At 35.4% G+C, this 72,089-nt stretch overlaps 2 protein-coding genes across 2 annotated transcripts in view; both read left to right on the plus strand.

Annotated features, from left to right (window-relative positions):
• The first annotated feature begins 18,675 nt into the window (after nucleotides 1-18,675).
• LOC131041268 (uncharacterized) lies at nucleotides 18,676-22,065 on the plus strand. Its single transcript, XM_057974293.1, has 2 exons — nucleotides 18,676-19,884; nucleotides 20,865-22,065. Exons 1-2 carry the CDS (start codon nucleotides 18,905-18,907, stop codon nucleotides 21,928-21,930), a joined length of 2,046 nt encoding a protein of 681 aa, XP_057830276.1. The 5' UTR covers nucleotides 18,676-18,904; the 3' UTR covers nucleotides 21,931-22,065.
• A 45,489-nt stretch (nucleotides 22,066-67,554) lies between these two features.
• LOC131041265 (uncharacterized) overlaps nucleotides 67,555-72,089 on the plus strand; it is a 15,877-nt gene continuing 11,342 nt past the window's right edge. The window contains exons 1-2 of the mRNA XM_057974290.2: nucleotides 67,555-68,016; nucleotides 69,267-69,859. Of these exons, the coding sequence (XP_057830273.1) occupies nucleotides 67,933-68,016; nucleotides 69,267-69,859 (677 nt within the window). The 5' untranslated portion in view covers nucleotides 67,555-67,932. The remainder of the gene's footprint in view (nucleotides 68,017-69,266; nucleotides 69,860-72,089) is intronic.

A 72,089-nucleotide genomic window follows, 5' to 3' on the forward strand; every position in this document is an offset into this window, starting at 1 on the left:
TAGGTAATCTTCATATGTTATGGTGGATCTTTGTTGTTGTTAGGCTAGGGTTTTTTGGTTGAATTCATTTAGCCTTTCAATATTGTTGTTATTCATTTTCACCGTATACATATATACTAATTTTTCAATTATTTATTTGACAGAGTTTAAGGTATTTGATTTGATGTTACTTTCTGTAATTTTGTATCCATATATTATTCAGAGTATATTTTACTATCGGCTTAACCATTGCACCTCTTTTTGGTGCAAGCGCTAGTTATATCAACTATCCTTATATAAGAATAGGAAAACAATTGATGTAGCCACCCTTTTATGTTACGTCCCCATTACTTGTCGGTTTCCTTTTGCTTGGCTATTTTTGTAATTCTTTGTTGTGATTGTTGTTAGTGGTAGTTGTAATGGTTTTTTTATTTGGGCTTTTCTTATTGAATTCACAATTTTAGTTTTGAAGGGTAGTTTTGGTGTGGTAAAGTGGTATGGGAAATAATCCTAGTCAAATGTATAGGAGATAAAAATAATATTATGTTGTGTGATGATTTTGTGTTGTTCCAAAGTTTTTTATAATGTGTGTGATGATACTAAGATGGTTTTTTGTAGTTGATCATTAATACAAAACAAATTGACATATCTATTTTTTGGTTTCAGTTGAACATGATTATTCCTCATTAGTTCATGTTATTTTAGTATTGTTCTAGTTGTGAGTATGAACTACAAGAACGTGACATTCTATTGGATTTTACTTGCAAGGATCTAGAGTATAACTAGAGACTAACTTAAAGGATAGATGCTTATTTTAATCAATTACAAAGTATGTGAATTGCAACCATAGAGGTGGTCTACATTAGTTTTGGTATTAAAGTAGTATATGATGGCCTAAAGAGGAGTCTGCATGAATTGGGGAAGAATGGGTTGGGGGAATACAAATTCTCCAAGAAATATCGATGAATTGATTAGGAGATTAGAATCCATAACGTCATTACATTTAAATGAGTTTGAAAAGCAAAAAGGAACTTGATAAATGTTGCTATGGTGGTAGACACCATGGAGAGTTTCATTGAAGTTGTGATGATATAAGACTCCAAGATAAAAAGATGATATTTTAGGCTTTAAATCCGAATTTTCTAGGAGTTGGAAAAGTAATTTGAGATGGAAGACATTGAAGAGGGGGATCCTAAAAGAGAAAAAATTATAGAATCCAAATTGAGGTTGCATGCAACTCTATGGTGGTAGAGTATATAGATTTTGAGAAATAGATAAAGAAATGAAAAAAAGAACGTATATTAACCTAAGATGTTGAAACCTCTAAGAGCTCAATTCTTGCCTTCTAATTACCAACAAAAAATATTTAAAGAATTTCAAAACTTAAAACAAAGAGATTAGTTAGTGCGAGCTTATATTGAACAATTTATGAGGATTCAAACTTAAATAGATATATAGGAGATTGAAGGAAAAGTAGTATCCCTATATATGAATGATTAATGTTTCAACTTCAAGATGAACTTGCCATGGCAAAGGCATATCCTTTGGACAAGGCATATAAATATGACTCAAAGGTAGAGGAGTAACTAGAACAAAAAGTAATATGGTGAGTAAAAAGAGTGATAATAGTTAAAAAAAGGGAGAAAGATCTCCTTAAACATTGTAACAAATGAAGAACCATGAGAAGGAAATAATGTGAAGGTCAACTTTAAAGGAAGGGTGGAATTTGGAGATACTAGTCAAGGATGATCATTTTATGGAGATTGGAAGCCCTTGATATGTTTTACTCATGTAAAGGCATATAGAATGCCACAAAACCCCCAAAAGGTGATGGTAGCCCAAGAAGAAGAATAATCTTTAATAGAAATTCAAGAAAATATTAGAGAGAACTTGATGTTGTAAATGACCTTGATATCTAGGAACAAAGAAACCTCAAAAGTTGTTTGGAAAAGGTAGAGCATATTCTGAAAGAATGCAAGGCCATTGTGTGGAGATTGATCATCGATGCCATATGTATTGATAATATACTGCTATAGAAATGGTTTACAATTAGTAGCTTTCTTGCACTCCTAAATAAAATCCTTACTTGAGATTTATTAGTTGAAGAAGGACCATGATTTACTTGTAGATATAGATCTTGTCTTGTTGCTTTCAAAATTGGTCCTTATGTGGATGAAGTGTTATGCAACATAGTGCTAATGGATGTGCACCATTAATTATTAGGAATGAAATTTCAATATGATAAAAAAATTAATCCATCACATGGATAGGAGAACACTTATAAGGTATAATATGAATGAAGGAGACATCTTGTAAAACCATAAAAAAGAAAGGGGCATTCAAAATGGTAGTTTTGTTTGTTTAGAAGAAGCTAGATTAGGGCCTAAAGAGAAAAAAAAAAAAACATTCTAGATAAGCCAATAAGTAAGGCATAAGCATGTTGGAGAACCAAATTGAAGAGTGTGGTACAATAGAGAATTAAGGAAAATGAGGATGAGCTATATTGAGACTCAATTGAAAAGGTCAATGGTGCACCTTGAGAGATAGATGTGAAAATTTTAGTTGGATGTGATCTTTATTTGAAGGATATATTGGAAGGACTTACTAGTAGTTTTCATTTGATGGAGAGGGAAAGCAAATTATGAGAGAATGGGCATGATCATATAAAATACTCCAAGAATGTTATCAAGAGTGTTTAAAGGTGACAAATATATTCTAAGAGTAGTAATTGTTGAACCCAAGGCAGGATTGAGAAGTGGGGGTGAATCCGTCCAAACAAACAATTACACCAACACAAAAAAATTAATGAACAACATATATCCAACACATGAACACCAAGATTTATACATGGAAAACCCAAACAAGTAAAAACCATGGTGGGAGTCAACCCACAAGATAATCCACTATTTATGAAATGATTACAAAGATAGAGCTCATTGCTCTGGACTTGTACACCAAGGCTAACTGTTCATGGGACAAGATACAAAAAGGACTTGCAAAACTTGAAGCTAACTACACTAAGGGAAATATACAGAAAAACTGATCTGAAAAGAAGGATCTCCTGATCATGAAATTGTCCTTGAACTCTGCATCAAGCGACCAACATTAGTACACAACTCTACTCTCAACTGCCAACACTCTATTTCAACTCTCTATCATAGTCACAACACAACTTGCATATCATTTGAACACAACTCTTCTTCTCTCCTCACACTTCCTCTGATCTTTGCACTTCACCACATCATCTACACTCTTCCTCATTCCCTTGGCTACTCTAACTCAAACATTCAAATGCCTTATATACTTGAGATAGATCATAGAAGATTAAAACAAGTAAGGTAAATCAAAATATACTTTCCGAACCAAAAACACACATGCTGATCCACTCTAGGAGAAAGAGAGGACCAAAACACATCTTCTAAAGTTTAATTCATTGATCCACAATCACTAGAACCTAACCAACAACATATCCACATGCTACATAATCATATAAGCAATTACCGATCAAAACATGCTCTCCAAAGAAAATAACTCAAATCTGGATCTCCACACGCTACAATGAGACCCATAAAACATCAAACATGCTTCCACAAATCATATTCGAACCTAAGAATGGGTCAAACATAGAATCTCACAACTAGCAATGAATAATACTACAACACCCGGAGAACACAAAGATGTTTCTAGACCCCAAATTCAACATATCCACGATACAAAACTATACCCAATGAAGATATCAATAATATTCAATACCAACAATAGATTCCGGACCCAAGCACTTCAAGAACAACAAACAACACAACAAGATAACTCTGCACCACATACATTCCAGACCAAACCAGAATAACAAGTTTGACATCAATGACAACCACAACAACACGTCAACTCATATTTTCAACAGTAATACAATGCATTATTAAGACTACGAAAAATATTTTTAAATTTGTGGGTGGTAGTAGCAACAATTATTTGATCAACTCTACATCAAAGAGTTTACATAACATTTTCTAACCAACTAGATGGTGGAACCTGTTGGTATTTTGGTATGGTTTTTTCATTGATGTCAACACCTACTAAAACACTAGCACTTTGGAGATCCAACAACATTCACCAGCAAGCAAGTAACTATTGCACAATTACTGGTATCTGGTACACCGACAAGATACAATGATCCCCGACACTTGGAATGGCATGGAAAACACTTGGTAATGTCAAAGACATCGTTCGAACATCTTATCCTGGAGTTTTGTTCATTGGTATATTCATAGTTGCATATTTGTTGTTACCGGAAAATAGGTCTAGGGTTACACCGACAGGTTTATCTTTTCCAGATCAACATGGCATGCTATGGAGATGATTAATTATTGTTGTAAATGCATTAAGCCGACATGTTCAATCAGTTATTGCATCAGATATTATATTGTTTGTAAAATGTTTTTATTGTAATATCTTGTAGAGCCGACCTACTAAAATTGGTCTTAGGTTATGGTATAAATGTAAGATCTTATTTGTAAGATCAAATGTGGAATGCGAAAAAGGATTGTGTGAATAAGCAGAGCTATACACGCAGACATCATTTGAAGGTGAAGCTATGTTTTTGTGGAAGCATATCAGCATTACACCGGTACTGAATCCAACATATGAAGATGTTATTTTGTGCAGTACATTCTTATTGGATTTAACCATCCAACTGTAGTCAATGTGACTCTAATTTTGTGATTGAGTAGTGAGCTCTAGGCTATTGGCCTTTCTGCATGTGCAAACCCCATTTATGTACACTTCCTATCTACAATAGTATCATCTAATTGTGGGTAAGGTTTCCCACCGTGGTTTTTCCCCTTACTGGGTTTCATGTACAAATATTGGTGTTATGTGTTATGGATGACTTTGTGTTTATGTTTCATGCACTAATCCTTACCGGTATAGCAATTAACTGTTATAACTGTCTACCAACATACTTAACTGGTTTACCGGTATCAAGCATTGAGTTGGTTAAATTGTTTTTGGTTTAAATTTATTTGATAACTAATTCACCCCCCCCCCCCTCTCTCAGTTGTCTCCGGGACCTAACAATTGGTATCAGAGCTTAGTCTTCTTTTGCAGAAGTTTAACAGCTTGAGGAGATCCAATGTCTACTAATTATTTCAGAAGGACGGTCCTAAACTTGATGGAACCAACTATGGCATACAGAAGATCAGAATGGAGACACATCTAAATTGCATTGGAAAAGACATCTGGGAAGTTACAAAGAATGGTTATACTGTTGTTGTACAAGGTCAGCCAAGTCCAGCTAACTTGACAAAAGATAAGAAAAATGATTGCAAAGCAAGAGAAGCACTTTTGAGCGCATTATCAGATCAACAAATCATGGGACTATCAGATAGGTCTACTACTAAAGCTATTTGGGATCATTTGGAAACATTGAATGAAGGAGATTCCACAGTCAAAATTGCAAAACTTGAAAGCTTCCGAGTCAGGTATGAACATCTGAAAAATGGAAGAAGATGAAATGATTTCAGCTTTTATGGAAAGAGTAAATGAAATTGTTTTGGGTATTAAATGTTATGGAGGAACCTTAAGTGAGGATGAAATTGTTTCAAAAGTTTTAAGAGGATTGCCATCAGCATATAAAATGAAAGTCACTGCTATAAATGAGTTAAGAACAATGCCTAATACATCAATTACTAGGGATACATTGATTGGGAAACTTTCAGCTTTTGAAATTGAAGAATTTGGTCTTGTTGCTACTATAAAGGTAGATTTGGCCTTTAAAGCATCAACATCATCTGCTCCATCATTTGACAAATCTGATTGGAAAGCCTTTATGCAAGAGAACTTGAAGAAAGTAGGAAAAAAAAAGAACTAGAAGAACTTGAAGCACTATTTGCAAGGAAAATGCCTAAAGGTCCAGTTGGAAGTAAGTATGAAGGTAAAGCACCCTTTAAATGTTTTAACTGCAATAAGATTGGTCATATGGCTTCAAGATGCCCTGATAGACATGCTAGACTAAGAGAAGAAGCTAGAAGAACATACAAGCCTAACCCTGAATATCAGAGATATAGATTTAAGAAGAATAAAGACAAATCTTGTTACATTGCTAATGAAGGTGTGACTAATGATTCTGATGAGGATCTAATAGACAATGGATGGGTTTTTGTTGCTATAACAGATGATCAAACGACACCTACTGCTCAACCAGTAGTACAGGCCCTGGCAGCTAAAGTTGAAGTAAAGGATGAATGGATCATTGATTTAGGATGCTCACATCATATGACAAGAGACAAAGGTAAATTCTTGAACTTTCAAGAATACAATGGAGGCTTAGTGAGATTTGGAGATGACAAAGCTTGTTCAATCAAAGGTAAGGGTACAATATCTCTTGATGGTAAGCATAACACTAACAATGTCTACTATGTTGAAGGATTAAAGCATAATATTTTGAGTGTTGGTCAATTAGTTGAGAAAGGATTTCAGTTACAATTTAAAAATGGAAAATGCAAAATCATGTATAGAACTGGTTTGGAAATTGCAACCGGTAATCAGACTAGAGGTAATATCTTTCATTTGAATAACAATGAAAAGACACGCTTAATTGCACATATAGATGAAAGTTGGTTATGGCATAAGAGACTCTGTCATGTAAACTTTGATTGCATGGTAAAGATCAGTACTACTAAGGCAGTTAGAGATTTACCCAAAATTGTCAAACCTTAGAATACAGTATGTAAGGAATGTCAATTTGGAAAACAAGTTAGAGATAGTTTCAAAAATATTCCAGAAAAATCAAATAATGCTCTTGATTTGATTGACATTGATTTATGTGGTCCAGCTAGAACTAAAAGCTTACAAAGTGATAGATATTTCATGCTAATCATTGATGACTATTCTAGAATGTGTTGCGTTACTTTTCTTAGAGAAAAATCAGAAGCACTTGGAAAGTTAAAACTGTTCAAAGCAATGGTAGAAAATCAAACCGGTAAGAAAATCAAATGTTTAAGATCAGATCAAGGAGGTGAATTCACATCTAAGGAATTTAATACATTCTGTGAAGTGAATGGAATTAGAAGACAACTATCAGCACTTCGGACACCACAACAGAATGAAGTTGTTGAAAGGAAAAACAAAACTAGCTTGGATGCAGCAAGAAGTATGTTATCAGAAGCAAACCTACCACACGTATATTGGAGAGAAGCATTCAGTACAACGATCTATACATTTAACAAAGTTCACATCAAAGGTGAAACCGGTAAGACCCCTCATGAACTATGGTTTTGTAATACACCTACTCTTAAGTATTTCAGAATTTTTGGAAGTAAATGTTATATCAGAACAGATGAGTATATTGCCAAATTTGATCCTAGAAGTGATGAAGGAATATTTCTTGGTTATTCATCTAAGAGCAAAGCATATAGATGTTTTAACAAGAGATTGCTGAAAATTGTTGAGAGTACAAATGTAAAGATTGATGAAAAATTCAGAGGAACTTCAAGGTATATAGAGTCTAAACCGGCAACAAAAATTTTGAAAAATGAACCTACATTGAATCCACTGATACAGAATGAAGATCCAATTACCCAGGTATCATCTGAGGATTCCACAGTAATTGAGGAACAACAACAAACTAAGACACCTCGGTATGTAAGACTGAATCATTCTGAAGATCAGATAATTGGAAACAAGTTTAAAGGAGTTATGACAAGAGGAAGATTGGCAAATGAAGAGGTATGTCTTATTTCTCAAATTGAACAATCATCTATTAATGAGGCATGTGAAGATAAATTTTGGATTAAAGCTATGGAAGAAGAATTAGAACAAATTGAGAAAAACAACACTTGGACATTAGTTCCTTGGCCTAAAGATAAAAATGTAATTGGAACCAAATGGGTATTTAGAAACAAACTTAATGAAGATGGTAAGGTTATCAGAAATAAAGCAAGACTAGTTTGTAAGGGATATTCTCAGAAGGAAGGAGTTGATTACAATGAAACCTTTACACCGGTAGCTAGAATTGAGGCAGTCAGATTATTTTTGGCTTTTGCAGCACACAAGAACTACAAAGTTTATCAAATGGATATTAAATGTGCATTTTTGAATGGAGATCTTGAAGAGGAAGTATATATTGAACAACCTAGTGGATTTTCTTTTGACAGATGACAATGATATGGTTTGCAGGTTAAGGAAAGCTCTGTATGGACTAAAACAAGCTCCAAGGACTTGGTATGCAAGATTGGATAAGTATCTTTTAAAGATTGGTTTTACTAAAGGAAATGTAGACAACAATTTATATTATAAAGTAACTAATGATGACATCTTGATTATAGAAGTATTTGTTGATGATATAATCTTTGGAGGAGAAGATGGATTATGTAAGGAATTTTCTATTAAAATGCAGCAAGAATTTGCAATGTCTATGATTGAAGAAATAAATTTCTTTTTAGGATTGCAGATTTCACAGACTGATAAAGGTATATTCTTGAGTCAATCCAAATACTTAAAAGAGTTGCTAAAGAAATTTGGGATGGAAAACTCTAAACCGGTAAGCACACCTATGACAACAAATGACAAATTATCACAAAGGGATGAATCTACACCTGATAATCCAACTAGATACAAATCTATGATAGGAGGTTTACTGTATTTGACACAAACCAGACATGATATTATGAATGCAGTATGTATTGTTTCAAGATTTCAAAGTAATCCTAGAGAAAATCATAAATCAACAGTAAAAAGGATTTTCCAGTACTTACAAGGCACTATAAATCTTGGATTATGGTATCCTAGAGATGAAAACTTTGAATTATGTGCATACACAGATGCAAATTGGGCAGGAGATGTGGATGATAGAAAAAGCACCACCGACGGAGCATTCTTTCTTGGAAACCAATTAGTTTCTTGGTTGAATAAGAAACAAAGTTGTACATCTTTATCAACAACAGAATTAGAATATGTTGCAACAACAACTAACTGTACACAGGTACTATGGCTTAAGCAAATGTTGAAAGACATAAAGGTAAAATGCAAGGAACCTATTACTATCTATTGTGATAACACTGCAGCAATTGATATATCTAAGAATCCGGTATTACATTCGAAAACAAAACATGTTTCTATCAAACTGAATTTTCTAAGAGAAAAAGTTGAAGCAAAGGAGATAAAACTGGTTTATGTGAATACTAAAGAGCATATTGCAGATATTTTCACTAAACCTTTGCCTAAGGAGACTTTTGAATATCTTAGAGATCAGCTTGGAGTCATACCACCACCGGTAGAGACTTAGACAGTTGATGATTGTCATCAACCGACATAATTAACAGAGAAATGTTTATTCTGACCTTTGATGGGAAGCTACTTCTCAGGGGGAGTAGTTGGTATACTAAATTGATTGGTATTTTGTATATGAACTTGGTTTTATTGTAACTTTGGCATTTGATGTCAAAGGGGGGGAGATATCTATGGAAAAGCATATTATCTTTATTATCTTTTGGGGAGAGATTGGTATGGAAAAACTTTGGAAAACACATGTTGCTCCCAGGGGGAGAGATTGTTGTTTAGGAGAGATTATTACATACTGTTTATGATTTTTTTGGAGATTGTTGGTTTTTGGTATTTGGCATTTCTGTTTTGGCACTTTGATGGTTTTTCCATCTTGTGTTGCCATCAATGCCAAAGGGGGAGATTGTTGGTATTTTGGTATGGTTTTGTCATTGATGTCAACACCTACTAAAACACTAGCACTTTAGAGATCCAACAGCATTCACCGACAAGCAAGTAACTATTGCACAGTTACTGGTATCTGGTACACTAGCAAGATATAATGATCATCAACACTTGGAATGACATGGAAAACACTTGGTAATGTCAAAGACATCGTTTGGATATCTTATCCTGGAGTTTTGTTCATTGGTATATTCATAGTTGCATATTTGTTGTTGCCGACAAATAGGTCTAGTGTTACACCAACAGGTTTATCTTTTCTAGATCAACATGGCACGCTATGGAGATGATTAATTATTGTTGTAAATGCATTAAGCCGACATGTTCAATCAGTTATTGCATCGGATATTATATTGTTTGTAAAATATTTTTGTATTGTAATATCTTGTAGAGCCGACCTACTAAAATTGGTCCTAGGTTATGATATAAATGTAAGATCAAATGTGGAATGCGAAAAAGGATTGTGTGAAGGTATATGCGAGATTAAGCAGAGCTATACACACAGACATCATTTGAAGGTGAAGCTCGGTTTTTGTGGAAGCATATCAGCATTACACCGGTATTGAATCCAACATATGAAGATTCTATTTTGTGCAGTACATTCTTATTGGATTTAACCATCCAACTGTAGTTAGTGTGACTCCCATTTTGTGATTGAGTAGTGAGCTCTAGGCTATTGGCCTTTCTACATGTGCAGACCCAATTTATGTACACTTACTATCTGCAGTAGTATCATCTGATTGTGGGTAAGGTTTCCCACCGTGGTTTTTCCCCTTACTGGGTTTCCACGTACAAATATTGGTGTTATGTGTTATGGATGACTTTGTGTTTATGTTTCATGCACTAATCCTTACCGGTATATCAATTAACTATTATAACTGTCTACCAACATACTTAATTGGTTTACCGGTATTAAGCATTAAGTTGGTTAAATTGTTTTTGGTTTAAATTTATTAGACAACTGATTCACCACCCCCCCCCCCCCCCCCCCCTCTCAGTTGTCTCTGGGACCTAACAATTGGTATTAGAGCTTAGTCTTCTTTTGCAGAAGTTTAACAGCTTGAGGAGATCCAATGTCTACTAATTATTTCAGGAAGGACAGTCCTAAACTTGATGGAACCAACTATGGCATATGGAAGATCAGAATGGACACACATCTAAATTGCATTGGAAAAGACATCTCGGAAGTTACAAATAATGGTTATACTGCTATTGTACAAGGTCAGCCCAGTCCAGCTAACTTGACAAAAGATGAGGAAAATGATTGCAAAGCAAGAGAAGCACTTTTGAGCGCATTATCAGACCAACAAATCATGGGACTATCAGATAGGCCTACTGCTAAAGCTATTTGAGATCATTTGGAAACACTGAATGAAAGAGATTCCACAGTCAAAATTGGAAAACTTGAAAGCTTTCGAGTCAGGTATGAACATCTGAAAATGGAAGAAGATGAAAGGATTTCTTCTTTTATGGAAAGAGTAAATTAAATTGTTTTGGGTATTAAATGTTATGGAGGAAACTTAAGTGAGGATGAAATTGTTTCAAAAGTTTTAAGAGGATTGCCACCGGCATATAAAATGAAAGTCACTGCTATAAATGAGTTAAGAACAATGCCTAATACATCAATTACTAGGGATACATTGATTGGGAAACTTTCAGCTTTTGAAATTGAAGAATTTGGTCCTGTTGCTACTATAAAGACAGATTTGGCCTTTAAAGCATCAACATCATCTACTCCATCATTTGACAAATCTGATTGGAAAACCTTTTATGCAAGAGAACTTGAAGAAAGTAGGAAAGAAAATGAAGAACTTGAAGAACTTGAAGCACTATTTGCAAGGAAAAAGCCTAAAGGTCCAGTTGGAAGTAAGTATGAAGGTAAAGCACCCTTTAAATGTTTTAACTACAATAAGATTGGTCATATGGCTTCAAGATGCCCTGATAGACATGCTAGACTAATAGAAGAAGCTAGAAGAACATACAAGCCTAACCCTGAATATCAGAGATACAGATTTAAGAAGAATAAAGACAAATCTTGTTACATTGTTGATGAAGGTGTGACTGATGATTCTGATGAGGATCCGATAGACAATGGATGGGATTTTGTTGCTATAACAGAAGATCAACCGACACCTACTGCTCAACCGGTAGTACAGGCCCTGGCAGCTAAAATTGAAGTAAAGGATGAATGAATCATTGATTTAGGATGCTCATATCATATGACAAGAGACAAAGGTAAATTCTTGAACTTTCAAGAATAGAATGGAGGCTTAGTGAGATTTGGAGATGACAAAGCTTGTTCAATCAAAGGTAAGGGTACAATATCTCTTGATGGTAAGCATAACACTGACAATGTCTACTATGTTGAAGGATTAAAGCATAATATTTTGAGTGTTGGTCAATTAGTTGAGAAAGGATTTCAGTTACAATTTAAAAATGCAAAATGCAAAATCATGAATAGAACTGGTTTGGAAATTGCAACCGGTAATCAGACTAGAGGTAATATCTTTCATTTGAATAACAATGAAAAGACACGCTTAATTGCACATATAGATGAAAGTTGGTTATGGCATAAGAGACTATGTCATATAAACTTTGATTGCATGGTAAAGATCAGTACTACTAAGGCAGTTAGAGATTTACCCAAAATTGTCAAACCTTAGAATACAGTATGTAAGGAATGTCAATTTGGAAAACAAGTTAGAGATAGTTTCAAAAGTATTCCAGAAAAATCAAATAATGCTCTTGATTTGATTCACATTGATTGATGTGGTCCAGCTAAAACTAAAAGCTTACAAGGTGATAGATATTTCATGCTAATCATTGATGACTATTTTAGAATGTGTTGGGTTACTTTTCTTAGAGAAAAATCAGAAGCACTTGGAAAGTTAAAACTGTTCAAAACAATGGTAGAAAATGAAACTGGTAAGAAAATCAAATGTTTAAGATCAGATCAAGGAGGTGAATTTACATCTAAGGAATTTAATACATTCTGTGAAGTGAATGGAATCAAAAGACAGCTATCAGCACCTCGGACACCATAGCAGAATGGAGTTGTTGAAGGAAAAACAAAACTATCTTGGATGCAGCAAGAAGTATGTTATCAGAAGCAAACCTACCACATGTATATTGGAGAGAAGCAGTTAGTACAACGGTCTATACATTTAACAAAGTTCACATCAAAGGTGAAACCAGTAAGACCCCTCATGAACTATGGTTTGGTAATACTCCTACTCTTAAGTATTTCATAATTTTTGGAAGTAAATGTTATATCAAAAGAGATGAGTATATTGGCAAATTTGATCCTAGAAGTGATGAAGGAATATTTCTTGGTTATTCATCTAAGAGCAAAGCATATAGATGTTTTAACAAGAGATTGCAGAAAATTGTTGAGAGTAGAAATGTAAATATTGATGAACAATTTAGAGGAACTTCAAGGTATATAGACTCTAAACCGACAACAAAAATTTTGACAAATGAACCTACATTGAATCCACTGGTACAGAATGAAGATCCAATTACCCCGGTATCATTTGAGGATTCCACAGTAATTGAGGAACAACAACAAACTAAAACACCCTGTTATGTAAGACTGAATCATTCTGAAGATTAGATAATTGGAAACAAGTTTAAAGGAGTTATGACAAGAGGAAGATTGGCAAATGAAGAGGTATGTCTTATTTCTCAAATTGAACCATCATCTGTTAATGAGGCATGTGAAGATAAATTTTGGATTAAAGCTATGGAAGAATAATTAGAACAAATTGAGAAAAACAACACTTGGACATTAGTTCCCCGGCCTAAAGATAAAAATGTAATTGGAACCAAATGGGTATTTAGAAACAAACTTAATGAAGATGGTAAGGTTATCAGAAATAAAGCAAGACTAGTGTGTAAGGGATATTCTCAGAAGGAAGGAGTTGATTACAATGAAACCTTTACACCAGTAGCTAGAATTGAGGCAGTCGGATTATTTTTGGCTTTTGCAGCACACAAGAACTACAAAGTTTATCAAATGGATATTAAATGTGCATTTTTGAATGGAGATCTTGAAGAGGAAGTATATATTGAACAACCTAGTGGATTTTCTTTGACAGATGACAATGATATGGTTTGCAGGTTAAGGAAAGCTCTGTATGGACTAAAACAAGCTCCAAGAGCTTAGTATGTAAGATTGGATAAGTATCTTTTAAAGATTGGTTTTACTAAAGGAAATGTAGACAACAATTTATATTATAAAGTAACTAATGATGACATCTTGATTATAGAAGTATTTGTTGATGATATAATCTTTGGAGGAGAAGATGGATTATGTAAGGAATTTTCTATTAAAATGCAGCAAGAATTTGAAATGTCTATGATTGGAGAAATACATTTCTTTTTAGGATTGCAGATTTCACAGACTGATAAAGGTATATTCTTGAGTCAATCCAAATACTTAAAAGAGTTGCTAAAGAAATTTGGGATGGAAAACTCTAAACCGGTAAGCACACCTATGACAACAAATGACAAATTATCACAAAGGGATGAATCTACACCTGTTAATCCAACTAGATACAAATCTATGATAGGAGGTTTATTGTATTTGACACAAACCAGACATGATATTATGAATGCAGTATGTATTGTTTCAAGATTTCAAAGTAATCCTAGAGAAAATCATGAATCATCAGTAAAAAGGATTTTCCAGTACTTACAAGGCACTATAAATCTTGGATTATGGTATCCTAGAGATGAAAACTTTGAATTATGTGCATACACAGATGCAAATTGGGCAGGAGATGTGGATGATAGAAAAAGCACCACCGGTGGAGCATCCTTTCTTGGAAACAAATTAGTTTCTTGTTTGAGTAAGAAACAAAGTTGTACATCTTTATCAACAACAAAATCAGAATATGTTGCAACAACAACTAACTGTACATAGGTACTATGGCTTAAGCAAATGTTGAAAGACATAAAGGTAAAATGCAAGGAACCTATTACTATCTATTGTGATAACACTGCAGCAATTGATATATCTAAGAATTCGATATTACATTCTAAAACAAAACATGTTTCTATCAAACTGAATTTTCTAAGGGAAAAAGTTGAAGCAAAGAAGATAAAACTGGTTTATGTGAATACTACAGAGCATATTGCAGATATTTTCACTAAACCTTTGCCTAAGGAGACTTTTGAATATCTTAGAGATCAGCTTGGAGTCATACCACCACCGGTAGAGACTTAGACAGTTGATGATTGTCATCAACCGATAGAATTAACAGAGAAATCTTTATTCCGGCCTTTGATGGGAAGCTACTTCTCAGGGGGAGTAGTTGGTATACTAAATTGATTGGTATTTTGTATATGAACTTGGTTTTATTGTAACTTTGGCATTTGATGTCAAAGGGGGAGAGATATCTATGGAAAAACATATTATCTTTATTATCTTTTGGGGAGAGATTGGTATGGAAAAACTTTGGAAAACACATGTTGCTCCCAAGGGGAGAGATTGTTGTTTAGGAGAGATTATTACTTTCTGTTTATGATCTTTTTGGAGATTGTTGGTTTTTGGTATTTGGCATTTCTGTTTTGGCACTTTGATGGTTTTTCCATTTTGTGTTGCCATCAATGCCAAAGGGGGAGATTGTTGGTATTTTGGTATGGTTTTGTCATTGATGTCAACACCTACTAAAACACTAGCACTTTGGAGATCCAGTAGCATTCACCGACAAGCAAGTAACTATTGCACAATTACTGGTATCTGGTACACCGGCAAGATATAATGATCACCGGCACTTGGAATGACATGGAAAACACTTGGTAATGTCAAAGACATCATTTGGACATCTTATCCTGGAGTTTTGTTCATTGGTATATTCATAGTTGCATATTTGTTGTTGCCGACAAATAGGTCTTGGGTTACATCGACAGGTTTATCTTTTCTAGATCAACATGGCACGCTATGGAGATGATTAATTATTGTTGTAAATGCATTAAGCCGACATGTTCAATCAGTTATTGCATCGGATATTATATTGTTTGTAAAATATTTTTATGTAATATCTTGTAGAGCCGACCTACTAAAATTGGTCTTAGGTTATGGTATAAATGTAAGATCTTATTTGTAAGATCAAATGTGGAATGCGAAAAAGGATTGTGTGAAGGTATATGCGAGATTAAGCAGAGCTATACACACAGACATCATTTGAAGGTGAAGCTAGGTTTTTGTGGAAGCATATCAACATTACACCGATACTGAATCCAACATATGAAGATGTTATTTTGTGTAATACATTCTTATTGGATTTAACCATCCAACTGTAGTTAGTGTGACTCCCATTTTGTGATTGAGTAGTGAGCTTTAGGCTATTGGCCTTTCTGCATGTGCAAACCCCATTTATGTACACTTAGTATCTGCAGTAGTATCATCTGATTTTGGGTAAGGTTTCCCACCGTGGTTTTTCCCCTTACTGGGTTCCCACGTACAAATATTGGTGTTATGTGTTGTGGATGACTTTGTGTTTATGTTTCATGCACTAATCCTTACAGGTATAGCAATTAACTGTTATAACTGTCTACCGACATACTTAACTGGTTTACCGATATTAAGCATTAAGTTGGTTAAATGTTTTTTGGTTTAAATTTATTTAACAACTGATTCACCCCCCCTCCCCCCCCCCCTCTCAGTTGTCTCCGGGACCTAACAGAACCAACATTGGGATCATGACCCTAGAAGAGAATGGGCTGGAAGTGTTAATGGTGGCTTGGATTATGGAAAGGAATCTCAATAAATTTAAAGAATGTACTATTGGAAGGTCTACACCCTCATACTAGTGGCAACAACATTTGATGAACTTTACCAAATTATAATATTTTGAATTAGGAGGTTCAAAAAATTTAAAAGGTGGGGAGGATGATGTAGTTGCCCTTTTATGAAAAGCCTCTCACTACCTTCCCATTTCATCTTGTTGAGATCTTATGTAATTATTGGTTGTAATTGTTGTTATTGGTAGTTGTAGTGGATTTTTGTTTAGGTTTTTCTATTTGGATTCATAATATTAGTTTTGGGGTGAGTTGTGGAGTGACAATAATTTGGGAAATAATCTTAGTTGAATGTGTAGGAGGTAGTAAACATGTTTTTCTATGTGATTGTATTTGATTGTTCAAAAGCTATTTATATTTTGTTCAAAGTCTTCTTATATTTTGTATTAATTTTGTTATAGCTATTTGATCATGCATAGAAAACACATTGTTTTTTTATTTTTTTTAATGTAACCTAAGCACGATTCTTCCTCACTAGTTTGTACCATTTTAGTACTATTATAGTCATGTGTGTGAATTGCAAGAACATGGTATTCTATTGGAGTTTACTTGCAAAGGCATGGTTTTGTTTTAACTTGCATGATTAGATGCTTATCTATGTTAGTTTTATAGCATGTGATTGTAGCCATGAAGCTAGTTTGCATCAATAATTGAATGAAATCTTAGAAGAATGAAAGATAGATGTGTTAGGTATCAAATATTAGTAAGTATTGCAAGTGTTAGAATGTATTTTTTTGATACAATCATATCAATTGCACATGGATTTATTGTAACTTCTATCACAAATAATATCTATATAAAATCTATTATTTTGCACAATCTCCTTCTATAAGAACTAATCTTTTGTTCAATACTCTTGCATTGTGTTTTAAATTTTTTGTATCTATTTTTCAAGTAAATTGTATTTTTTTTAGACCCTCTATCTAAGAGTATGTCACATGCCCAATTGGGCAATACGCACCCTTTGAATTGCATAATCTAACTCACTATGATATTATTTGATATAGTCAAAAGATAATGGACCCAATGAAGGATAGTCTTATCCTTGCAACACCACTACTAAACTCAACACATGAGAGAAAAACCTACCCTAATTGTATATCAAAACACACTTTCACAGCTAAAACAAAACCCAACTCAAACCTACCAAAAACACCAAGAATTGATCTCAACATCAAGCCCAACAAGCTAACTTTTAGAGATGCATTTTATGGGCATTCAAATACACATATTGCTGACTTATATTAAACCCAATACTCTCTAAAAGACACTAGTTTATTGATCTAAAATCATAACAAATTCATGAACTTATAACTTTAGTCTTGTTGAGTTTTGAACCAAAATAGTGACACTTGCATAGAGAAAAAATATGATTTTATTGTTCATATCATAACATGTTCTACATCATATTTCAAGACTAATCTTACACACATTTCAACACCTCATTTCCTCATCTTCCATATATAAAAGACATCTTGATGCTCATCCCAATCTTACAATATGAAATATAACATTCCATGCAATCCTAAGGGAATTTCAACATATTCTTCCCTTTAGAATCAACAATCCAACCCTTCCACACACAACAGACATCCCAACACTCATACCCACCTTACAATATGAAATCCAACATTCCATGTAATCTCGGGGAAATTTCAACATAGTCTCACCTTTAGAATCAACAATCCAACCCTTCAATACAAAAGACATCCCAACAATTATCCCAATCTAACAATATGAAATGTAATATTCAATCTAATATTGGGGAAATTTTGGTAGTCTCCCCTTTAAAATCAACAATCCAACCCTCCAAAATAATATGTCAGAATACAAATCTTTGATCTTGCATCTCTAAACACATCACTCTGATTACTTCTCAATCTCCTCAACTTTAAGCTCCCAAACCTTTAAAAACAATGAAGATCTCTATCTTCAACATGCAAACAAATCAAATGAAAAAATATTTCTTTCATGAAACACACAAACTAAAAGATAGATGAACCATAATTAACCTCAAATATGCTTCCCAAACCAACACTAAAGCAATGTATAATGGTGTACACTAATTAAGACAATGAACACATAACATACAAAATTCAAAATAAGCATCACTTTTAATTTATTTAAATTCCACATATATATAAGAAGGTATATTTATTAAAAGACAAATGGGTAAAGTCTGGTCGTGATAAAAAATGAAAATAAAAAACAAAAACCGACCTCTTCTAAATTTTCCTCGGGTATGGAGGCAAAGCACTTCCCTTTGCTAACTTAAAAAATGTGGGCAAAAAATTGGAGCTGGAAGCATCGAAGAAATCCATTCTGGTGCGATGATCACGAGTTCAAATCTCTGTAATGTTCTCTGCTTTTCTGTTCAGATCTAATCTGTGAGACGCCCTCGGCAATGTCGGCTTCGGCCAGGGTTTGGGTGGCCCTGCTACTAACCCTCCTTATCTCAACAAAGGCAGCAATAACAGCAGCAGCGGCGCCGTCTATATATGGCCTGGACGCAGCTATTTCCCAACGACGCAAGGTCGATCCCGAGGTCTTGAACGACACATTCCTGAGCCTCCCGGCCTCTATCAGAAAATCCCTCGCTCACGCAGCCCACTTCAACACTCGAGATCGCATCGGCTTCCTGAGCTCCTTATCCGTCCTTCTCCCCATCCATGTCAAACTGGTGGGCTTTGAAAATGACGAGCCATGGCAGCTGCAGAAGCACATCAACACCTACATCTCAGCCATTCACTCAGACTCGCAAGTCCACGTTATCGGGGGTTCCGATGCGGAACCTCATGACCTGATGGTCCGCAGCAAGCTTTCCCTTGAAGTGACAAAGCTGCCCGCGAGGGGGCTCACCGACCGCCTGAGCGATGCCATTCGCGCTAACATGGAACCCTCCTCAGCGGTCATGCGATCGAATCTCCACTCCGTACCCTACGCAGCCGTGGACGACATAATTCGCAGCGACATGGAGTCTTCTTCAGAGGCCGCATACGTTATCTACCTTTTGAATCTCAAGGGGCAGGAGAAACAGTATGCGTATTCCTATTCGGCCAAAGATTCGTCGCCTGGTTTCTCAAAGTGCCTGGGGACGCTGTGGATGGGCAGAGCGCGTTACCTTTGGGTGGATCTCAAGGCAGGTCCTGTAGACTACGGCCCTGCCCTTTCTGGAGAGGGCCTGCTGCCACGCGGCGAGTTTCATCCCTTAGCAGCTATGCATTCGACTACCAAAACGCAAAAGGACTTTTTGGCAGATCTTTCGTCTCTCATCTGGTCCGCCGTTGGCTTTCTCTTCATGCCCGCGCTGCGGATTCCCGTCTACTATGAACCTGAGTTGCTCGTGCAGTTTATTCATATCCATGATGAGCGAGAAATTGACAAGTATGAATGATTTTAGGGGCTTTTTCGTAACTTCAGTTTTGGTACTTCAATATCTACACAACAGTGTTTATGTTTTTTCTGTTTGTTGCTGGGATACACTTTTTTATTGCTGTGATTCTGCGATGAGTTTCTTGGTCAAGATTCATAACAAGAGATTTCAGACATGAAAAATTATATTCAAGAGGTTTAGTGTTGGTGTTTTTTCTGGTTTCATAACTGTTCAGTCTCTTTGACATCAATAAAATCATTCATTCATTCACTCGTTGATGCCACAAGCTTGCAATGGAAACATATTTATTTTCTTTAAGATTTCTCTCAATTTTTAGTATCAAGCATAAAATAGTTGAAGGAAAATCAAGAATTACTACCATGATTGAGAAAATTAGGGTTCTCTCTTTAAAATTTGATAAGTTTTTTTGTGGAACACATTAAGAAATTCAGGATTCAATTTCATTCAACTAACAAAGTGTCAAATTTCTGAATGAAATACATTAAGAAATTTAGGATTCAATTTTCTTCTTTAATATTTGAAATTATGTTCTAGATTTCTGAATGAAATGCAATAAGAATTTTAGGATTCAATTCTTATTTCTTTTAGAATTTGTTAAATGTCTGTCGAGAAATTTACAATTTAATTTCCTTCTTTAATGCTTTTTCAAATATCTGAATGAAATACACTGAAAATTTATTATTCAATTTTAGTTTTCTTCTTTAAGAATTTACGAAGTTTCTGTATATTACATTGAGGAATTTTGAATTGAAACTACTCTATATAAAAACTTCTCAGAATTCTGTTTAAGGCATTAAGAAATCTAGAGTTCCAACTTCATTCCAGAAAAAAATGCCAATTTTTTTAATAAAATACATTAGTTTTTTGAGAAAAGTTTAATATTAGTTTTAGACAATATGAAAAATTCAGAGTTATATGCTGTTAAAGATTTTCCAAGATTTGTAAAATGCTTAAAAACCGTGTTTAACAGGCGGGGGCTGGATTGGGGAGCCATTGAGGACACCTTCCTAGCAGAGGCTTCCAGAGGCGTTCTACTTGATGAGCAGAAACTGAAATTCAAGAAGTACAGTGTTCAATTCTCAGCTTGTCCTGCCTGTGTTGCTGCCGTGTTTCGGTCCACGAGGTCTTTTACTTCAAGGTTTTTGTTTGATAACTATACTCTGCTTGTTAGCGAGTATTTGGATTCCAAAGCTCTGCATCAATCCCTGAAACAGGCCCATGATGACCTGGCCACAATAGCTGGCATTGGCTCTGATGATAATTATGGAAAAACCCTGCCAGTCTATGTACTTGATCTTGGCCATGATAGACCTCTTATGCTGGACCGTTTCCACCAGGCAATCGCATTCAGAGATATGGTGGTTGCAGTGAGATCCAGATCTTCTCAGTCTGTGAGTGATTACAATTGCAATGGCCGTCATGTTATAACCCAGGCCCGGAATTTGGAGAGGCCAATTGTTGGTGCCCTTTTGCAAAGTCTGTGGGGTGTGGCACCAACACATTTGACCTGGAGTCCAAGGCATAACCATACTCTGGTAGATTATACTTGGAGTGTAGGCCAGACACCATTTGGGCCCTTCTCAGAGAGCATGTCACTGTCATTTGTTCAGAAAGATGCGGCACCGAGGAATATCCTCTTGACTACTTTGAATTCAACAATTTCAAGTGCAATTGATGTGCTTAGATATGTTATTGACCATGGAGGGGAGAAGAAGCTTCTTGGGCACAAGAGACACATTGAATTTACACAGAGATGGAATATGTTAGAATACAAGCTGGATAAGGCAGTATCTGCAATATCTCACTTTGATTTCAATTCAGCTCTATATTTCATCAGGTCATCAGATCATGATCTGTATGCCATTCACACTCTTTTTTACCAAGCAGCATCAGAATTAGAGGCTTCACTTGTTTGTTTCAAGGATCCACCTCTCCCATGGGGTGTTGCCCTTACTCCTCTAGGGATCTGTCTTGTTCTCTTATATGCATTTAGAAGAAGAGATCAGATTTTCAGAAGTAAAAGGAAGCAATTTTGAATCCTTTCAAAGAGACAGTTATAATGCCGTCGGTTTTTCAAATGAGAAGTTACTGTGTAGTCGGCCTGCTGATTTTTACTCTGTGTATGCTTTGCAGTTTAATAAGAATGTTCTTTATAAAATTTAAGAACTGAACTAATTCCCTAGATCCATTCTGACTGTAAATTTAATTTTGTTTCTTCAGGAAAGCATTTTTTGTTTTTGACGGAAAATTTAAAACAACAAACATGTCATCCGGGTAAGTCACTCTTGACATGCTTCAATTCTCCTCATTTCTAACTCTGTTGTTTTGGTTCTCGTCTGTTTTATTCTATCGTTTACCACTAAACTTTCTTTTTTCAACAAATTGAAAACAAGTTGTTCATAGTTGATCTGTCTTGGCTTCCTTCTCTATATTTTTTCATTTTTTGCAAAACGTTGTCCTTATCACCTGTTTCATTTTTTCACATATCATTAACTTTAAGGTCTGCCCATTTGACACTTCAAGGACCATAGAAATTACCAATTTGTTAAAGAATATTACTTTCATGTATAATTTAACAATATTCTATTGAATATTTCGTTTGTAATGGTCTTCACTATTGACTAATAATATTTAAGATCCAACTAAGATAAGTCATATAACGGTCTCAGATATTTTCCTTTGGTGCCTATCCTTTTGATAGTTCAAGGACTATGGGAGTTGCATTTTGGTAAAGAGTATGTTACTGTTGTATTTTAATGTAACAAGTGAAGCTTGTACTTTGAAGTAACATGTGCCATTTTCATCATTGGAGTTTTGTTTAGAATTATCACTTACTAATGGAATTTATCTTATAAAACACCTTTGGAGGAGAACCATATAACAACTATGGTATAGTACTTTCTTTGAAGCATATTCAGTTTTTATGTCTGTATTATCTATTATCTCATTTGTTCTCTAATGTAAAAACTTCTAGTATTTGCTACTACAAAATTGCCCTTTTTAACATTCTTTCTCCAGCTAGTATAGTATGGCAGCACATATTCAATAAAATATTCTCTCAGCTGCATCTTTCAAACCTGGATGTGGTGATCGCATGTTCCGTATTTTCTTCTTGGTGTTTTGTTGATAGCTTCATTCTATAATTCTAAGTGTGATTCTTTAGCTTAAGAAATCTTAGAGGCAGGTCTTTGGCATGACATAGGGATCTTGCTTGAAATGCATCTCATTCAAAATGGGCGGCCAAGGGTTAGTGATTTTGTAGCAGAAGACCAATAAGTGGAGGTAGGAAGGAAAGTCTTCATGGAGCTTTCTTGGAATCTTCCCAATCTTGGCGTGGGTGGTGGTGAGCCAAGTGCAGTCGAAATTGACATTATTTGTAATTTTCTAAGTTAAAAACTACAATTTCTCATTTTGGGCATGGGATTTTAGGAGGTATTATACCCTTGGTTTAGAAAATCAAAATTGTTTTCCATCTCATTTTTCTTTTCAAATGGAGATCTTGAATTGGTAGAAGTCTTTTGCAAGTTGCAGGTTTGGAAAGCCTGTTTTGTAGCAGAAGACCAATAAGAAGGAAATTGTTATTTTTTTCTTATTAGTTCTTTTCTGTCTAATGACTGATTTTAAATCAGATTTCTATGTATGCCTATGAGGCTACAATTCAATCTTATATCAAAGTTTCTTTGTATAGCTCGATTTCAGGATCATTTAGATAGTAAATAAGAGATTTGTTTTTGCAGACTTGTCCTGCATTTCTTTGCATTTCTGAATTGCATTTGAATGTTGTGGTTAGATAGGGGAGCTGTTGGCAAAATGGTCAGTGCTCCCCTCGGGATTCGTGACAAGGGACTAACTGCCTCATGCGATTCATATCTCTACAGTTTGTATTGGGTGTTGATAGATCGGTTTTTTGACGCAACGACAAATTGGGCCAAAAAATGGTATGAGAGCGTTGGGCCATGGATTCGAATCTCTTCGGGTAACGTTGAGGGGGAGATTGTTGGCAAAATGGTCAATGCTCCCCTCGGGATTTGTGACAAGGGAGTAACTGCCTCCTGTGCGATCCATATCTCTACAGTTTGTATTGGGTGTTGATAGATCGGTCTTTTGACGCAATAACAAACTGGGCCAATAGGAGCACCCTACATCAAGGGTATCAACAAATTACATCAACAAATTACATAGTAAATCTGCAAATACATTGCATGGCAGCCTTATAAGCTTCAAATGACACTCCAAAATTAGATACAAAACTGATAAAATTAGTCACAATAACTAGAAGAAATTACAATCCAAAACACTTCTACCCCTCATGCATCCTTCTACAAAAACCACTTTTTAACCTTCAACTTGCAATTTCTTCAATATGGTTTAGCCTAGGATCATATTTGTCCATCTTCAATCTGCCATCCATTCAAAGACAAATTTCTTCTTCCCCTCAAACTTTTTTAAAAATTTGAAAAATAAGAATTTTAAAATGAATGTTGAAATTTGCCTTTAACCACCATAGTTACCAAAACCTGTTTTTGGTAACCCTCAAAAAGCTATGCCCAAACAAGGGATAGAAATTGTTTTCAAAGCTTCTAGATGCTTTGTCACTTCCACCCACCTCCATCCTAAGAATAATAATCCACTATGCCATTAACTCCACTCAATAGTCCCCCAAAATAGAAACTACTCAATCTCTCATTCTTGGGTGCCCATTTGAACAATTATCTTTTAGGAGTGAATTTGTGAGTTGTAACTCCAAGAATCTACGTCCCAAGAATGAATATTTCAAATTTGCAGTTGAATATGCCAAATTCAATTTTGAATCTCTTGGATGCTCTTGCATTAGACACCTAAGGTAATTTGAAATGTTTCAGGAGTTAAACTCAAACATTTGTAGATAATGTGCTTATCTCTTTCTTTTTTTCATACTCAAGGTCTGACAAAGCCTCAACAACATGATTTTTTTTTTTTTTGAAAATCCTTAGGTTTTACACATTTAAACTAACTCTCATTCAAAGATCTGTTTATAAAACCCTCCTACAACATTCACAAATGTTATTGCAATCTACCTCCTTCAGTGATTTGTTCACAACTACATCCAACCTTTAGGTCTTAGTGCACACTGCCTCTAGTTCAACGAAATACTGATACATTGCCTTGTGGATGTTTCCTTTTTACCACACAAATCAGTTTCTTATGTGTTGTTCTATTATTTCATTTTATTCTTTTTGTTATTTCTTTGTAATTAATTTGTGCTGCAATATTTAATTTTTGGGGTTTATGCTTCCGCTTTTCCAACAAGTGGTATCAAAGCGATTAATTGTTGCAGCAACTGTGTTAGGATTTGGTGTTGATTTTATTGTGTTAGAATTTGGTGTTATGTTTTCTCTTTCCCAACAAATGGTATCGAAGCAATTATTTTTGCAACAACTGTGTTAGGATTTGGTGTTGATTTTGCAATATCAAATGATGAAGGTTTTGAATGCAAGGTTTGAGGTGGAGAAATTTAATAAAAAGAATAGTAATGTAAGAGTTATCGAATAATTTTTTTTTTTCAAAAGTTAATGTAAGAGTTGTGAATTGTAGATTGTAATAGCAATTCTAATGTTATTGTAAATAGCACTGTGAATTGTAAAATGGCAAGAGCAATTATGATAGCAATAGCTATGGATTGTAATTGTTTTCTCTTAACAAAAAGAATACCAATACCTTGGATGTTTCCTTGATGTTTTATCAAGGTTTTATCACATAAATCAATGTCTTATGTGTTATTCCATTTCTTTTATTTTTTGAGTTTACACTTACACTTTCCCAACACATGTGATTGAGATTTATTATATTAGACAATAAAATAAAATTTATTACTTATGCACTTTGCTATAATGTGTGTCTTTAGAATGGAAAAATTATCTTTAGAAAGTAAAATTCATCTATAAAAAAAACATAGTATGAATTCATTAATGAAGATATAATTTTATCTTCAATAAATGATTCCTCTCTTACCCTATTATTCATTTACATTACTATTTTAGAATAAAACAAAGAAATATGTCTTGTTTTCTTCTTTTCTTGTATTTTTTGTATTTTTTTTTGTATTTGGTGATGTCTTATTTCTTAACTGGTATAAGAATGTCTCTACTTTTTTGTATTTGTCAAAAACTATAAGAATTGCTTTAACTGGCTAAATGAGCAGTGTCGTAGTGAGTGATTCTTCTCTAGCTTTGCTATGTTGTTTTCAATAACTGAACCCCAAAAAAACTGTGGTTAATCAATACTAATCAATTTTAGTCTTTGCATATTTACCTATTATGTTACATAGTGAAGTACAAAGCCATATAACTTATTAATTTCATACAATTCATTCAATTATATTTTGTCTTGGTATGCACTTAGATTTCTTTACAAACAATTTTTTCACTTGTCAATGATTGCAATGGATCTAACCTAATTGGATCATCCCATGGTAAATTGGTGAAGAGAATTATATCACTATCTCTTAGAGGTTCATGATTGCAATCTATGTATATTGAAGGATTTATGATTAGATGTTTTTGTTGGGTTGCAATAGTTCAAATGTTCCATTAGTAAAAGGCATTAGGGTTAGGCTCTATATTGGATCCTTAGAAAAGAAAAGTGAGGAGTTTGCTTTGGGAACCATGGTAGTTTTTTACATCTAAATGCTCAATTAAAGTGCAAGAACAACATATGAAGTGTAAAGAGAAGTAGAAATTGGAAAAGTTAAAAGAATGATGTTTATATTAGAAGATTACATTTTTATGAAAAAATTTCAAGGAAAAAAAGTAGTACATATGAAAATCAATGGTAGAGAAAGTAAAGATGGATGCTCGAAATATGATCAAAGTACAATGGATTATGGAGAATCTTCTATCTTGACATTGTAGGAGATTTGTAGAATTTAGGCTCAAGAGACTTCTTTTTAGTATTGAACTTATTTTAAGAATGTTTGTAGAGCTTCTAGTTTTATGTTCTTTGAGATAGCAATTTTTCAATGTAAATTTGTGGTAAATGTTTAGCAAATATTTGTATGGTCAAATGGTATTATATGATTATGTTCTATAATTTATTTATTTCAGTATTTAGTAACAACTCCAATAAAACCTTTGAAGCTCTTAAATAATACATCATTTTTTGTTAAAATTTCAACATACTTTAATATGTGAATTAAGAGATTAAAGCTATTGCTTTTTTATTTTTGGATAGTAACTGTTTATGGTAAAAATGGAAACAACAATATTGAAAGACTAAATGAATTCAACCACAAAACCTTAGCTTAACAACAATAAAGATCCACCATAACATATGAAGATTACTTAAAACAATGCAAATCAAATAAAATCACAAAGATTATACCATCACATGTCCAATAGGGTTTGGATCTCCATTCTTCCTATCTCCATTGATCTTGCTTGATATATTTGCTCTCAGATTTTATGTGTGCACAAGAGCTCAACAAAGAACGAAAATGTGGTTGCAAGTAGGCTTGATCGCATGTGAAAATTTGAAAGTGTCGTTGGGGGTTGATAATGAAGGAATCATCACCTTATAGAGAAGACACTATAAGAAATGGAGGGATAAGATTGAGAGGTGTAAAAGATAAATGGTCGACTAGGATTAGAGGGTAAGTAGAGAAAATAAGAAAATAATAATAGGGTAGGTAGTGTAGAAATTAAGAGATGAATGACGTGTCATGAGTAGAAAAGGCTAATGAATTAATTAAATAAATAAAGATTTATTTAATTAATAGAGGACTGATCAATTAAATAAATAAAATATTTATTTAATTTAAGAAAAAGGCTATTTCAATAAATAAATGTATTTATTTAAATGTGAAATAAGGCTAGAAGAGGATAAATGAATTAATTAAATAAATAAAGATTTGTTAATTAATAGAAGAATTAGGCTAAAATAATTAAATAAATAAAGATAGGACAATTTTAGGTGTCTACATTTTGCTCCTCTTTGAGACAATGCAGCTTGTCGCATTGTTTCAAAGAAGATTAGATGAATTGATACAAAGTTGCCCCAAAGTGGGAATGATATGCCTTCTCGAGAGATTGGATGAAAATGTCTGAAAAAATCGCAGACAATCTCTCAATAAGAAAGAAAGGCGAGAATGGTCTGACCAGATAGAATAGAGTGACAGAGCCACGGGATAAAGAAGACCGACTCGAGAAACTAGGGCTAGGGTAGTCTATAAGATAGATTACGAGGGAAAACATCATCATTGTCATCCACACACCTTAAAGATCAGAGTGCAGAGAGAGCAGGCAACAACGATGACATTGGTGCACAGATTCGATCGCGTTCGTCGATATCAGAGGCCAGCAGATGCAGGAGAGCCGCTGAGTACCACAAAACCTCCTTGTACATTGTTGCATTAATTATTGTCCTAAATGCATGCCAAGTAGTGTAATAAATGCGCTCTAGGTAGGTCTAGAAAAATGTCAAGCGGGGTAAAAACGGTAAGGCGCGTCCGTGTTGGTGCTAGGTGCGTCTGGGTAGGCTAGGCATGCCTGTGTTTGTGCCAAGTGCGTGTACGATTTCAGTAGCGTTCGTGTTCAATGCGAGCGCGTCTGTGTATTTCAAGTGCGTTTATGCAGGATAGACACGTTTGTGAAGTATGCAAGAGCGTTTGCGTCATGAATGCACATTTATGTCTTCAAGGTCGAATCAACAGTTCTGTGATAAACATACATTGTCGATTGGATAAGCTGCTGAGAGGATACACTCAAACAGGTCCTCTAGGGAAGACTAGGGTAGCGGATAGGGCTAGGATTGACAATTCTGTGATTGAACATACGTTGTCAATCAGGAAATTACTCAAGAGGATACACTCAAGCAGAAGCTCTAGGATGGGATAAAACGAGGCACTTTGTGATGAACAATGAGTACCAAAGAAATTGACAATTATGTGATAGAACATACATTGTCAATTGAATTAGGTTGGAATTGACAATTCTGTGATAGAACATATGTTGTCAATTGGATAAGCTACTCAAGAAGATACACTCAAGTAGGTGCCCTAAAGAATAGGATCAAAGCAACACTTTGTGATGAACAACGAATGCTACTAGAATAGGAAGCAACACTTTGTGATGAATAGGGAGTACCACTAAGATAGGAAGCAACACTTTGTGATGAACAGGGAGTACCACTAGGATAGAGTGCCATATGATAGATATAAGCACTAAGATAAAAAACAACACTTTGTGATGAACAGGGAGTACCACAAGGATTGACACAGTTGATTTGCTTGACTGCAGGAGGACCTACCTATGTTAAAGTCACGAGAGAAATTCTTATTGATTTAGAGTTTACGAGCAGAGTTGACATTTGAGAATAGAGTAGCAGTTCAGGCTATGGGCTTGCGATATATCATGCATGTGCCTAAGTTTCAGGCGAACATGGGGTTGCTGACTGCATTAGCCGAGAGATGACACTCAAAGACATGCACTTTTCATTTGTCAATGGGTGAGATGACAGTCACCTTGGAGGATGTATACAAGATACTGAGGATACCGATCGTTGGGGAGTTGGTTCCTTATGATCGAGATGGAGACATGGATGCATTGAGACAAGTGTTCCAGAATCCAGGACTAGAGATGAGGGCAAGACATGTGGCTTGGGATACCATGCCATAGACAGGATTGACACTACCGACAGTACTGGCATGAGTGATTAGTGGGTTCCTCTGTCCGGATAGGGCAACACGAGGGTTGGCTGTGGGATGGGGGAGGACTCTAGAGACATTGGTGACAAAGCACACCAGGTTTGCATGGGGACTGTGTCTGCTGACACACTTGTACTATGTGCTGCATCAGTTTGTGTATCACGAATCTAACAGGATTGAGATGCGGAGTGACACTGTTGCAGGTATGGGCATATGAGCATCTGTCGGTACACGTCTGATACACTTTAGAGGCAGGGGACATGGGCGTAGCTATGTACACTTGTATGATATGATTACATCTCAGCGACGGATTGGGAGACTGGAGTACTGGCGCAGGGTTATCGATGAGATAGATAGTGTGATATGGAGGTCTTACTTAGACTATGAGGAGTGGGAGGATGACACAGTGGAGCTGCTATATGTATTCAGGAGTAGGTATTTGATCGGTTAGACACCATATATTATTGAGAGGCAGTTGATTGACAGGGTATGCAGACAATTCAACATGATACAACGGATGCCACGGGTTTTAGGGATGTATGCATGAACAGTGAGGGATCAGGTGCATTTAGGGCCATTATTGTTTTATGATCTGGTTGTGACACAGCTACAGGAGATGGTTCTCATGCCTTGGGACATATGGGAAGATGTAGAGGATGCAAGGATGGATGCAGAGTACACTACATATTGGGCAAAGCATCCATTTCCACGGCTAACGGATCCAGGGGAGCCGATAGATGGAGATGATGGAGGTGATGGAGATGATAGTGGAGATGGTGGAGGTAGAGGCCGATGACGGAGGCGGGGTGCAGTGGTAGAGAGAAGAGTGGCTCCGAGGAGAGAGGGTGGAGAGGAGAGGCAGACTCATGTAGTGAGGGACAGAGGTGGATTGCTATTACAGGTGCCAGCAACACAGGTTCCTAGACAGGTACAGGTTCCTAGACGGGGACAAGGACAATAGCAGCCACAGGGATAGGGTGAGGGGAGAGAGGAGGAGGATGAGCTACTATCTTTGAGGGAGATCTGCCAAGGATAGGCAGATGAGATCCAGGATCTGGAGAGGGATACAGCTAGGCTCAAGAGACAGTTGAGGGACACTGAGCGGGAGAGAGATCAGGCTATTCAGCGCTATACGGAGGCTGAGACAACACTGAGGGCAGGTAGGCAGGAAACAAAGGACACAGGGGCCAGATACGCCTATGTTCTGCGGCAAGGGAGGAGATAGCCTACTGGAGAGACCTATACTATGGAGTGGTGCCACCAGATCAGAGGACTAGGAGCTTCTGGAAACCATCGTGGACTGCGACGACCACTGGAGGGAGAGACAGGAGACAGGCGTCTAGCGGTGGGGTCATGGGTCCTCCACCACCACCAGATAGAGGGGGCAGAAGAGATGATCCTAGGGCAGGTCCTTTTAGGGCTCAGACTTCGTCGAGGTCAGCCGGCTCCGAGGGAGGGAGTTCATCATAGCCTTAGAGGGCTCCCTATGTATCAGTTTTGTACCATTTTGTATGATGACACCTTCGGATGATTGTAGCCATATGTATTTTGACATCATGGTATCATGACACTTATGATTTTGATATATATATGAGACTATTCATCCTTGCGACAACTATATGCATGTGTACCTATGTGATGTTGCTTCTATGTGATGCATGTTGCTATATGATGCTTATGATATGGATGCGAATATGTACATGATGCAATACAATATTTTTGTTCTTTTATGTTTTATATGTTTATGCAAATGCAAATGTGAATGTATGAAATGTAAATGAATATGATAATGCAATAACTATTTACATGATGAAAATGTAAAATGTGTTAATATGTGTTGTGTGCAGGATGTGATGCAATTGTGATATCTACATGTATGTATGAAATTCTAGCATGTGTTAATGCAGGTGCAAACTACATGAAATGCAAATGTTTTTGGTGTGTCATTATACTCAGTCATGTGATAACGAACTACACAGACTCGAGAAGGATGATGGAGGTCAATCAAGAAAGGGGGATGGAAGAGAGAAGATATGGAAGTGAAAGAGCTTATTGTGCTATTATCATCATTGAGCTTTATTATGGCAAATAGGTTATGACAATCAAGGTATATGTTCGATCGAGAAAGTCATTGTACCTATTTGCATGGAGATCAGACAATCGCAAACAAGGAATTCCCTAGTTCACACTAGACTCACAGTGTCCTCATATCCTTGGACAAGTCATAGCATTACTAAGAGACAATCCACAAATAACAAAGAAAACAGGTGACAATACCCCATCCTAGTCTTTCTAGTCAAAGACATATTGGAGATAGAATCTCTAGTCAGAGACATCTTGGAAAAGCTAAAAGACATGTCACCAAAAGATTAAAAAAAAAAACTCGACACCAACATCCACTGTAGTCCTCAAGTTTAGTGTCTCTTGTCACTTGTATAAGTCTTATTTGATTGTGGTCACAATGTTTACTTTCACAAAAGGATAGATAACACTAAACATAATGTTGTCTGAGTCTGTTGAAAGATTTGATTTGTTGAAGCCCATTGTTGCTGTGGTGTCTCATCTGAAACTGACTGAATCCATGCAACTGATACTTTATTGCGGAGAAGACGAAACTTTATTGCGGATTGACGATGCAAATGTTGCTTTATTGTGGATTGTGCGCGAATAGACTGAAGAAAGTTGGAAGAAACTATACTCCTCGAAACATGTGATGTGCTCAGCTCCACACCCATCACTAGACATAGGATTTGCCTTAGCCACAAATAGGAGCTGATTTATTATGGATGGAAAGGGGTGAAAAGGAGGGATTATTATGAATGGCTAACCAATCTTAGGTAGATCAATAACAAGCCATGATGGGAATGTGTAAAGTTTATTATGGATGAAGAGGTTGTGAGTGTGTGCAAAGTGAGAGGATGAAATAGAATCCTGAAGGAGGGAGGAGCAATGTCTCTACACATGGCATCGGTGACCCAGTTTTCACCATGGTACTTGCCCGGGGCACCACCGAAGTGGTTTTCATCGTTGGACGAATTTATTTCTCTTTACTTTTGTCAATTTTTTCAATTTTTTTTGTGTCACAAGGTGCATGTTTGCTAGGTTTTCATGAAATAATGATTTTTTTTTTGTATTTTTTGTATTTTTGATTTTTTTTTTAATTTTTGAATTAGGATACTCTGAAGAGCTATGTGTAAAACCTACGAAGGTGCATGCTGTTGATAGGATTCTCCAAAGGTTCGCCCTCTGGTGCTGAAAGCTGGTATGCACCGAACCCATAGACTGCTGTGATGATGTAAGGACCAAGCCAATTCGGTTTGAACTTTCCCTTCTTCTCTCTGTCTCATTGATTCTTAGGATTTTTTCTGAGAACTAAGTCACCTACCTCAAATGTGAGAGGCTTTACCTTATGATTGTAGATGTGTTGTTTCTTGACTGAAGGATGTGTAGCTTGAGTGTCTGTCTTCCTTGATAAAGGAACTGAGATAGAATTACTAGCATGTGGACTACACAGGCATGCATGCGTATCACCTAGAGAAGTTTCGACATCCCTAATAACAAAGTCCTTTGAGGAAGCTCCATTAAAGGCCCATGATGTACCGCCAGGATAAATGTGTGGAACAAGTGGATGAGTGATGAAGGCTTATGATTGCGAAAAGAAGTGAAAGTAGGATAGCATGATAGAGACTTAGGATCAACAAGTATTCTTTTTTATTAAAAATTGTAGAACTTTTGCCCCCAATTATTTTGATATTATGGGAGATCAACTCTTGTTCTTTTTATTTCGTAGGATTTTTATCCTTGACCTTGATTTTTGCAGAGTCCAATAACTTTTGATTTTGATTTGGACTTAAGGACTCTTCTTTATTTTTTACTTTTAGATTTTTTTTTTCAAAGCTTGATTTTTGATCTCCAATGAGTAAGGGCTTTTGTGATTCTTGTTGATCCAAGTTTGGGAGAGGAGTGGAAATGGAATGAGCAGATGAAATGGTAAGGCTATGTGAGTTCTCAAGAGGGTTGGCGATACGCTCAATATATTCTTCATTGGAACCTCTCTTAGGACTATTGATATCAAGAGTTGCTTGCACCACTAGTGGAGATTTGCATTCAGACTTAGTAGCCACAACACTAGGTGGTTCACACCCAATTCCTTGATATTGCAAATTTTTTGTAGGTTTTTCTTGTCGACTAAATGTGTTAGGATATAGTGGGAGTTGATCAACATGAAAGATATACTTACCACATCCCATGTCTTTAATCTTGAATTTTTCTTTGAGCTCTGCTTGCTTTGATGTCGAAGGTTTCAAGGATTTTGGATCCACATATGCTGAGGATGGAGTTGCTTCTCTATTAACTGGAATTGTTATTTCTGATCTAGGTCATAGATTGTTGCAATATATAAATGGATTAGGATCACCATAAACTGTTACTTCAACTCCATTGCGAGGAAACTTAATACATTGGTGGTATGTAGATGGGACTACCCTCATCTCATGAATCCATGGGCGTCCTAGCAATATGTTGTATGTGAGATCCAGGTCTAGGACTTGACAAACCACATCCTTCGTAACTGGCCCAACTCTGAGAGGCAAGGTGACTGTGCCTTTGGATGAACGCTCTTCATCATCATATGCCTTGATGGTAATTTTGTTTGTAGCATTCACAACTTTGTCTGAATATCCCAATTGTATTATTGTATTCAAAGTACATATATTGAGGCCAACTCCTCCATCTATCAGGACTTGTTTTATTTGATGTTTGTGTAGGAAGGCTTCAATGTGTAAAGCTGCATTATGTGGTTGGCTCACAGAGGATTCGTCAGCTTTTGTGAATGTAAGAGAGTGTGGAATGGAAAGGTATCCCACCATGGCTTGAAACTTGTCCACATTCAGATCAGTGGGGACAATAGTGTCTCTCAAAGTTTTGTCAAGAATGACCTTATGTGCGGGGGATATGCATAAGAGCTCAAGGATGGAGATAAGCGCGAGTGTCTTCCCTAACTATTCTACAAGGTCATACTCAGGTTTGGTTGATGAGGAAGCGGTGTTTTTAGCTGGAGAACCTTGCAAAGTGAATTTACCTCAACAAGTTGTAACATTACATTCAGAGGTAGGTTCGGAAGAAGATCCAATGCCTTTTAGGACAACCTTGGGTCTTTGGGTAGAATTTTTAGGTGTTTTCTCTTTGATGATAATGGTAGAGACATAATTGTCCATCGAAATGTGATTGACAGTTGAATCATAGTTATAGGATGCTCTAGTATAGTTGGTCTACTCATCTGTGGCTTTAGCTTTTCCCTTGTCATGTTTAGGGAATGGTTCTTTAAACATCTCATGTTCTTGATTGGATGAATGTCCTTCAATCTCAATGACACATCTATCAATAAGATCTTGTATAATATTCTTCAACCGATGACAATTTCTTGTTTTATGTCCCTTGCTCTTGTGATACTCACAGTACTCATCATCATCCACCAATTTGGTTTGACCTTCGGCTCATATGGAGGCATATCTGGAATTGTTATTATTTTGTTTGCCACTAGCTTCTTGAAAGCTGACTCAAGTGGTTCTCCCAATGGGGTGTATTTCCTTCGTGGTTTTGAAGTTGTTTGAGTATTCACTTGATTGTTTGTAAAGCTTGATCCAGAAAAAATGATTTTGGGTCGTACTGTATTGGCATCAACAACACCATCATTCACTGTGTTCTTGTTTTTATTCCAAAATCTTGGCTTGTCTTTTCCTTTAAAGTTCTCTTTGTTTTCTTTGAATATTTTGATGATGTCTTGCTCAATTAGGACCTTCTCTGTTGCTAAGCCTTTTTCAATGACGTCCTTGAAAGTGGACAAGCAAGATTTCCTTTGATCATAACCAATTTCTCCGTGGACATTGCGAGTGAACATCTCTACCATTTATTTTTGTGGAATTTCACAAGAGCATTTGCTGGCTAGATTTCTCCATCTTTGTAAAAATGATGAAAAAGATTCTCCATCCTTTTGCTTGGTGATGCACAAAGTAGTGGCTGATATGTCTGTCTCTATGTTGTATGAAAAATGTTGGATAAATGCCTCTGCTAAGTCACCCCATGACTTAATTCCAGGTGGGAGTTGGGAGAACCATTCCATAGCTTGATCACCTAAGTTTTGTGGGAATAATCTCATCAAATATGTCTCTTCTGCTGCTACCTCAATGCAAACTATGAAAAAATGTCTTATATGTGCCTTAGGATCCCCTTTTCCTTTGTACTTATCAAACTTAGGTGTCACAAAGTGTGTAGGAAATGGAGGCATTGGAATGCTTTTGTCAAATGGATAGGGACATATGTCTCTCATTGTGTAAGCTAGTTTCGGTGTATTTATATCCTCCATTTTCTTTTGCAAGTCCTTAATTTGTTGTTCCAAATTGTTCTTAGGTGGAGACCGACTTCTTGGACCATACTCTATGCCTAAGGCACCGGGTGGAGGAGGAGCATGTTGCATATATGGATGATACTGATCATACACATGTTCATATGGAGGAGGTCTATAGTGATGTTGTGTATAAGGACCACTTGGTATAAAGTCATGACGAGGAATGAAATATCTGTTTTGTCCATGTATACCATACTCTACAGGCATGTCATGAGTTTGTTCTAATGTGTTGCCCCCAAATTTGACGTGAGGTTTCCTTGTGTCCAAATTTTGAACATGCCTTTGGATATCCAATTGCTTTGGTGGTTGGTCCTTAGCATTGGCATGTGATTGAGTATATTTTTCTGCATAGGATTTTCATAATGGTCTGCAAAGGTGAGTATCATATGTTTGACCATGTGTATGTGGGACCTCAGGTTTTTGAAACAAAGATGATGGAGACTCAGGCACGAAACGTGGTCCTCTATTACCTCCACTATTAGGTCTCCTTTGATCCATGTTGAGTTGAGGTTCTTGCAAAGGTCGATGTTCTATTATTTGAGACATGTCAAAATCATGAGGAATCTTGGCTCCACTTTGTGCCATCACTTGTAAGAAATATTGTCTATCTCTCCTCATTATTTCCTCAACCAATTAATTAAAACAGGGATCCATAATGGAGTCTTCCACTTCTGTTGAATGTACGAAAAAGTTGTCCATATTGTCATTGTGCGTATCATTGTTGTTTGTAGTGTCCATGTTCTCAACATTTGGAATGTTTCTATAAGCATCCATGTCAGATAATGTAGTATGATCAGAATTGAAAAAGACATCATTATCATACTCATAGGCACTCATGTTTGCGGACTCTTGAGCCTCTTTAGCTTCTCTCCTAGATTTTTGGGAACGAATTTCAACCATGAACTAGGTATTGACCAAGATGCGTGAGACTAGATGAAAATGGAAAAGTATGGAAGACCAATAGTTGGATGAAATGTAAATGAATCTGAGGTGTACTTGCAATGTCCAAAGTGTAAGACCAAGTATGTATGTAGTAGAGTAGGCGTGGCTTCCAAAGAGATGATAGTTTCTCTTGATGAAGTAAGTTGACCTTGACTCTAAGTAAGATCAAATGAGACCCAAAGTTGATAGACCTTGATGAGGAACCACTTAGGAAAATGTTGTTATATGTAGTGTGTTGACAATGCAAGGTGTAAAGCAATGATGAACTTTGTGAGACCCAAAGGTAGGTTGAATGCTAGATGAAAATCTAGAGAAATAACTTAGGAAGCTCAAGAATTCTGAAACTGATTGTTCTTGTTTGTTGGACTGTAAATTTTTTCAATTTGTGAAGTTGTTTGTTGTGACCAAATCAGAATTTTTTTGACTATTTTTCGTGACAAGATGACACAATGTTGATGAGGACTCAATGTTTGCAAATGTTTAGACTCAAAATGACTCAATAAAAAATGTGTTGTTTGATGTAAAAATGTTTTGCATACACTTGAAGACACAAAAGACACAATGTTATGATGTTTCGTCTTGAATGTTTGAATGTTCAAAAGAAGACAAACACAATTCTTATGGCTGGCCAGGACAATAGTTGTTTATCCCACATGGGGTTTCCCCCGAGGCTATGCTATTCAGAGCGAATACTTAGATGCTTGACCCCACTGGCTCCACCTTCAACACTCACTTCTTCAGGGTAGCCAAGCATCAATACCCACGAAAACTCCCTATCGCGAACTTTGTATCTTTACTAAGAACTGTATGTGTGTGGGCCGCTCTAGAGGTCCGACCTCTTGCCCCAACAACTAGAAGGATTTTGGTTTTCTAAAACAAAAAGGTGATAGTATGGGCATCCGCTCATGTGACCATACATGTGACACTTTCAGCTTTCTAAATACAGAAGGATCTCATTCAGTAGGGGTTACAACCTACAACTGATCAAATAAATTTGATCAAACAGGGTTATGGGGAGACATAGTGTCGGAATGAACTAATCAGCACACGTTACCCATGGCTTTCACCATGGATACAATTATTTATAGTGGTTCGGAAGATGTGGGTTCTCGTTACCACTTGGGTCGTTCTCTCCTCACTAGTAGTCCTAATGACCACATGGGGAGACATGCCCTCTAGAGATTAAACAAAAAGAGTCTATTGTTCAAGACACAGAAGACACTGGTTCAATTTTAGTGCACCAATTGAAGTGTTTGGTAATCTATGAAAACAAGGCACACAATAAAGATAAAAAAATCTTGCCAAAATTATGCAACAAAGATTTGTTAGTAGTTTTGCAATAATACCCCTCTTGCAAGTACACAAGTTAGGTAAATTTTAGATCCAAAAGACTTTGTGAAAAGGGGCCTTCGACAATGCATTTTTTTGATAGATTCAAAGATCTGATTTTCCATGAGACATTTTGCATCATAAAAAACATACCACCTGTAAAATTTCAAGACATTTCCAGAAATGTAAGAAAATCCAAAAAAATTGCTAATTTGCTCCAAAAATTAAATTTTTATGAAAAATCATAAAATATTCATAGAAAATGCAAAATTGATCCCAAAAATCTAAAAAATTTTACTAGAAACTTTTGATGGCATTCCCAACCCGCATAAAAACATTCTTGCAGAAATTCCAAGTAGTTTGTGAGATATGATCAAAATAATGGAAAACCCTAACTTTTAAAGATCCATTTTTTAGGAATTATTTTGCATTAAAATTAAAATCACAAATAACAGATCATGTGTATAATTATAAGAAATTTCCAAATCTGTAAACAAATCCGAAAAATTCGCTCATTTTCTCTCAATTTTTTTTTTTTAATGGAAATGCATACAAAAATCATAGAAAATTCAAATATGCTTAAAAAAATCTGATTTTTTTACTGAGAACCTCTAATAATTTTCTTGACTTGCAACACAAATTTGATGCCAAAATTCAAATCCGTTTGTGAGATCTGATCAAAATAATGAAAAACCCTAATTTTTAAAGATCCAATTTTTTAGGAAATATTTTGCATCAAAATTAAAATCACAAAGAACAGATCATGTGTATAAATCAGAGATATTTCCAAAAATGTAAGAAAATTCAAAAAATTCGCTCATTTCTCTCAAAATTAATTTTTTATAAAAATTCATAATAAATTCATAGAAAATTCGAATATGATCCAAAAAATCCGAATTTTGGATTGCAATCTCTTGATACTATCCCAAACCTGCAAACAAAATTTGATGCAAAAATTCCAAGCCATTTGTGAAATCGGATGAGATCTCTCCAAGATCTTAATTTTGTGTCCAAAACCCTAGCTGCACAAGGTTATTCTCCAAATTGTTTTACAAAACAACAATATATGGTTACAAAAACCTGCAAAAAATACATAGATCTAACAAAAATCCATGTCCCACAGGGCGTGCCAAAATGTTTATGGTAAAAATGGAAACAACAATATTGAAAGACTAAATGAATTCAACCACAAAACCCTAGCCTAACAACAACCAAGATCCACCATAACATATGAAGATTACCTAAGATAATGCAAATCAAATAAAATCACATAGATTATACCATCACATGTCCAATAGGGTTTGGATCTCCATTCTTCCTATCTCCATTGATCTTACTTGATATATTTGCTCTCAGATTTTATGTGTGCACAAGAGCTCAACACAGAATGGAAATGCGGTTGCAAGTAGGCTTGATCGCATGTAAAAATTCAAACGCGTCGTTGGGGGTTGATAATAAAAGAAACATCTCTTTATATGGAAGACACTATAAGAAATGGAGGGATAAGATTGAGAGGTGTAAAAGATAAATGGTCGGCTAGGATTAGAGGGTAGGTAGAGAAAATAATAATAGAGTAGGTAGTGTAGGAATTAAGAGATGAATGCCATGTGTCATGGGTAGAAAAGGCTAATGAATTAATTAAATAAATAAATATTTATTTAATTAATAGAAGAAGTGGGATCAATTAAATAAATAAAATATTTATTCAATTTAGGAAAAGGGCTATTTAAATAAATAAATGTATTTATTTAAATGAGAAATAAGGCTAGAAGAGGATAAATGAATTAATTAAATAAATAAAGATTTATTTAATTAATAGAAGAATTAGGCTAAAATAATTAAATAAATAAAGATATTTATTTAATTAGACAGGACAATTTAAGGTGTCTACAGTAAAAATGAATGTGAAAAGATGTATTATGTAAATATTGATCATTAAGTGAACATTTTGAAATTCTAATGAGTACCCACAAAGCTTAAATCAATTAAAAAATGTATTAAACTTTTTATTCATGCACAAGATCTTGATCGTAATTCAATCTTGCTTTGAACGTAATTTCACTCGTATTCAACGACCCCTTAAACAAGTCACGCGTTTCATTTTTAAACCATTCAATAAAATACAAGGTGAAAATTTATCTCTCATTATAATCTTAACCATGATCATATCCACCAATGTTCCCACATCATTATCCCTTTCTATATCTATCTATAACTCATCACTCCCTCACTAACTATAGCCCTTCATTCTCATCATTGATTGTATTGTGAACCAAATGATATTTAATGTTCATTCAAAGGTGAAGAAATCATTTATGTTGATTCTTGTATGCATGTTACAAAGCTAAGGTTTGATGGGGTGGTGGTGTTTGTAGTAATCAACCATTGGTTGTATGATAGCATAGGAAGCTCATAGTTTTTTCATGCACAAGCACAAATTGTTAGAAGGGAGGTAGATTAAGAACCATTTTCTCGAACCTATTAATGTGAGAGCTATTGAAGCCCAAGAAGGAAACAAACAAATTCCTAAAACTTTAGGGAGCAGAGAAGAATAGAAAGACAAAAAAACAAAAGGAAACTTGAAAACCCAAAAATAGGAAAATATGGGGTCATAGGAAATCAATGCAAATATGAATGTAAGGGGAAACCCAAAAACTTTACCAAAGACAAAAAAATGATTTAAAGACCCCCACACATGGATTTTAGATAGGAAAAAATATGAGGAAAGGCAGAGTAAAAAATTTAAGTACAATTTGACTAAGAGGATCCATTGAAGATTTATTTGGTTAAGTAGAAATGTGAGATTTTGCCAAGATCAAGGGCACAATGAAAAGTATTAAAATAGAGACAAAAGAATGACAAGAACAAACTGTATTCTCATCAATATGAAAATGATCAATTGGATTCACCAATACAATGAATATAGGCCTTCTTATATAGACAAGGCCATATGGATGTATGAACACACAATCATGACATGTGGCTCAATGAGAAACAAGGGTAGGTAAAAAATACTAGGGGTAGGTAGGAGAAATAATATAATATTCCACAAGAGGTGGATGACCCACCGAATGTGGAGTGTAACAACAAAACAAGACCACAAAAGGTGGAATTTCTCCTACAAGCTCTATCCCTATTTGCACACTTCCCTAAGTGTCTCAAATCCAAACTACGAAGAGATGCATTATCCTAAGTTAACTTAAGTGTAATAATATCCATAATGAATATTTATTTACACCAACACCCCCTCTTAAGTGCAACTTAGGGGAATGAAGACTTAAGTCAACAATGCAAGATGGGTCCCGGCTACTAGGCCATGATAGGTACCCATGTACAATATGCAAATGCAAGAAAAACTATGCAATGCAATCTCTCACAAACGAAAAAAGGGAGAAAACCTAGTGGGAAAAAACTCCCCCCCAAAAGAGAGATGAATGTACAAAAGACTCTCAAAGAAGATGGACAAAACCTCAAAGAGGAAAAAGTCCCCCCCATAAGAGAGGAAGGAGAAGTCAGCTGACCCCCCCTAATGACACATCCTGCACCCCCAAAAGAGCTCGCAACTACTGGAACTTACTCTCAGTGAAAGGTTTGGTGAATATGTCACCAACCTGCTCCGTTGTAGGACAATACTGCAAATCAATGACTTGCTCCTGAATGAGCTCTCAGATATAGTGCATATGAATCTCGATGTGTTTGGTCCGCTGGTGCTGGACTAGGTTCTTCGAGATTGCAATAGCACTCTGATTGTTGCAATGTAGAACTGTCGGTCGTGGAGTGGTGAATCCAAACTCTGTGAGAATCTGCTGGACCCAAATGGTCTTAGTTGCTGTGTTAACAACGCCTCGATACTCAACCTCAATCGAAGAGAGAGCAATAGCATGTTGCTTCTTGCTTTGCCAACAAATGGGGCCGGAACCAAGGTGAAAAATGTAACCGGAAGTAGACTTTCAATCATCAAGATCGCCAGCCTAATCGGAGTCTGTGTAACCAACCAAGCGAAGTCCTGTGCCTGCTGCATAGTGAATCCCATAGTGATGTGTACCTTGGATGTAATGAAGGATGCGTTTGGTGGCTTTCCAATGAAGCTCATGTGGTTTCTGCATGAAGCGGGAAACCATGCCAACTGCAAATGAAATATCAGGGCGTGTATAAGTCAAGTAGATGAGACTACCCACAAGCTGACGATACAAAGTGGCATCAACTGGTGGAGAAGAACACTGAGCCTCAAGCTTGACTCCGGAAAGAAAGGGAGTCAGTGCAGGCTTACAATCAACCATATGAAAGCGTGCAAGTAGATCAACAACATACTTGGGCTCTGATAGTGTAATCCTGGAAGGTGACTGTGAAATCTCTATCCCGAGAAAGTAGTGCAAAAGACCCAAGTCAGTCATAGCAAATCTGTCATGCAAAGCAGATTTGACCCTGCTAATGATGGATGTGGTACTCCCTGTAATGATCAAATCATCAACATAGAGCACAAGTATCAAGTGAGAGTCATCCTGTCGCAAAATGTAGACATTCGGATCAGAATGACACCTGGTGAACCCTGCAGAGAGAAGAAAGGAATCCATCTTGGCATACCAAGCCCTAGGGGCCTGCTTAAGGCCATAGAGAGATTTCCTTAGTCTGCAAACCAAGGAAGTATCCTGGATGAAACCCTGTGGCTGCTCCATATAAATCTCCTCATCAAGATCACCATGAAGAAAAGCACTCTTCACATCCATCTGATGTATAACCCAACCATGAGCTGCAACAATAGCAAGTGTCAAGCGAATGGAGTTCATCTTGGCTATGGGCGCAAAGGTCTCAGTATAGTCAACACCTACTACCTGGGAGAAACCTTTCACAACAAGTCGAGCCTTGTACTTATCCACACTACCATCCGCTGCAAACTTGGTCCGATAGATCCACTTACATCGAACCATCTTTCTCCCCTTAGAGAGATGGACTAAATCCCATGTGTTGTTCCTCATCAAGGAACTATACTCTTCCTCCATAGCTTGGTCCCACTCAGGAACCCCTGATGCTTCCCGAAATGTTTGTGGATCGGAAGCGGTAGCAATGAATGCATGTGGTAGATCCTGATATTGTGATTGAGTTCTCCGTGTATCTGAAGGATCCCCAACAAGAGAACCTGTTGACTCAAGTGTCTGTCGAGCCCAACGAGGTCTAGGTGGAGGTGGAGAGCGAGGCTCCTCAACTACAAGTGGACCCTGCGGAGGTGTAACCCTGCGAGTCAGAGTTGAAGGAGTCTCATCATCTGAATCACTAGCATCACTATCCACAATGGAGGAAGGTGGAGGAGGTAGAGAGGCTAAGCTAGGAGAGCTTTCCTCAAAGTGAACACTCGTCTTAATGAACACCTCATGTGTCTCAGGATCCATCAATCTATATGCCTTAACACCCTTAGGATATCCAACAAATATACAAGGCCGACTCTGAGGTTCCAATGTCTTGCGTTTCTGTGGAGGTATGCGAGCCCATGCTGGACATCCAAAGACTCTGAAATGTCTCACAATCGGTTTCCTACTAGCCCAAGCTTCAAAAGGAGTAATACCTTGTAAAGCTTTGTGAGGAACCCGATTCTGGATGCGTGTGGCACAACTGATAGCCTCGGCCCAAAAGGCAAGATCAAGAGAACGTGCATGAATCATACAGCTAGCCATTTCTTTGAGAGTTCTATTCTTGCGTTCTGCAACTCCGTTCTACTGTGGAGTGTATGCAACAGAATCCTGAAGATCAATCCCCTCAAATGTACAAAAATCTTCAAGTCTTTTGTTCACATATTCCCTTCCATTATCTATACGAAGAATCTTCACCACTTTCCCAGATTGCTTCTCCACATGAATCTTGAAGTCCTGAAATCTGTCAAATACTTCACTCTTATGAATAAGAAAGTAAACCCAAGTGAAGCGGGAGTAGTCATCAATAAAGGCGAGGACATAGCGGGCCTTACTAAATGAAGGTGCTGGAAATGGGCCTGCTACATCGTTGTGAACAAGTTGAAGAACTTCCAAAGCTCTCCAAGCTTTCCCTTTATCAAACTTCTCCTCCGGATACTTGCCCATGGAACAACCTGAACATACACCCTCTGAAAAACTGATTCGAGGTAGACCTGTGACCATGTCTTTAGTGCTGAGCTGTTGAAGATAGCAGTAGTTGAGGTGACCAAACAGCTCATGCCATAGCTTACTTTCAGAATTTGAATGAGTAAGCAAGGCCCTAGAAGGTGAACTTGGCACAGAGTGGGAGAATGAATAAAGCCTTGAGTTGTCATTGACTTGTCCCACTGCTACCAAGGCATCATCATCAAGTTCCTTTACCACAACTGAATCTGGTGTAAACTCAACCTTTTTCCCATTCCCATAGTGAGTGATTTGGTAGATAGAGAGAAGGTTGGTAGACAAGTTAGGAACATAGAGAACATTCTCAAATGTTCCATCATCCATGTCAATTGAACCTTTCCCTTCAACCTTTACTTGCGTATCATCACCTATGTAAATGTGAGGTACCTTAGATGGCTCCAATGAAGAAAACTGCTTCTTTGTAGAACCCATGTGATATGAGGCACCTGAGTCAAGTATCCACTGTTGTGAAGAACTTGTTGTAGCCACAAATGCTTGCCCTTTTCCCTTAGACTGTGAGGAAGAGGAAGGAGATGAATCCGTCTTTGTGTAGGCGGATGGCAAGTTGATGTTGTTTTTCTTAAGAAGATTAGTTAACTCATCAACTTGCTTTGTGTGGCATCGATGCTCATCATGACCATACTTCTTGCAATATACACAAGTTGTCTTATCCTTCTTAGGTGGTGTCCCCTTCTTGGAAGAGGATGAAAAATCGCCTTGTGATGGAGAGGATGATTGTCTTTTTTCCTATTGTGGCTATGACTTAGATTGCTTCTTCTTCTTGTTGGAATCTTTGCCTTGACTTCCTTGATTCCCTTGATTAGCCACCAAAGCCTTGGACTTTGAAGACTTGAGAAACCCCATGTTCAACAACTTAGATTGTTCCAATATCAACATTTCTGTGAAAACATCAAATGAAGGCAAACATAGGAACTCCCCACTGTCAAACGATGAGTTTGGAAGCTAGACACAAATGCTACATATTCTGGTGCAAGCTTGTCCAACAAGTTGAATATCAACTGAGCATCCTTTTTGTCATTTCCACAATCCTTAAGCTTTGCTCTTAGCTCATTTGCTTTGGTGACATAATCTTGGATTGTATCAAAACTCTTGGGATCCAAGTTGGTGAGCTCATTGTCAATCTTATAACCTCTGATTTCATCAACTTGACCATACAATTTCTAAAACATATCCCAAGCATCTTTGATTGTAGTACACTTTTCAATATGAAAGATGAGGTCATCTGATACATACTTGCACAAAGTTCCAAGAGCCATGCAATTCTTAGTGAGCCATTCTAACTGAGCATTAGGATCAGCCTTAGGATCAGGTGGTGCTGCTATTGTTCCATCTATGTAATGCATGAGACCTTTTTCCATTAATTTGCTCCATACTTTAATTTTCCATGATGCATAATTATGTGGAGTTAAAGGTGGAAATTTATGAAGACTCATTGCAACAAAAATGAAAGAGCACAAGGAAAGAGAGGTACAATCACACAAGACACCCCCCAAAATTCACTCAATCAAAGAACCCCCCCAAAAGTGATGATTTGTCACTTTATACTTACTGCATGTACAATGGGCCACTTGCAAAAAATGGTAAAGTGGACTTCTGATTTCAATTTTACAACTGCCTCAATAAGGCCAAAAGAGACTCAAACTAATAATGCAAGAGATCTAAACTAAGATCCAAGCAATTTACAAGTGCCAAATAGGCCAAATAAGACCAATATTTGAAAGTACAATTTGTACTTAAAATCTTTGAAATCTGATCATAGATTATGAAAGTAGATTAAAAAACATGCACTTTAAAAAAAAGGACACCTGAAAAGGACGTCGTATGAGCTCAAACGAGGCCTTTGAAGTTGCAGAATTGAGGATTTGACAGGTACAGTTGAGAGAATCTGAAAATTCCGAAAACCCTGTGCACCAAAACTAGAAAATAACCACACCACTACAAAGAGCACGAAAACTTAGCCCAAATTAAAAAAAATTGCACCCAAAAAGGAGCAAAATTGAGCAAGTTATGGGCCTCCAAAGTTGACCCAAAAATCCAAACTGCTCAACGGAGAGGGGTCTAAAAATTTCCAAAGAAAACGCTGACTAGGCGCTGACTGGGCGCTGCTGACTAGGCAGAAGGTACGGATCCCAAAAATAATTTTTAATTTTTAATTTTATTTTTTTTCAAATTTTTTTTTCAAACTAGAAAATAATTTTCAGAAAAAAAACAATTTTTTTTTTTTTTTTGAAAAAAATCCGAAAATTGGGCAAAAAATTTTCTCCACACCCAAAAATCGATTTTTGTCAAAATAGGTCGAATTTATACTCGATTTTTATGGAAACGGCCTCCCGGACGCAATGGTGAGGTCGAAAACGCTCCAAGATGCCTCCAAAAAGCGTAGTTCCTCAGATCCAAAAATAGAAGCCTTCCACGATGTCTCCAAAAACCAATCAATGAAGCCCCAATGGCTCTGATACCATGTGAGATTTTGCCAAGATCAAGGGCACAATGAAAAGTATTAAAATAGAGACAAAAGAATGACAAGAGAAAACTGTATTCTCATCAATATGAAAATGATCAACTGGATTCACCAATACAAAGAATATAGGCCTTCTTATATAGGCAAGGCCATATGGATGTATGAGCACACAATCATGACATGTGGCTCAATGAGAAACAAGGGTAGGTAAGAAATACTAGGGGTAGGTAGGAGAAATAATATAATATTCCACAAGAGGTGGATGACCCACCGAATGTGGAGTGTAACAACAAAACAAGACCACAAAAGGTGGAATTTCTCCTACAAGCTCTATCCCTATGTGCACACTTCCTTAAGTGTCTCAAATCCAAACTACGAAGAGATGCATTATCCTAAGTTAACTTAAGTAAAGTGTAATAATATCCATAATGAATATTTATTTACACCAACAAGAAAAGATGATGGAAAAAAGGGCCAAGACAATAAAGGAGGACACAACAACAAGAATTTTTTTTTATAATTTGGGATATACAAGGAAAGATACCAACATAATAATCTCAAGGAAATAGTTTATATGAACCAACTAGAAGGATATTCATTCAAAGGTCAAGAACAATAAGTGTGAAACCTTATCAAACCATTGTATTGGTTCAAGCAAGCCCCAAGCTTTTTGTAAGAAAAAAACATTACACAACTCTTGAAGTTAAAGTGCAAGCATTTGAATTTGATGAGGTGACTCTTTTTGTCAAAAAGGTTGATAACACAAATGCATATCTAGTTGTTTATGTGGATGATTTCTTTCTAATTGAGAATAATGAAAAACATATTACAACTTTGAAATGAAAGAATCAACGAAAGGGTTTAAAATGACTAACTTTTGACAACTTCATTACTATTTGAATATTGATGTGATGAAACCCAAGTATATTTTCATCACCCCAAAAAAGGTTGAGAAAATTTAGAATGTGCAACAATAAACCACTTAGAACCACTATGGAGCAAATATTGAAATTAAAATTGGATTATTTTGTAGTATTTTTTTTATGCAACCAAATACCAATAGCTTTCTGAAAGCCTAATTTATGCAACAAAAATGACCAAGCATTTCTTTTGTTGTTGGATTCCTATCTAAATTCATGCATTAACCTAGAGAAAATGATTGGTTAGCAACAACATGAGTTCTTTGGTATCTAAAGGGAACTTATAACTATTGGATCAAATATTTTGTTGGGACTCAAATCTATTGTGCCAAATTTTTCTTGAGTCCCGTGTCTTTTTGTTGCCCTTTCCTTATTTTGGCCCATTGCTTATCTGGTGTTTGCAATAGGTTTTATATTTAAAAATGTCTCTTAGTGTTGTGTTTCTCCCCCTCATACTTAGATTATTCGCACAAGTTTCAAAATCCAAATTTCTCTAAGTTTTTTCCCTTAGTGTTTAAGTTTAAAAGTTTAGTAAGTTTGTGAGTTTTGAATCCCCTGAAACGCCATCAAGGAAAACATGTTAAGACATTAGATTTAAAATGTCACAAAGCTTGATATTTTGTGAAATTTTTGAAAAACTAACAAAATTTCATGTAAACAGTCTATGAGGTCCTTGCCTTCTTTTGACATGACCCTTCGATCCCACATGAAGGGTCCTAAAGGGAAATCCTAAGTGAGGAGGTTGTATTTACCCTTGTGGGTAGTTGTGCTCTGTTTGTTGTGGGTTGCTTGTAGTTTCCCAGACAACTTGTCTCTTTGGGGTTTCTACCCTTTCTTTTTCTGGTAGGCTTGCTGGTTTTCTATGTCTATTCTTTTTAGCAGCATCATTTTGCTTTAGTTGGAAGTTGTAGAGTCAATTGTGCTGGTTTTTTGGCTGTGGTTTTTCATTGTTAATATTTTTGTGCAGCCTGCTTTGTTGGGTTCTAGATCCCAATAAAATCTATTAGGTTTCTGGTCCCTTCAAAACCTGTTTGTATGGGGTTTCTAGTCCCCTTAAAACCTGTTTTCCCTTATTCAAAATTTTTTTTTCATGTCATAAAGTTTGTGAGTTTGTGAACTTTGTGAAATTCCAATATGGTTTCATTATAAAAATTGTGGTAAAGGGATCAAAGAGAAAGTGCAAGGTGAACAATAGTAATTAACAATAGTTAAAAAATATAATAAATTCATTTACTCTTGTAACAAGAGAAATAGCTAAAATTATATAAAATATTATTTACCAAGTAACAAGAGAAATGTAATAAAATATTAAAAGTATTAATTACCAATGCACAAACAATGATATCCATGCCCTATTAAATAATATGGGCTAATAATAGAAACCAAATAAATAATTAAATGCAAATTGCCAAGGCTAATAAAATAAAAGCCAACTAAATAAATAAATAAAAACTAACCAAGGCTCAATAAATAAATTAAAAGCCACCAATAAATATTAATCAACATTAAAAATGTAAAAGAACTATTAAACAATAAATAATAAATAAATAAATACCAACTAAAGAATAAATCAATAATAAATAAATAAACATTAAATACCAAATAAATAATTAAACCATAAACATTAAATGAATAAATAAATAAATAATTAAATATCAAATAAATGATCAAATCTCAATAAAGATTAAATAATAAATATTAAATAAATAATTAAACATCATAAACTAAATAAACATTAATTATCAAATAATTAAATTCTCTTAACCAATAAGTTAAAATATTAAATTAAACATTATTATCTCTAGTACCACACATCAAAGATCAAATAATTAGCCTAAATATAATTGAATAAATCAACAATTACCAACATACTCACAACACCAAGAAGATCAAGCTTACTAACTGACATGGCAAATTATGCCAAGACGTCGACGACTCATAGTGAACAACTTAGACCTAGAGTATGTGAAGGGAAATCATGTCATCTCCAAACCACATATACCATTCGGATTAAAGACACGCTCATACCTGTGGAGCCAGGTGGAGTAGATGTCTGGTACCTGCAAGATCTTGCAACCATGAAACAACAATACAACATTTATACATATATAGCAAGCAAGTCATAGAGTCGTGATGACATATCTCGCTCTTAATGAGTGATGTGACATCGTCTCTATCACAAAGACAAATATACAATGGTCAAACACATCTCATAAGCTTCTCATCAAATGTAATCATGAAATAGGATTAGTGTAATCATAGCAACATCAAATCCATAATCCATATAATTCATTTAACATAGTAAGTGCATATAGAGACCATTAGTGTAAATCCATCATACCATGATCATCAATAAAAAATATTATTTTAAGTATATGAAATATAACTAGAGTTAGCACATAGTGTATTACCATCAAATATTACCATAAAGTAAACTAAACTACGTCAATAGGGTCTATAAATGTACAAGGAGTATGAGTCACGATGAGACACTACATATCTAAAATTAATTAAATCAACATTTAATTAGTTTAAGTCTTTTACATAATTAATTTAATTGTGTTGATCCCCTTCCTCTTAAGATTGATTAAATCAAATTTAATTAATCTTATCACTATAGTCCAATAATTGATTTATCAGAATCAATTATTTCCCCATTCTTCGAAATTCATCTCAATCATTATTTCTTCTAAACCTTTATTAGTTAATTAATTTCAATTAACTAAGTTGATCACGTGATTCCTTTATTAGTTAATTAATTTCAATTAACCAAGTTGATCATTATTTTTTCTAATCCTATCATCTAGCCTAATTAATCACCTTCTAATGATACTTATCTTTTTCCTCAATTTTAAATTCTTCCACTCATTATCTCTCCTCACGTCACATCCTCATAACTTCCCACTTGCACTATAATCCTCCATTAACTCACCTAATCTATTCCCCTAATCATTTGCACATTCCTAATCATATTGATTAGGGATGACCCAACTCTTTGCCATAACTGGATTTCTTCTCTCACCCTCAAAACCTTAAATGAACCAACTTTGTCTTTTCCAAGGAATTTCAAATCCTTGCAAATCCCCATGCCCTTTCTTTCCAAGGAATTTTTAATTCATTTTCTCATTTAGTCTTCCCACACAATCTTCTATTTCTGAATTTTTAAATTCCTTCTCCCTTCCCCCAAAGAATTTTATATTCATTTTCTCTTCTTAATGCACTTGGGGAACTCTTCCCCGTGCACTTGTGGGGTGTGGAGACAATAAATGCCTTTATGCATATCTCTTGGATCCCATACATTTTCCTCTCAATCTTCCTCCACCTCCTTTCAATCCCAGCCTTCCATTTTGAATCAATCTTGGCCCTCCATTTTGGCCTCCTCCAATCTATAAATTTGAGTCTCCTCTCCTCACAAATCATCCATCATTTGAGCATTGTTATGCTGCTACCTTGAGCTCCAAATCCATCCATTGCATCCATATAATGCCAAAATATTGCCACACTTAGCCAATCCATATCATCCACAATCATCCTTTGAATCCCAAGTTGTATCTTGTTGTGTAGTGGAGAGCAATCCCTGCACATCACCCTTTTAAGAGCAAATCAAATCAAGTGGAACATAGGGCGCATCCACTTCACCAAGCTCAATTAGAGGAAGAGAAGAGAACTAGGGTATAATGGCTAATTTGTTTATTTGAATGTTTTTATTTGTTTTTTATGTGATTTATGCAACTAACCATTAGCATAGGTTTCCCCCCTCTTCAGAATGACATCAAATCATAAGCAAACACCACTCAACAAAGGAAAAAGTGGATCCTTAGAAAGGATAGGAAAGATCAATGCCCCCCAAGGGAAAATGAGAAAGATTACACAACCTCTAAGGAGAGATTATACATAAGAAAATGCACAATGTACTTACATGAAGAAATATTTCATGCAAGAAAAGACATCAATATATGAAAAATGCAACTCTAAAGAATAGGTAATCTTCAAAGAGAGGAAGAAAGAAATAGAATGAAGGATCACAAACTCTCCTAAGGAGAGATTAATCATAAGAGACATACCATTCCATGCAAGAAAGGACATCAAAGTATGAAAAATGCAACCGCTAAAGGAAATAGTGAAACTTTAGATAGAGACAAGAAATAGGATAAGATTCTTGCCCCCCAAGCAAAAAGGAAAAAAATGAATTATGTTGTTGCCCCAAGATGATTGTTATTGAAAAAGCATGGCCTCTTATGACAAAGAGCCCCCAATTAAGTTAACTACTAGTGTCATAGGGTTAGGAGCAACATGGAGGGTGAATGGAGTGTTAAGGCACTACCTCTTCAACAAGAAAGAGTGCAAGATTGGTTGTAAGAGCTATGCGAGCTCTATCGTATTGGTCTTGAACAAATGTTTCGAATTATTTACATTTTCCAAGAGAATGAGAATAACTACAATGAAAAAGACAATGTTCATTACCTTCCTTATGCTTATTGCTAAATTTTATGAAAGGTAAAACAACATTCTTATCATACTTCAATCCTCAAAAGATTCTAGTAGCCAATTTCTCTTGGTCATCAATGAGATTAGGCCCTGTCTCTTGTGATGTAGGGCAAGGTTTGTTAGAATAAGATGGATTGTCATCTATGATTTTAACTATTCCATTATCAACTAGTTGTTGCATACTTTTTTAAAAATTTGGACAATCATTAGCATGATGGTCATGGGTTTGATGATATGAACAAAAATGAGTGTTTGAGGAAGAAGCACCTTTAGGTAGACGATAACTTCTATGTCTTTCAAGGTACTCCTTAAAGTTTTGAATTTTTAAGGAGATCATCTATAGGTGAATCATGATAATTTTTGAGCCCTTCAGTACTAGTTTGTGTAGGATGGTTTATAGGGACTCTAATTCCTTGTTCAAATTTTCCAAGTCCTTGTCATCTAAAACATTGTTTTGATAATATGTTATAGCCACCCTTATAAGAGATTTTTAATTGAGAAGAAGGGGGAATATTATAATGAATCTCTTTAAAATTTGTAGTGTAAGTATATTTAGAAGGAACAAAGGGAAAAGTAGATGAAGGAACATCTTGTGTACCTTTCTATCATCATGCATATCCTCTTTGATAGGTTGAGAAGGAAGATCCTTATCATCTAAGGCCTCATATTTTCTTAATATTATGTGGAGAGGTATATCATGAATGAAATGCATAACATCATCTTCTCTACTAATGTTTTGATGGTTAAGACAGGCTCTGGGAGAATAAGGGGGATTTAGAGAGATTGAAAAACCAATATTTTGACCTTGCCCCCCTTGTGCTAGGGTATGTGTATGAGAAGATATGGTGCCATGTTTCTCTTCAATACTTGCTCTCCATTAGAGAGATCATTGATAGGAGTATTATCTCTTTCTTCATTCACATTAGATACCCTAGGAGAGGTACAAGTGTTAGGTTTTTCATTAGGATCTCTAGGATTATGATCTACAAAATCTTTTATATGTTCTAGATATGTAATGCAATTTCCTAAAAATATCACCATAAAACAACATGCATCATGGATAAAAGCTTTGAGATTTAATTGATTGATAGGAAGCAATTTGAAAATTATAAAATGCAATATGCCAAAGTGCTATGAAGGAAAAGAAGCAAAGTGAAGTGAAAGAAACCATTATTTGACACATGATTACGATCAATATAAGTGAAAAGCAATGTAATTATATGTGAAATAGAAAATAAATCAAATCTATTAAGTACAATTATGAATGTCTAAATTCATATCTGAAAATAAAAGTGACAAATTATGCAACCCACAAACCAATTTAACCAAAATAAATTAGGGTTTTTATGAATTTAACCTCTAAATTTATGTAATTTGATTAAAAATAATATCTATGAATGTAAAATTGAAAATTAAAATGCTCACAAATCAGATCTGAGACAATTAATCCAAATTAGACAACCCTCAAGTTTAATTGTAGAATTATAAATTAGGGTTTGTGTGAATTTAACCTCTAAATTTATATAGTTCAATTGAAAATTAAACTTGTAAATGTAAAATTGAATTTGAAAATGCATAAACAATCATATTTGAGAACATGAATCAAAAAATAAGGTGTAAGGAGTCAGATTCACCAAAATGTAATGGTGAAATTTTTTAGGGTGTCCACCACTAAGTGTAGTAAAACCACTAATTTTGCTTAATTACCATTACATTAAGGGAATATAGGAATTTAATAGATCTAACCTCTCTAAGATTAATATTTTGATTAAATTCCAAGCCGTTTTGAATGGGGCTCTTCCTTCCCTTGAGATTGAATTGTATTGAATTGTTGAGGATGCTAAAATTAGGGTAAATGTATGGATATTGAAGAGATTGGGCATAAACAATGAGCTACAATCATCCCACAGAGCCACAAACCTAGATTTGATCAAAGGAATATGATTCAGATCTGCTCCCTAAAATTCAACCTAAATTGTCAAGATCGTGGTGGTGGTCGCCATGGTCCTCCTAACTTTTTGTTGTCTAAAAGGGAGCCTGTTCATCTCTATGAATTATGTTGATCCTCTAAAACGCAACTCAGTACCTGTTCCTACACACAGTGAAGAAGGGAAAATTGTTGTGAATAGGGGTTTGCCTAAGTCAAACCCCCGTTTAGGAATAAACCTTGAATGAATAAGTGCAAATACTAAAATAAATACTGGAAAGATATACCTTAGATTTGTAATTGTTGATGATGATGCTTTGTTATTTGAATGTAATCACATATGTTGTATGAAATGGAATGAACATGACAAAACCGTAATCTCACACACATACTTGCATATAAATGATGTAATTTTTCTCCACAATGGTTGAATGAAGAACATGCAGCCTTGAAGATCTTTGAAAATGTTTGATGAGTGCTTCACAGACGCATGGATACTTTAGGTCAAATGTAGATGAATACTTATGATGGTTGGATGAAATTGGGTTGATCAAATTCTTTATATATAGGTATTTAGGCCATTTACCAATTAAGCTAACCTCCAATGGCCATGTGAAGCCACAAAGATGAATTCCTGTTGGAGAGATAAGACCCCTACCCCATTTCAAAATTAAGCCCCACTAAGAGGAACAATGGCATTAGGCACCATGGTCCTTCTCAAAAAGGGACCACAATAAAGCCCTAGGGAGAAGAGTACCCCACCAACGAATCCATCAATGGATGTACATGGCATCAAAACTGGAGATTGGGCACAAAACAGACCTAGATAGGTGATGAGTATAGGACACGCTAAAGTAAAGGCACAAACATGAGATGTAAATTGGTCCGATGATAATTTACAACACTACACTTAGAAAGGGTAGGAAAGATCAATTCACCCCAAGAATGGGGACAATGAGAGGGATTACACAACCTCCAAAGAGAAATTATTCATAAGAGGTACCATTTGAAGAAAAGAATAGGCCCTAAACAAGGAACATGCATGTACTCGCATGAAGGATAATTCTATGCAAGAAAGGACATCATGTTATGAAAAATACAACTCATAAAAGAAAAAGGTAAATCCTTAGAAAGAGGGAAGAGAGAGAAAATTATTCTTGCCTCCCAAGCATAGAGACAAGAATAAAAATACTACCATGTTGCTCACTAAGTATGATTGCACCTAAAATTTGTACCACCATGAATGACAATGAGCCCCCAATAGGTAAGCTAACAATGTCACAAGTGAGGAGCAACATAATAGGAATTTGAATGTTATTTGAAACGATCATAAGAAATATGCCATTCATTGGCACATGTTACTTTGATGATACTTAAATAAATATATTGTTGTATTTTAGTTTGCAAAGCTTGACATTCATTAGTAGAATGGTCATGGATTTGATGATACTTGCGAAAAGTAGGATTTTCAATATGTTGTCTATGTTTCCTTCTTCATTTAGGCTAGAGAAGAGAAATTAAATTGGCGTGAAGGAGGTCAGACAAAACATTATATTATTGTAATGCAAAATTAGAATGAGAATACATGTATTCACTATACAATAGGGGAGGGGATGTTGACAAAGGAGGACTTTGGAAACCTATACCCTCTTTGGAAAAGTGTGATGTCGATTTCTCATGACCATCAAAAATTTGTTGCACACATCTTAAATGATGCTCATTATATCTATGTGTAGATTTTCAAATGTCTAGAGGAGAGGGTTCATTCTTATTATCAAAATCTAAAGATCCTTTGTCATTATGAAGACGTGTTGGAAGGAGAGATGGGAATCGATTTAGAAGAAGCTTAGATAAAAGACACAAAAGGTTCCTTCAGGGCTTCATTATTATATTGAGGGATCTCATACCCATTGAAGGAGGGTGTAAAGTCTATTGTACCCCAATTACTTGCTAAGGAAGCATCACTAATAGAAGATTGTGTTGTTGAAGGAATAATAGTATTAAAGGGGGAAATGCATCCCACTTCATCATAAATGAAATGATAAGGAATAGGATCAACCATTATTATGTGAAGTTCATTGTTATATATGAATTTAATTGTGTGATGAAGAGTAGAAGGGACTACTTTCATAGAATGAATCCATGGCCTACCTAGAAGGTTATAATTAAGATGGTTGTGTATGCCATGAATAGGAGTAGGTGGAGTTGTAGGTCCTACTTGGACAGGTGATATGACAATACCAAGCAAATCTCTAGGAACATTATCAAAACCATGAACATAAAGAGGACCGGGTTGAATAGAAGAATAATCCCAATTTATCTTATCTAATAAGTCAACATAACAAATGTAAACTGTGTTGACCCATTATCAATTAAAGTACCTCTTATCTTGTGTTCATAAATACAAGAAGTAATCATAAGGGAATCATCTCTATTTTTAACCTCTATAGAAGGCAATTCATCTTGTGAGAATGTAATATCATTTGGTTTAGAAGAAGGATTAGGAACCACCCTTTGTAAGGCTTCTTGGATCAACCTATGATGTGAAGGTGAAGTTTAAATTAAATCCCAAAGGGAAATCTTAGCTAAGATATCATGGATTTTCTAAACAAGATTACGTTCCTTATCGACATGTTTCTTAGGATGAGGAGGGGAAGGAAGGGAAGTGAGAAGAACATTGGTATCTTTCTTTTTGGAACAAGCATTAAATGTGTGATGTATTTCATAGCCATATTTTTGTTCTATTTGCCTTTCCATATCACCTCTTTCACATAAGTATTTTGCAACTTTTAGGATATTGGGAAATTTGGGCTTAGGCTTCTTAAAACTAGAAACATGAATGGTATTTACTTGATTAGATTGTTTGTTCTCCAAGGATACATCTTTATAAGGGATCAAACATTAAGGAAATTGCTAATGATTTCATCCTTTTGATCCAAGGTATCTTTATGGGTAAGGCGAGATTTAGGAGAAGGACAAACATAAATCATTAATGCTTCATCTCTAGTGGGAAATTCATTGAAATGAAAAGAGGGTATGGTATCACAAGGAAAGGTAATGACAATATCATCCACTTGCACCAAATGATCCTCATGGGGGAGGTACATTTTAGGAGAAAGATGAACATCATTCTTCAATGCTTCATCCTTAGAAGGATGAGTTTTGAAATAAGTGTTCATAATCTCTTCTTGCATCTATGTTCCCTCATTGGTAGGAACAAATTTGGGAGAGGATAAATCAATGTCCATCAACACTTTTTCTCTAGGAGAAGTACCATGTATGGAAGGTAAGGTAACATTAAGGAAGTTTTTTATGATATCATCATTTTGCTCTAAGATACTCTCAAGGGAGAGGCCATTTTTAGGAGAAAGATCAACATCAAATTTTAAAACTTCATCCTTAAGAAGAAGAGTTGTAAAAGAAGTGTTAATAATCTCTTCTTGCACCAAATTATCCTCACAAACAAGATAATATTTAGGAGAGGAATTATCATGGTTCACTAGGGCCTCATCTCTAGAAGGTAAAGCTTGATAAAAAGGATTGTCCACCACATCAACATTTTTTATCACAAAAGCTTCTTCCTAAATAGGATTGATAGAAGGTAAAGGTTCATAAAGTGAATTGTCATACATGATAATATCCTTGTAAGTTTTTAGAGATTTAGAGGATGATTTAGAGGTAAGGGTGAACTTATCAAGAGTTTCATCCAACATCTCAATGTCATCAGTACTAAATGTCTTACACATTATATTGATTATCCTTTGGCAAAAGGATGGTTTCGAAGGTGAGGGCATAGGATAAAGGAAACGATCAAGAGCCTCCTCAAGTTATTCCCTAATATATACTTCTTCAAAAGGATAGTAATTACAAGTAAATGGATTATCAAAGGCACAATGGTCTTGTAAAGAGTAATCTAACATTACAAGTATATGGTTGTTGGAGTTCCCTTTGACTGAAAATCTTGAGTGGAGTAGATTTCAGAACCAATGCAAGGAAATATTTTGATCTATGGTGGGTGATTACTGGGAAGATGGACAGTGGAAGGATTTATCTCAGGTGGACCAGTCCTTGGGAAGTCTGAACAAAGTTATGAACTCTATGGTAAGGGTTGAAGAGGAAGACCAATTAATTTGGAAACTTACAGCTAGTGGCACTTTCACTATGGCTTCTCTTTATTATCATCAGTACTCTAACATGGAAAGCCCATGTTGGGCTAAGGCCTGGGTGAAAGGCCTCACCCCTAAGATTAACATTTTTTTCTGGACAACCCTTCAAGATAAAATTCTAACAATTGAGAATATCAGAAAAAGAGGTATGAGTATGCCTAATATTTGTACTTTATGTAAGCAGAATGAGGAGACCATTAATCATATGCTCTTTCATTGCTCTTTCTCTGCTAATCTTTGGGGAAGATGTCTGGACCACTTCAAAATCAGTTGGGGATTCCTAGAGTCGATTCAAGAGGTTTTCAACTCTTGGCATCATCCTTCAAGGAATAAATCTACTACTTTATTGTGGAAACTTGCCTTTCCTCATATGTGCTGGGGTATATGGAAAGAGAGAAATGATAGAGTTTTCAGAGAGAAGGTTTCTAAGGCTAAAATTGTGTTTGAGAAAATAAAAAGAAATATAGTGGAAAATATGAATATCATAGGAGGCATTGATAATCCTCAAGACAAGGATGATCAATTTATCTACAATAAGTGGAGATTAAAGGGTCGAGAGCACTTTCAGATCAATCCTAGAGAGTGTGATATGGGTCAGCCCGCCCAACGGGTGGATGAAAATTAACTTTGACGGTGCTTCAAAGGGTAATCCGGGTGTCGCAGGATGTGGAGTGGTCCTTAGGGACGAATGGGGAACATGCAAAAACATAAAAAGCATCCCCATAGGAAATCAGACAGACCATGTAGTTGAAGCTATGGCGGCTTACCATGGGATGATCCTTGCTAAGGAAGCCAAATGCACTAGAGTCTGGTGTGAAGGAGATTCATTGAACATAATCTACTGTTTAAATATGAAATTCCCGCCTTCTTGGTCAATTAGCAATGCTATTAAAGTGACTAAGAAAATCAGTGAGGAATTTGAAATGCGTGTTTTTACACATGTGTATAGGGAAGCCAACTCCTGCGCTGATTGGGTTGCCAACCTGGCGTGCCAATCGGAAGACATCATTACTAATTATGGTGAGAGTGAGATCGCAAGTGAAATGAAATCCCTGCTTAATCTGGACCGCAACCAGGCTAGGCAACGTGGTAATTTTAATCATAGTTTCTAATGCCTCTTCAACTTTTATCGATGCAGGGTTATTGCGGAGGTAATGACCATTTATATAGGCATCTTCTCATAATTGTCTGGCATGGATTCTGGGCGTTCTTACAAGGCATCCATAGAAACCAGAGAAGAGGTTTTGAAGCTGAGAGAAGGAATTTTAAGGAAAATGTAGAAAAAATGGGAGGTAATAAGAAAATATTCGAACCCACCTCTTTCTCAGACTGGAGAAAGAACAACGAAGTGTGGGATATCCTTCAGCAAGGGGGTCTGAATGTGTTCATGGAGAGGCTAAGTGGGAAAGATCCCACAATTACCAACTATTTCATCAAGAACTGGAAAAATGGCAAAATCTTGGTCGGGTCCCAGATGATGAATGTTGATGAGGAGGTCATTGCTGAGACTACGGGGATGATCATTGAGGGCATGAAATTTTATAGGGACCGCAGGGTGAACTCACAACATTGGTTCCCACTTTTTGACCAACTTTGACACTTAGATGAACATTTTGCAAAAAATCTTCACTTTCCAACACTTATAACTTTTAAACCGTTAATAATTTGAAGATGATGTAAACTAGTGATTTGTAACATCCTTTTTGTAGATTCTAAATATCGTTTTTTCAATTTTTTTTGAATAAAATTTAATTGATTTTTCCATCTCCCTCAAAAGTATTTTTTTTCAGCAAACAACATTTTTTTAGAGTGATTAGCATCCCGAAACGTATAAATTTTTTTCTATAAATGATAAAAACTTATCTCTTTTAAAATTTGGTTTGTAACATCAATACCCAGGGCATGCAGTTGATTTGATAGTGATATGTTGAATATTTTTTATTTTATTAAGTTTTGAAGTCCGACTAATTATAATTTAGATATAATTGTACATTTGAACACATAACTTGTTCTATATATATCAAAATTCAGTTTTATTTTTTTTGTTAGAAAGAAGACATCAATACCTAGTGCATAGATATTTTTCAGAATTTTTTTGAATTATTTTACTATTTTTCCCAATGCATTGAACAAGGAAGTTCATGTTCGGTGAAAAACCTACATTCATAAAAAATAAAATAAAAATATATTAATGAAATTAAATATACTAAAAATTATACTATTTGGAAAGCTTATAATAAGGACTAAATACTTAAGAAAACAAAACTTTGAAATGAATTCATTTGACCCCTCAAAAGCTAATGTAAAATTGATTTTTTATCAGCATTTGATAGATGCAAAGGAGACTCCATTGCAAGTATGATTTAGAAGTAGAGAGGTTCTATCCAAGAAATTTTGATCTAAGAGCCTTTGATCTAAATCTCTTCAATTAATTACTTCAAATGGGACCTCTTAAAGCTTAAATCATTATATTTTTTTTAAAATGTATGATTTCAGCAAAAATCAGGATGTACCAAAAAGTGGGAACCAGCTTTGTGAGTTCACCCCGCAACATATCTAATAAATTAGCAGACAAGTTCCCAGTCACGGATGATGAGAGGAGAAAGATGGTGAAAATCGACAATTCCTACCATTCCCCAAAGAGGATATGTAGGCCATGGAGGTTTATTTTATTTGCTTCTATCGCCTACATTACTTTGGATGGTAGGTTTACTAGAGCCTATGGTCATCACTTTTTCCTGCTCAACCATTTCCGCCATGGGGAAAAGGTGAGCTTGCCTTATTACCTAGCATGTTCTATGGACCATATTATCAAGGAGGTTCAGAAAGATCCCAAAGGTGACCATGCCCTCCACCAGGGGCTTGTGGTTCTGGTTTATAAAATGCTTAAGGGGAAATGCATTGAAAAGCCTATCAAAGGCAAAAATGCAAGAGATGAGACTACAGAGAGTGAAGCCAGTGGATTCAACTTTGACTCAGAGACTGAGGGAGATTCAGAAGAGACTAGTAAAAAAGGGAGGAATAAGGCTAAGAGGAAAATGATTGTGGTGGATTCAGACATTTCAAAGTAAACTGAATCCTTTGAGAAAAAAATTATTAAAAAAAAGAAAGGGAAAGCAATTGGAAAGCAGATTCAGAGGAAGAACACTAAAAAGGGAAATAATAAAGACATCAGCCATGTTCTGGTAGATTCTGAGGAGGAAGTTGAGGAGAACAAGAAGGATGAGGGTCAGGATAAAGAAGGGGAGGAAAACCCGATGATGGGCAACATTGAGGGTTTGAACACCATAAGTCTGCAAAAGGAGGATAAAGGGGATAAAAGTGGTATCGATGATCATGATACTATAAAAGATTTTTGTGATACATTAGAACCATGGTGAAGGATATTAATAGTTTGAAGACTAATATGATGGCTATTACAAGAATAATGATTGGTGATAAACCCCTAGTGGATCATGTTAAGGAACTGGTTGTTGTACGTAACAATGCGGAAGCAATTGAAAGTATGGTGGGTAAAATCATAGCTACGGAAAAAAAGGTCAAAGAGATGGAAGATAACAAGGACATTAAAGGAATGGAAAATAAAATGAACAATCTGGGTAGCAGAATTGATAGAATGGAACTCAATGTTAAGAAGATTGTAGAACAAAAATTTTCAGATCCTCAAAGCTTCGGTGGATAACATGAACATCCTGATCAATAGATTTGAGAACAATGCAGAGAAGGATGGTAACAAGGATCAACTGGACAAGAAAGGTCATGAAAAGAGGACCAAAGCCAATACAAGGAGCAAGGGCGACATCAAAGGTCGTGAGCTGGAGGAATTAAAGACCTCAGCGAACAACATGAAACAAATGGTTGTCCATGCCGAGGATATCATGAAAAGTATTTAGGTCTCTGTCTCTGTTTCTGCAGGGGTTCTAGGTCTTGTCTTTCTGCTGTCGTTGTGTTGTCCTTTAGCTGTCTGTTTCTGGTTTTTTATGTTATGTATGTTGATCCCCTTTTTGTTCGGGTGGGATCTTTCTGTCTTTTGAAGTGATCAGGCACGTTTCTTTCATGTTCTTCTGATCCCCTGGCTTGTACAAGGTTCGGGTACCTTTCAAATACCTGCTTTTACTTAATCAAAACATTTTTGTAAAGAAATGCTAACTATTGCGATGAAATGATCTAATGTAATAAAACATGTAAACACACAAAATGCATAAAACAAGATTTTTTTTTTATATTTTTCTTTTTAAATAAAACTATGAAATGAATGTATCTAAATTTGAAAATAACATGGGGATCACCTGTTAGTGTAACAGTTAGATGGTTGCATTGTTTATGGTACAACCAAGGTTCAAATCCCCGCTTGGACCAAAGCGATATGTTCATATACCGGTTTGGTCCCACCTTGGTAGGTGAAATTGATGACGATTGATCTTGGAAGACGTACAGGGGATCTTGGTGGACGCATGGACTGATTGACCGTGCTTGACTCCTGTTGGGCTAGTGTACTCGTAGACCCCGTTCCTCGTAGGTGTGTGCTTCTCGCGGATCCAGTTTCTCATTGGTGTGTGTTTCTCGTGGACTACTGTCAGACCCACACAAGTCTTTCATGCCTTGCGATGTTGTATCAGACCCACGTGGGTCTTTCACCTCTGTTGGTTCATGGTCCCTGTTGGGCTACCCTGCTCACGGTTCTACATTGTTGGTCTAGGAGATATAAGGTTGAGGAAGGCATCATGGAGACATAAGGGTGTATGAACACCATAACAACTAAGGATGAGGCCCCTCAAAAGTGTGGCCTCACTAGTTCATAGCTCCAGTCAAAAGCAATTACTGATCAAAAAAAAAATGAAAATAGCATGTCATAACCATGAAAATGTAGTTGAAAATTATGCAACACATAAGTCGATTTTAGAGTAATAAATTAGGGTTTTTTGTGAATTTAACCTCTAAATTTATGTAATTCAATTCTAAATTAAAACTAAGATTGCAAATTTGAATTTTAAATTTGAATTAGGGTTTCACCAAATTAAGATAAGACCACTAATTAACCAAATTAGCCAATACATTGAAAGAGGGATGAACCTAATATATCTAACCTCAATACAAATAAGGAAAGGGTTGAAATTCTAATTATATTCACTGGTTAGGGTTTGGTTCCCTCTTTCTAGATTGAAATAGATTGTAAATTATGAAATTAGGGTAAAATGAAGGATTATTGAGGTAAATTGATAGAAACAATAAGCTACAAATGTCCCACAGAGCCACCAAATAAGATCTAGGAAAAATAAGATGTTTAGAACCAGTTCCCTGAAGTCTAGCCTGATTTTTTGGGACTAGGTAGGACAGATCTTGCCTGGTCCTCCAAATTTTTCTCATTGAAAGCTGACATGTTCGTCACTATTGGCTCTATTGAAATCCCCAAGTACAACTCTTGAACATGTATCCTACACACAAAAAGAGAATGAGAGATTTTGTAGATAGGGGTTTTCCCAGATGTCAAACCTCAGTTTAGGAATTAACCTTGAATGAAATAATGCAAATTTACTGATATAAATGTTAAGGAGATATACCTCAGATCTACAATTTTTGATGATGATGCAATTCTCTTTGAATGTAATCATAAATGTTGAATGTAATGGCATGACAAACACATGGACATAAAAAACCCTAATCACACACACATGCTTGCATGAAGATTGATGCAGCTTTGCTCCACAATGTTTCAAGAATGAAATGCAACCTTGAATCTCTAAAAATGCTTGATGATGAATGCTTCATGGGTATACGGATATTAGGGTATATCATTGATGTCAAAATGATTTGATAGGATGTCTTTACATAGGGTTCCCTAGGTAAATTACTAATTAGGCCAACCTCCAATGGTCATGTGTAGCCCTAGGAATCAAATGCTATCGAGGAGATGTAGATCCTACCCCATTACAAATTGGGACCCATTTGAGAGGGCCCAAGGCATTTTGGGGCACCCTGATCCAAACCAAAGTGTCCCACGCCCTGGTCCTTCTACAAATAGAATTAGAATAAGAAGCCACAGGGGAGGGTATCCCATAGTAGGACCCACCAAAGGGTGTACATGACATCAAAGTTGGATAATAGGGTCAAACCAAACCTAGAGAGGGGAAGAGGATAGGACATGCTAAAGTAGGAGCACAAACATGAGGTGTAAATTGGACTTATTACAATTTACGATGCTACACCTTATACTTGCATCACCCAAAGCATAAAACACCTCTAAAACGTGTGTATCCATATGCATATCTAACAATAATATTAGTAATCTTAATCAATCCTCCAATAGAATCACCTAGAACATACATTAGTACTCCATATTCCATCGTAATCACAATACTTCATCTCATATATAAACATCAAGAAATCATTAACACTACACCCTAATATCATTGTTAGGCCCTCTTCATATCAAAATGACTAGGAAGTTACAATTGTAGCCATAAACCCTAATCCCACCAATAAACCTCCTTAAAAGTATAGTTCATCATAACATAGACATGTCCTAAAACCTAGATCCATTATGCATAAACAATCTTCAATAAATAAACCGAGTATATCTACTTCTAACAGATATCATACCACTAAAGACAACAAAAATCCAAAGAAATATAATCAGGAAACAAACACATAAGGTATTACTCTAGATCACTCTAGATCATAGTTCATTCCCCAAAAGAGATCGCATAGCAAGAATAATATAATGAAATCCATTGGTCAATAACACATTTCAACATTAACACATTGTCATTAAATAACCACCTCCTAATTAGCACAATCAAGATATTTTCATATTGTACCTAAGCATACTTATGACATAAAGGTAACCAAAATATTAAATTCATTGGAAGGGGATTCATATGATGTGATATCATCACTTTCCATCTATCATCCATAGAAACATAGCTCCGCTACTTTCAATAGTTAACTATATTAGCAGAAACGTTATCATCATAATGACCACTAGATCTAACAGATATATTTATCTACATAGATTACCATTTCAATACTTACATCATCTACATTTAAGTGCGGGTTGAGTGTCATAATACCTACTTTATCATGTGAGGATTAGAGAGGTATTACATTAACCTTATCCATTTTTTTAAAAAAATAATTATTTAGAAACTAGATTTAGAGTACTAGACAACTCTTGTTCTTTTGGTATCTTCAAATTTTGAGTGCACGGATCTCAAATTTCTCCTCTCATTTTAGGTTTAGTTGATTTCATATAAAAGGTGACCACTTATATACCCCCCTTTTTGTTCACCATCTTGGTGCACTTACCCATTTAAGTTGAGCCCAAAGCGTAGGAAAGGCTACTCACTCTCGTTCACTAGCCCTTACCCCCCTCAGTCTGTTCATGGACCCCTTTTTTGCCTCCTTGATGATACCCCCTATAATTAAAGGTAAATTTGTGTTCCAGTACTGTGGAGCAACAATTTTGCAACCCAATATACTATAAGAAAATAAATTCCACATTAGTTAGATATTCACATTCTAATTATACATGTGTGACTTGAAAGGTGGAAAATATACTTCATGTTTCTTGATGTGCAACTAGGGTTAGTTGTCATTTCTTGGAAGTTTAAGAAGAAGTCAATTATAGCTTTGGTTTTTGTAGAAGTAGAATATATGGTAGCTTTCAAGGTAACTACAAAAATATTATGGCTCAAAGGGATTGTTACATATTTATAAGAACAATGTAAGTTTCATCAACTAATATCCTAGTTGAGAATACAAGTGCAATCAAAATATAAAAAATCTAATCTTTTATGATTGAATGAAACACATCAATATGCAATTACATTTGATTTAACACCATTGAAATATGGCAATATAAAAGTCAAGCAGTGTGTGACCACTAACTAACTAGCTAATATTCTCAACAAAGATTGAAAAGTTCCAAGGAGTGCTTGCTTGAACATGACCTACCTCCTCCTCCCACTACTAAATCCATAATTATTGTTATCCAATGACTTCAATACTAAATCTAAATTGAGATATGTTATTTAATGCTTGGCCTTACAATACACGTCCTAATATTAATTTTACTATCCATATTTTTCCGTACAATTTATTTTCTATATTCAAGATAATACAAATAATACTGATTCGTTAAAAGAAAATAAGTTAATTATATTCCCTCAAAAAATATCTTATAAGATGGTTTGAATGGAATTGATTGGTGAGACTTTTAGGACTAGTACATGTATTTTTTGAATATTTATTGAGAAAGAAAAAAGTAAATGAAAATGACCACATTAATTAAATCAACTCCTGCCACCATATACTAATATTTCCACAAGTAGCTTGACCTGCATTAAATAGCTAATGTTTTTATTAGAAGATGAAGTCAACGTCTGAGGGAAGAAGAAGTTTCTAATTTGTAGGTGTAGTCAATTATGGAGGAAGAAGAAGTTTTTGATTTGACTGCCACAAAGATTTTTTTTTGGTTCAATGAAATTGAAAAACTACCATTTCAATTCAAATGGGATAATAATGAATTATTAACTTAATAAATAATGAGGAGACGATGAAGTTTCTATTGGAAGAGGAAGCCAACTTGCGAAAGACAGGAAAAGTGTGTAAAAGACTATGGTGTTAATTGGTAAGGGTAGAAGAAATTTCAAAGGATGAGATGAAAATAAAAAAATTCAAAGAAGTTTTATTTTCTTTATAAAAAATGAATTATTTTATTTTAAGTGTGAAAAAGAAAAAAGGAGAAAGAAAAAATCTGGTAAGATGATTTGAATGAAATTGATTTGTGGAACTTTGAAGACTTGTACTAGTAAATGAAATAGAAAAAATCTAATAAGATGATTTGAATGAAATTGATTTGTGGAACTTTGAAGACTTGTACTAGTAAATGAAATTGATCTCCTCAATTAAAAATCTAATAAGATGATTTAAATGAAATTGATTTGTAGAACTTTGAAGACTTGTACTAGTAAATGAAATTGATCTCCTCAATTAAATCAACTCATGCGCCATCCATGTGTTAATAATTCCACAAATAGCTTGACCTGCATCCATGTGTTAATAATTCCACAAATAGCTTGACCTGCTTTAAATAACCAATGTTGAAAAGTCGGCACAAATTTCCTGGTCAAAGATTAAATTGATACGTCTACGGCTAAAAACCTCAAATCAGTGCCTCAAACCAGTACACGTTTTGATCTGCATAATCCAAGTCATTACACAGTGAGCGCCAATAGATCCATAATTATAGCCCAAAGCCCCCCGAGTGGAAAAACTTGTGCTTTGTGCATTTCTCTCTAGCAGAACTAAAAGAGAAGTCACACCTAACAGAAAGATCGTACAAAGATTTGGCATGAATCTCGAGTTTTTTTCCCGAAGACTTCGTGACATACATAATTAATTGTTCTTAGAGCTAAGGAAGAACTCTCACGGGATCTTTTCGCAATTTCTGGTGGGGTTTTACCTTTATCAGCACGGCAACTGCTTTAAAAGTTTCATCGAATTGAGCACACGCAGGAGCTGCAATTATTTTACTGTATTCTCTCCGAAAAGCTGTGGAAATCCTACGAGAATGAATGTTTTGAAAGGATCAGCAGTTACCTGCTTTCTGGCTCTGCTGTTTGCATTGACATTTGTTGTCATCTTCAAGCGTTGGGTATGAATTTAGCCTCTTTTTTATTGTTTTTTGTTTCAGAGATCTGAAAATTTTTGGAGTGAATTTAATGTTTTTTTGGTTGGTTTTTAGATTTTTCAAAGATTTATGCAATTAGTAGAAGTTTTCTGGATTGAAAAGTAGAGGTTTTGATCATGGTTGAAAAGATTTTCTTTTGATGAAAAGATAAAAGCGAAAGTTTTAAAGGTTTTCTTACTTTATGTAAAGTAAAGAGAAGAATCTGATAGTATTACCCATCAAGTAGGAAATAATTCAGAAATCGAATATATTATATATGAGGTTATGGGCCCTTTTGAAATCCCACTTTACCGTAATGGAGAACTTTCACAACAATTTTTTTTAATATGTTTATGAAGTTGTTAAAACAGATTAACTTAATAAATCTTTTGAACTTTTCTTGTATGATAAACATTAAGAAGTGTGAAAACAAAGGGATTTTACCAGGATACGTCAAGAATTGTAAGAATCCATTGGAATTAAGGGATAGATTTAATTGAATTACTTATGAAAAATGAATTTCTGATTTCTTAGTAGATAAAACCTGCTAAGTTTTAAAGAATGGATCTTGATTAGTTTTAAAAAATCGACATCTCTCTCTTAAGGCTGGATATTCTGCCATCTTTCCAGAAGGCAAATATTTGTGGGTAACCAAATGAAATCCATTGAAATAGGGCCCACAAATTATTAGTGTTATTAGTGGTCTCAGCGCAGTCTAATTATCAAAAGGTAATATGCACGTTTGAAAATGGGTGTTTGATCTGTTAGTGAAGTTGAATAAATTTAAATTAGCTCTTCAGCATCTAATCTTGTTGAGCAAGATATGACATCCCAAATGACTTTGACAGAATGAATATTAAGTGAAACCGTTTCTAGATTAAATTGTGTCCACAATTTTTACATCAACGTTTTGGATCACACTCCATGATCCAGATGAATAGAGTCAAAGGGATTTTTTCATCCTGTTGATAGATCATAAAATGTGATCAGAAACGTTGATGCAAAAATCATAAACACAATTGAATCCAAAAACAACGTTCTCTTGATATCATGAATTGTAAAAGTCTCTTGGAATGAATATCCTTGATCTTTTAACCCTTAATCTAAAAGATATTAACTCTAAATTTATATAGAGTTTTGTTGGGTAACCCATGTTTACTACACTTTTTCTTTGGGGATCTGAATTACAATAATTTGGAAGTCTAATGTATTGAAATTGCACGACTTTCTTTCAGTCAGAGGAGCTATGGAAGGAGAATTCAATTGCGGCAAGCAATCTGTACCGACCAGAATTCAACCCGAACAACAACAAAGAATCCGCCACAGTCTGGCAACAGATAACCAAAGCCAAACAAAGCATTGACTGCTCCTGCAAAGCCGCCCAAATATCCTCCCTTTTACCTAAATTCACATTCCCAAACAATAAAATTCAATCCCCTGGTAATAACTCAGAAAGCTGTCCCTTTTATTTTAAGTTCATTCGGCAAGATCTGAAGCCGTGGGAAAAGGGAGGAATAACGTTGGAAGCTGTTGAGAAGGCTAAAAGCAAGGCATCCTTCAGAGTTATTGTTATTAATGGAAGATTGTTTGTGGAGAGTTATCATCACTGTTTTCAGACGAGGGATTTGTTTACTATCTGGGGATTTGCTCAAATGTTGAAGAAGTATCCAGGAATGGTACCTGATTTTGATCTCATGTTTAATTGCAACGATAAGCCTGTTATTCGTAAGGATGACTACAAAAACGCTCAGCCTCCGCCATTGTTTCATTACTGCGGGAGCAGTTATACATATGATATTGCTTTTCCCGATTGGTCCTTCTGGGGGTGGTGAGTTTTCCTCTATCTCACATGCTCACTCTTTTTTTTGTTGTTGTATGCTTTTAGTTTTTATTTGGCATGAAAATATACTTTAAAGCACTAGTTAGTAAATCTAGTTTGTTTTATACATCATTTTAGTTTTTAAAAATTCAAATTAAGTTGATTTATATGAAAGTTATATAGCTTGATTTTATTGAAAACATGTTTATGGATATAACTGTACAAATATAAAGAGCATACAATAGAAGGTTTATAATAAAAAGTGGTTGGTTGAATGTATGATCTAATAAAACACATGATTAAATGTGGAATTAAGGGTTAGCATTCATGTCAAGAAATAATGTTGTTAAATGCTTGGTATGACACAAAGTAAGGTAGGAGGAGATCATCTTATCGAGAAACTATCTATTGGGAAGGCTCCTCAGAAAGAGGATCGAGGACCTTCTAGCTAACCTGCAAGTCACGCATAGCTAGCAAAATCAAAAGTTATTATCCTAGAGGTGGAATCATGATGCTTACCTCATTATTACTTTACATGTAGGTAGAGGTCTTGTCTCAAGGAGACCATGTCAAATGCCTGATTGACATCTTGAAGATTTCATTGCTTAGGCAAATATCATAGCACATTAGTGAGGGAGAGGAGATCGTCCTATCAAGAAATTACCCACTAGAAATGATCCTCAGAAAAAGGATCGAGAACCTTCTAGCAAACGTACAAGTCATGCATAACTAGCAAAACCAAAACTCCATATCCTAAAAGTGGAATCATGATACTTGCACCATTGTCACTCTGCATCTAGCCAAAAGCTTTGTCTCAAGGAGACACGGTCCAAGCCCTCCATTGTGATCTTGGAGTTGCCTTTGCTTAGGCAATATCATAGCACATTAGTTCATAATGAGGTATTTACTATTATAAAGAATATAGATAGATATATTGGCAGCAATATATTGTAAAAGACTATTATCCTTTATTTTGACTAAAAACCATACCAAAAATAGAGCCAAGTTTGCACAAACCAAGGTAGAGCTTATAAGTTTAACGAATGATGCTATGCCTTATTTTTCAATGAAGGATATGAAATTCAATTGTTTAGATCACTTTTTATATTGTAAACTCGCATATAATGGTTGAGAATCCCTTCTCAAGGATATATATTAATTAGCGTGTGATTAAGAATTAATTAGCGTATAATAAATTTGATATATGTGTTGGGTTTGATTATAATTTATTTATAAATTTGTTAACATAAGCCTTATATTCTAGAGAAATTTGGCTGCTTCTTTTTCTTTTTTGGACTCAGACTTTTGGGTATATATGAGAAAAATAGTTTTAAATAATTTAAAAAAAAAAAATTTGGCATATAGTTGAGACTCAATATGTAGTGAAAATATGTTAATATGAAAAATATTTAAATGATTTATTCAAACTTTTAAGTTGATAAATAATCTATATTTTCTTTTGCATTAAGTATTCGAATTTAGGGTGATATTTTTTTGTTGAACAAGTATTAATAAAGTAATTATATCAATAGGAATAACTTCAATAATATCAAGGGGTGAAATTAGTGATTAAATGGTATTTAATTATATTTAGAATATTTGAATATAATTTATATATTTTATATTATATTCTATTTTAAAAATATTACACTTCACATGATTTAAAATATATAATTTCAATATTTAAATACTTATATATGTTAATGTGGGGTTTTGAAAGGGCATATATACTTGTACAAAAACTATAATAGATCCAATGATGAAACCCAACAATTCATAAATAAAGTATACGTACAATGAAACTGAAGAAAGAGCTTGCTTGTAACAAGGTTATAAACTAACAACAAGAGACACTATAATAACAACAAAAAGATAACAAGAGGACAACAAGAAAGCATGTTATTAAGAAGAGAGATCATTTAGTGATCAACAACTTCTCACTCCTCTCTTAGGAACTTGAAATGTTCATCAACCAAATCCATGTCCATCTTAGTCAAGACAATCTTGTTCTTCCGCTTTTGGCTTCTAGTTCTTTTACAAGGCCCAACTTTCTTTAAGACTCCCCTTCCTTTTCAATATATTATCCTAGAGTATAGTAGTGTTGGTGGTAGAGTTCTCGATCATAATCCAACTAAGTTGGATTACCTTCTTCAATATTTCATTCAAGGTATCTTAGTTTAGACTATCAATTTAAAGAACTTTTATGTTCAAATAATTTAATTCCTCTTTAATTTCACAT

This window comes from Cryptomeria japonica, chromosome 6 (genome assembly GCF_030272615.1).
Source record: "Cryptomeria japonica chromosome 6, Sugi_1.0, whole genome shotgun sequence".
Classification (NCBI taxonomy): domain Eukaryota; kingdom Viridiplantae; phylum Streptophyta; class Pinopsida; order Cupressales; family Cupressaceae; genus Cryptomeria; species Cryptomeria japonica.

What these genes read in the sequence shown, in the direction of transcription:
- LOC131041268 (XM_057974293.1), top strand. Translation starts at nt 18,905, where the DNA reads ATGTCGGCTTCGGCCAGGGTTTGGGTGGCCCTGCTACTAACCCTCCTT. An exon ending in GATGAGCGAGAAATTGACAA is followed by an intron (nt 19,885 to 20,864) that starts GTATGAATGATT and finishes CGTGTTTAACAG; the next exon opens with GCGGGGGCTGGATTGGGGAG.